The sequence below is a fragment of the Dendropsophus ebraccatus genome, chromosome 2 (assembly GCF_027789765.1).
Source record: "Dendropsophus ebraccatus isolate aDenEbr1 chromosome 2, aDenEbr1.pat, whole genome shotgun sequence".
Classification (NCBI taxonomy): Eukaryota; Metazoa; Chordata; class Amphibia; order Anura; family Hylidae; genus Dendropsophus; species Dendropsophus ebraccatus.
The window spans coordinates 43,754,880-43,826,968 of NC_091455.1; the positions used below are offsets into that span (position 1 = coordinate 43,754,880).

The following is a 72,089-nucleotide window of genomic DNA, read 5'->3' on the forward strand; positions in this document are numbered from 1 at the left end:
TACAGATAATGGCTAGAGATGAGCGAACCGGGTTCGGGTTTGAGTCGATCCGAACCCGAACGATCGGCATTTGATTAGCTGGGGCTGCTGAACTTGGATAAAGCTCTAAGGTTGTCTGGAAAACATGGATACAGCCAATGACTATATCCATGATTTCCACATAGCTTTAGGGCTTTATCCAACTTCAGCAGCCACCGCTAATCAAATGCCGAATGTTCGGGTTCGGATCAACTCAAGAATGCTCGAGGTTCGCTCATCTTTAATCATGGCGCAAAAAAATTACACCTCACACAGCCCCATAGACCAAAGGATAAAAGCGCTATAAGCCTGGGAATAGAGCGATTTTAAGGAGCATAAATTTGTTAACAATGTTTTGAATTTTTTACAAGCCATCAGATACAATGAAAGTTATACGTTACATATCGTTGTAATCGTAACGACTTGAGGAACAGATAAAACATGTCAGTTTTTCAATTTTGTAGCAATTTCTTATGGTTTCGCAGCATATTTTGTGCAAAAATTCATTGCAAAGTACAATAAGTGATGCAAAAAATAAGGGCTCATGTGGGTCTGTAGGTATGAAAATGCAAGTGCTATGGTTTTTTAAGCACAAGGAGGAAAAAACGAAAACGCAAAAACAAAAATTAGCCCGGTCCAGAAAGGGTTAAAACATGTTAGAAAAAAATTGTAAATTGTGAATTTGCTTTACATCTACTGTTGATTTAGACTTTAGACACTTCCAATATACAACCATTTAATACCCTGTTGCCTTTGGTTACGTCCACTTCATGGAATCCACTAAAATGGTTGCATATGCTTTGTTAGGGTACAAACCCACACACCGTATACGCAGCAAATACGCAACAAATACGCAACAAATACGCAGCAAATACGCAGCAGTTTGATGGTGAAGATTTAATGCTGAGTTCAGTTATTTAGATCTAATCTGCTGCGTTTTTGTTGCGTATTTGTTGCGTTTTTGCTGCGTATTCGCTGCGTATCGCAGCAGTAAATACGCTGTGTATACGGTGTGTGGGTTTATACCCTTCTACTGCAATCTCCTGGTATGTTCTGGGAGTATTGGCAGTTGGTCTCTACTGTGCAAGCAAGTAAGAGGCATTGTGGGAAATTGTGTGCAATGGCACTTAATACACTGCATGGCAGAGAGGAAACTAGAAAATTTATGTGGTACAACTACAATTTTATCATCTTTGCTTAGTGGGAACCCCCCTCTAACTTTACATTGCAGTTACAGTAGCACTGAAAATTTTTTATGGAAAGCAATATGAACTATGTTTTACTATTTAACATTTATATGTATTATCATTATTGCCACGTTTTATAATCCGTGTGCTATAGATACTATTTATGGTCCGCTGTACTATGTTTAACAGCTAATTTGTGTTTCCCTTTAATTAGTCAGGGAAGAATTCTCGCAAGACTTCCTAGTCTTTTTATTTGGTGGTGGGTGATGTCACTACGTGCTTGAGAAAGAGGGCGTGTTCCTCGAAACGTCGCAGACGTGTGGACGTTATCCAACTTCAGCCTATTTGTGATGTGCAGCTGGTGTCTCTGAATGTTGACTGTCTTCCAATAGCCCTATGATTCGTGCACCGTGGTGATGTATATCTGAATTGTTACAAGTTTATGGATAATAATAGTTCATTGAGATAAAAAATCAAGAAAGTATTCGGTGTTGTGCATTTATTGATTGGATTCCTGGATTGGCCTGACAAGCCCCAGTACGCACACCATAGTGAGAGTGGATTGCAGCTTGGCCGAGTGGCCTGTAATTATTTCGCACTGAAACTTTACCATTACTTTTCTGGGATTTTTTTTTTTTTTGTACTTAAATATACCCATGCAGCATGTAAAAAAAATCCTGTGTTCACCTTCCTTGCTCCCCCGCAGCCTCTGTTGACGCGGCACCCGGTCTCTGCTGTATTCTACTTTCGGCACAAGACATTGCTGCTCAACCAATGAGTCTTCCTATTAAGTCTCCTAATACTTTCTCCAACAAACTTTCGTCTTCATCAATCTCCGATGTTAATGCACTCTTCATCATGTACTCTCTGTTTTACAAAATATTGTGCATGTTATTGTGTTCTTTTAATGTCTCTTCTTGTTCTAGAACACCGACTTTTTTGCAAAATTATGACTTTGTCACAGCGCCTCTAAAAATAGTCCTTATTATGTTCAGCTTTATCAAACTTGGTGAAGTGCGGTAGTTTGTCTTAATTTGCCTATATAATTGTACTTCTAGATTTGCCTTTGCTGTCACAGCAAATGTTTTAATGGATCAGAACTCTTCCAAGTTTGTTCCAACTTCTCTGAGAGCACTTTTTTTTTTTTTTTTTTTTTGTGTTCGTGTAATATTCTTTGTTATTCATAATTACGGTTCTTAGCATTTTTGTCACACATTCTACAAAGATGTAATCTGTTTTTCCCAACAAGCTTGACTGATCCTTTTATATCTTGTATGCATGAGTTACTACCACAATATACAGTAGACTTTAAAAGCATCTTGCATTATAATAAGTAAGCTGCCTTTTGTTCAAGTGCATTTTAAAATATTCAAGAAATCTCTGTTATTTCTATAATAAATGTCTGTAATCATTACGGGATATATTATTCAATAGAATGGATATGATGGAACCTTAATACCTAGGACATTGACATACTCAGTGATATTATAATGTCAAAATGACTTCTTTATGATTATAAACCAGGGGCAAAGCAGCATATGATTTATATGGAAACATTCTACTTGTCTATTATTTTATGTACAGTTCAATAGAATCTTGATGTTGAAAATACAATTGTGGAATATGACCTTAACAATTCAGGATTCTATATAGTTTAGTTCTCTGCCAAATATATGGATCCTGAAGGTAAGAATGAGTGATAAAGAGTCTGCTCAAAGGATTGAGCTGTATAAGTTACAATGTTCAGATCTGTACTGGACTATGAGAAGGGTGGAGACATAGAGGTGGCTATTGCTTTTAATTATAGATGTGTTCATGGTGTAGTGCTTCAACAGGTGTGGGCCCACTGTTCTACTATACCAGATTGACTTAGGAGCAAACTTGGTAGTGTAGTTGTAGGTTTTAAAGCAAATGTACCGCTGCAGTGAGAGCGGTCCTGCACACATCAGTGTGTCCGGGGCCGGAGGTAATGAGATGCAGCTGCAATCCCGCTGAGTGATTGGGACCCCCGCAGCATACTGTCCCAATCACGTGTACCGACGGGCGGGAGTAAGCCTCTTACCTCCTTCCTGACGGTTCGGCGATTTGTGCATCAGGCTCTCAGGCAGGCTCTATGCATAGATTGCTGATAACACTGATCTATGCTATGCTATGCTAATGATTGCATGTTTTACAGTGTAAAAAAGTGTAAAAAAAAAGTGTAATAAAAAAAGTTTTTAAAAGTATTTAAAAAAACCTTATAAACCCCCCTCCCAATAAAAGTTTAAAATACCCCCTTGCCCATTATAAAAATAAAAATATATAAAAAATAAAATAAACATATTACATATCGGTGCGTGCAGAATTGTCTGATCTTTTAAAATAAAACATTATTGTTCCTGCATGGTGAATGGCGTAATCGCCATTTTTCTGTTACATTAGTATGATATTATTAAAAACTAGAGATCATGGCGCAAAAAAGACACCCTAACCAGCCTGGTAGGTGGAAAAATAAAAGCACTATGGCTTTTAGAAGGTGAGGAGGAACACTGTATTAATTTGACCCGGACATCAAAGGGCTCTGTCTTGAAGGGGTTAATGGATCGGCGCCGGCACAGGGATGCTGATAGCATGGTCCTTTTTTTGAACCGCCACCTGGCTCCCACGTACCGTGCCGGTCTTTTTGGAAGCACTAGCCTGCCCCGGAGCACTGGGGGCAGGTCTACTATCCCCTGGTGTGACAAAGCCGCCTCCCCTCTGTAATGCAGCTCCATTGTTTGCAATGGACCCGGGTCAAACAGGGGAGAGGAGATCATCACACCGGGGGCTGGCGGGGCTGCCCTCAGTGCTGCGGGGCAGGCTGGGCTGCCCTCAGTGCTGCGGGGCAGGCTGGTGCTCTCAAAAAGAATAGAGACATGTGCGGGAACTTGGCAGCGGTTCAAAAAAAGGACCATGCCACTGGCATCACTGCACCGGCGCTGAGCCATTAAGGTATAATAACAAAAGCAATGTACTTGGTGGTACATTCACTTTAAGCTGTTATCCTGTGCCAGGGTATGGAAGCTGGACATTTGCTGCTAGGTGGTGGTCTGGGTATAGCAGGATAAGCAGTTGGCTTCATACAGGTATAACTTCAGCTTCGATTGGGTCATACATAGGGCGGTCAGGGTAGTACACAATGGTAATCAGGTATACAGGCATTAGTCAGATATAGGTTACCAGAACAGCAACAATATACTTCAGCCATGCAAAAATTGCAAAAGAGACTTCATAGGAGGGTGCACGGACTCTGGCCTGGTACACACATGGCTCCCTTTAGCATTTAATGGGTAAATGCACATTTTCTCTTCATATGGCTATCATGTGACTCGCATGCTTATGATGTGCCTTATATGCCTATGACCTGATGTCCGATACACAACAATGGCTTTTTAACTTGTATGGTATTAAAAGTTACCACAGGACTGCATACACCTTTTTATGGTACTACAGACCAAGGTAAAATTTTGTGGATACAGAATAATGCAAAGAAGTTTCTATATGTTAAAATACCAGGTCATTGCTGACCTGTTGCTAGACAAGGAGATCATTGGTGCAAGAGCAGTGGAGTGCTAGAAAAGTGAGTACAACTGTTTTCTATGTTAACCCATGTAGTATGAATAAATATTGTTAAAGTTTCTTTAAATGTACAAACCCCACTGCATCACTGTGCATAAAATAAAATGTTATTTAGCCTAGACTTAGCTGTTGCCGTCATTCTAACTTTGCGACAGCACGACGGCAGCTTCTTTCTTTTTCCATCTGTGTCACTTTTTGTAATATTATACCAGACTTCATAGAAAATATGGTACAATCCTCATCTCAAAGCTGTCACCTTTACTTTCCAGCTCCGACTCACATTCCATACAAAGAAGTAAGCATCTCCTCCTGTGTAAGGTATAGCATTTTAGCCAAAGGTCAGATAAGGTTTGTAATCTGAAATAAAAGATCTCGGCAGACCGAAAAACTCAAATCCCCACAGTTTGGAATCCAAGAGCGCAAAAAAAAAAAAAAAAAAAGAATATCCAGGACCTAAAAGTGAACACCTCTGCAGTATTAAAAGCTAAGTCCTTTGCCGTCTCTGAAGTTAAGACTTGTGAAGTCATAACAAGACAAAATAGCTTTACTGGAATTACTTGTTACTTTGATGACATCAGAGAATATAAGATGTATTTGGGAGAACGATAATTGTTAAGGGAGAAGTCTGGCTGGGGGGAGGGCAAAAAAATTAATTGGGGCTGGGGGGGGGAGACATATAAAAGAAGTTATAGTCACCTGTGCAGAGCCGCGTGCTGTTCCCGCCAGCTGTCTTCTGAGCTCCCCTCCCGCTACGTCACAAACTGACTGGGATGGGACAGCGCTGAAGTCACTGATTGGCTGAGCGGGCTAAATATCACCCATCTGTGTTGTCGAATCCAGGTCGTGAAGTACCCAGAACCCGTAAGAAGATGACAGCCTGTGGGGTCCAGGAGCTCTGTGATGCGGCGCAGTGTGGGCCATGGTAGAGGTAAGCATATTCTCTTTTTTTCAATACCCACCCCCTGCCCATTATCCCGTTATGATTCCCCCCTCCCCCCAGTGGCATATTGCAATTCATAATACCAACCGATGTGTTTGTGTAAGTACTTAATGAATATGGAGGAAGTTATCAGTAGAATAATATGAAGCAAAATCTAACAGCTGTATCGGTGACTGTCACCAAACAACTTCAAATCAACTGGCATTATAGAGTTGTAAATTATTTCTATTCAAAAATCTCGAGTTGTCAGTCACTTATCAGCTGCTGTATGTCCTGCGGGAAGTGGTATATTCTTTTCAGTTTGAAACGGTGCTCTCTGCTGCCACCTCTGTCCATGACAAGAACTGTCCAGAGCAGGAGAGGTTTTCTATGGGGATTTGCTACTGCTCTAGACAGTTTCTGACAATAACAGAGGTGGCAGCAGAGAGCAGGGTGTCAGATAGGGTGCCAAAACTCTGGCACCACTTCCATGCAGCAACATATGGAGCGCCACCACCTGACATATTGGGAGAACTGTGACCGCCAGGGCAAATTGCAGTCTCTCTCTAAACCAACTCCCCAATAAATTATTCCCCTACTTTAAACCACCTTTTTTTTTAACATACAAAGTAATTTTACACCTTAAATTATTAGCATAGTCCTTTAGCAAATACCTCTAGTCAATTAACATACTGTATATTTTAAAAACCCTGTGGGAGATTTATCAAACTGGTGTAAAGTAGAATTGTCTCAGTTGCCCCTAGCAACCAATCAGATTCCAACTTTCATTTTCCAAGAAATCTGTGAGGAATGAAAAGTTGAATCTGATCGATTGTTAGGGGCAACTGAGCCAGTTCAACTTTACACCATGTTTGATAAATCTCCTCACCTCCACCCCCATTTTTTAATGTATTGCCTATGACCAACTTATCAACACCAGCTTAATGCTTAGCCACAGTCCAATGTGCAATCAATGTCCCAAGATCAGGATTATCCAGACACATACCCATAACTATGGTTCAAAACAGGAGATTTTCATTATTTTTAAACATAGCCGTGGGGTCTTAACCCTGGTACTTGAGCTGAGGAATCTTACTATTCGTGTCTCATTTTTCAAGACATGTGTGTTAGACTAGGTTCACACTGCGTTTTTGCAATGTTTTTTTCATCCGCTTTATTTGCAAAAAAAGGATGAAAAACGGATGCATTTGCGTGCATCCGTTTTGATCCATTTTTCCATTAACTTCCATTATAAAAAAAACGGACACACAAAGGCATCCGTTTTTTCATCCATTTTTTTCCCAAAAAAAACGGATGAAAAAAATGGATTGCAAAAACGCAGTGTGAACCTAGCCTCAACTGGACCAATACTGTTCTTGGGGTTTTTAAGATATCACAATAGTCCTTAGAGCTTGCACAATGGTTCCGGATAGGGTACTTGTTGTGTGAGGTTTTAATGGCTCTTGTGATTTCTTGAGTGCTTTAAAGCTATAGGAAGGGTTCCTGATGGTGTATATATCCCAGAGGATGATGTCAGTGATGTAAGAAATCTCTAAAGCTACTATCAGCAGCCATCTGTTGCTGAGCGGCAGGTTACTCTGCCTTATAGTGCATTCATCCGTAAATGGTTGTTTTTTGGTTTCTGTTGCCTAAAACCCTCAGCGGATGCGCAGCTCTATTTATGCCACCTTATAGCGGGAGCGGATAATACACAGTTCAGTGCATAACTACCTAGTTCAACACTGAAACTGCGTCAGTCTACAAAGTACTGACGGGCATAAAGATCGGCTGATGGTTTTATGCAGCAGCCGTGGAGCAAAATGTGAGTGCACTATTAGGCTATGTTCACACTACGTAAGTTTCCGGCCGTAGCGCGCTCCGTGAATAAGCGGCAGGAGATTTACGTAGTTTGCGTACAATGGAAAGTATACGATCTACGGCTGCACAGTTCACACTACGTACGAACTTACACCCGGATCGTATGCGGCACCGTAAATAATGAACCAGACCATAGTTTCGGGACGGAAATGCTGTAACTTACGCCCGTAGCGTAACATGCGGTCCCGTACAGAGTGGTGATTTCTTCTTTTTTCCACTTTGTTTTGCCGATCCAAAAGGTTCTGTGGGGTGTCCGGGGCTAGCCGAAGATATCCCAGTAAAATACCGCTGTCAGATCGCTACGTACGCCGCTCGGGAAGCGTACGTAGCTTAGTTCGCGGACCTTAAGTAGCCGGCCGGAGTTTTACACGTATATGTCCGGCCGCGAAAAATATGCGGCCGGACATATACGTAGTGTGAACATAGCCTTAAGGTGAGGTTTTTTGGCAGTGACCAAAGCGAGAGTAGGACGGTCCCTCCCATACTCCATCAGGGGTATCCCCCTTCCCTATTAATTTAAGCTGAAGACAGCTTAAACACCCCAAGAGATGCACGCATGGGTTGCGTCTTGCACTTTATCGAATCAATAATCTGGTGTTGATATGTATGCATGTCTTGGGAAAAGCTGGAGGCTTATCTTTTTTATAAAGAAAATAAACTACAGTGGGAAAGTCTTTTGTTTAATACAATCAGTGTAAAGCCTTCTTGAATGTGGTCTTTTCTCCAATCTTTTCTCTTTTCCTGGTGGGGTTTTATGGTCAATTTTAGTGTATCCTAATTGACTAGGTTTTAATTTCCATTTACTGCCGGAAAACAGTAATTTTACATGACATGTTGAAAAATAAAAATTAGGTTCCTGGGGTCAAAAAATTGGGGCCTTTCTTTTATTTCTCCAGTATTTTAACAAAAAAAAAAGGAAAGTCCTGCTACAGTTACTAACCTCAACTGTCTGTTCCAGGCCCCTCAAGGTAAAAGAGAGTCCGAGTGATTCTGCTGCCATATCCGGATGTCTGTCCCAGGCCCCTCAGGGTCAAAGAGAGTCTGAGTGCTGCCCCTGCCCCGTCACCTCCTGATCCACCTATGTTCACTGCTGTCCTGGGAGAAAATAGATGTTACACCGCTGGTCCACTGATGTCCACTGCTGTCCTGGGAGAAAATTGATGCTACGTCTCTGGTCCACTGATGTCCACTGATGTCCGTGGCAGAAATTGGATGAGTGACTGGCTGATTGACATTTTTTTAAGTTGGGATTTTCCAATATTTGACAATTTTACAAGAACATGCATTAACAAATGTGTCCTTCTGTAATAATCCCAGAACTGTAGCTACTATAGTTTGGCTGTGAGATTTGATTCACAAATTTGACCCAAAATACTTTTTAGGTGAAAAGCATTAAAAATAGATGACTTCAGTTAAAACAATCATTCACCTGATGTAATTTAACAATGTACGATCATTTTAACTGACCGATGACAGCCTGACTTCAACGGGGATAAAGTTAGTTGTGTTTCAAAGTTTTAGCTGATAGATGAAAAATATTGCGCCCATGATAATCTTTCGGGAGAGGATTTTTTCTGAACGTTCCCAGAAAGGTAGTTTGTTGTCCTTTGACCAATGTCAAAGATCATGTGTAACCAGCCGTAACATCTGTAGTGGCTTATATGGACTAAAGTGTGTTAAATGTATTTATTCATTAATTGTGATTGTTCATCTATCAACCTACAATGTAGCTTTCCAGTTATGTGAGCAACCCATTGGCATTACCATGGCTGTACCTAAAGTGTGAGTTCAGGCAGTAAAACACAACCAACTGAATAACATTAAGCCCTACCATTTCTACCAGGATTCAGCTCTCTAGGACCTGCACAACTGCAATCTTAGAGAGACAGATGAGCAGCAGGGACTCAGATTCAGCGCCTGTGGTCTGTGCTGATCAGGTGTTTCCCAGTCAACAGCAAAATTACTGTTAAAGGGGTTATCCAATATTAGATTTTCTAGAAACTGCCCCACTCTTGTCTCCAGGTTGAATGTGGTTTTGCAATTTAGCTCTATTCACTTCAATGGAACAGAGCTGCAAAACCACACCCGAACTGGAGACAAGATAAGTGCTTTTTCCAGAACATAGCGGCCATGTTTATGTAATAGGTAACCCCTTTAATTCCTTCCCATCTGATCCACATAAATAATCCCAGGCAATGCAGTATGGAGCTGGCTAAAACAAGTAAAGCTAATAGAAGGTACATTACACATAACAGTAAGAGCAATCATTTTTTCATACTCTTGCAGACTGATATTAATGACTTTCTTAGGTTTTTGGATTATTCGTATTACTGTCTTCTACACTTTATCTAACTAGCTATAGCCTGTGAAGCAGGGATCCCTTAAATGCATTTCCTGTAAAGGTTTCTGGAGGGGGTTAATGTTTAACACCATAAATATGATTAGTCTGCTTCTAAAAGCTGAATTTATAAAGCTTCCATTGCTATGTAAGCTAGAGGGTGGCACTACACTACACCAAACTGTACCAGACAAGTATTGACATGTGGTGTCCCACCACGGGTGTTGCTATTGGTTACACCCTTCACAAAAGCCTGTATTTTTAAGTATAAGTGGTAATGTAGCAGTACCAGAGTTTCGCCACTAGATGTCGTTGCTACTAGTATGTATATCCAGATATTGCACAGCCGTAGGAATAAAAGGGTTATTGTTTTGTTTATGTATCACAGTAGGAGGTCTTTTGCCTTAGACTCTGTAGAGGTAGGACGCTCCTTACAATTTCTTTTCAAGCAACCTTACTACACACTATGCAGTGTTAAGTCATTACTAGAGAGGACAAGTCAAGGATCATCCTAATCCACGCCGTGGACAAGAGGAACACAGTGCAGGACAGTATCCACACAAAGTAATGGAACTGATCCGGATAGAGCAAAGTTGCTAGAAGCCTACGCACTCTATCTCGCAGCGTGGGTGTCATCAGAGAACACTGACCAATCTGTTCATCCAAGGTAACAAGGTCTAGGGCTTGTGCCACCCTCTAGGACGGGTCACCCGACACTGGTGGGCAATAGGTGGTGCAAAGACCAAAGAGTCAAAAGACTGGCACAAGTATTCTCTCTACTTTCAAGTATTCTACTTTTTCTACCTCTAAAGTTCTGGCAGAATACAGTACTAATTGGGCTGGGACTGTCTCGACATCCTCTTCTCTACTCCTCTGATATTTTCTACCTCTCAGCGCGCAACCCAGCCAGCACGGCTGTGTCATTCCTTTTACTCTCAGTACAGATCTGTTCCTCTCCAAAGTATTAAGTAACTTATCAAGACAAAAGTATACTGTACTGTCCTGTATCAAGTATTTTCCCAGTAAACAGAGCTATACCTTGGCCAACCACTACATCAGTGGAGTTACGCTGTTCCAGCTAACCTGTGACCGACTGTGTGTCCCTGTATGTCACTACAGACATACACCACAATGGTGAGTAACAGTTGCAGATACCCGGTAACATGTCTTTAACAGTAATACACATTCCCCTTACATACACATACTTGGTTGCTCTCCATTATGATGTGATGAAGATATAGAAACAGTTACATGTGCAATTTCATAAATAACAATTGGATGGCTACTTCTCTAATGGGAACTGGCCAATGGATTGTTGAGAGTCTGAACTATGGGTCCATTTACACAGAAAGATTATCTGCCAAAGATTTGAAGCCAAAGCCAGAAACAGACTATAAACAGAGATCAGGTCATTCAGGAAAGCCTGAGATTTCTCCTCTTTTCACATCCATTCCTGATTTTGGCTTCAAATCTTTGGCAGATAATCTGTCAGATAATCTTTCTGTGTAAATGGACCCTAATGCTGGGTTTACACGAAGCGATAATTCGCCCAATCGTACGATTAACGATTTCCAAGTACCGATTTTTCTTTTATAACGATCAGCGTTTAGATGGAACGATATATCGTACAGAAAATTTGTTTTGCGATCGCTTAAGCCTATCTCGCACATAGGAAAAATCAGTGAAGGACTGTTTACACGGAACGATCGGCGAATTTTTTGTGAACGACGAACGATGATTTAAGAACCTGTTAAAAGATCAAAATGAACGATTTCTCGCTTGTCGTTCGATCATGCGCTGCGTTTACACGTACGATTATCGTTCGAATTCGAATAATCGTTATCGTGCAAATTCGCACGATAATCGTTCCGTGTAAACCCAGCATAACTGTATTCAATTGGAAAACTGTTTGAAAAAGACTTAGCCCTTAAATATGTGTTTCTCTTTTTAAATGTCTGTTTAAGGCCAGATTCACACATAACAGACCCACAGCAAATTCGCAATGAAATCCGCTGAGGATCCATTGCCTGTTGGTTTCTATGACAGCTCAGTTAACCCCCCGGCGGCCGGAGCATACTTTACCCTGCTCCACATTCCGGCTTGCTTTGCTAGACGTCCCGCTCCCAGCTGGACTTCCCGCTCAGTCAATCAGTGGCTGCTGCAGGGCAGTGAACTGATTAGCCGAGCGGGACATGCAGACGCTGGAAGCCCCTGAGGAATGTATTCTCATAGAAACTAACAGGCAATCGAATTTGCAGCGTGAAATCTGCTGCGGATCAGTTACTTGTGAATCTGGCCTAAAAAGGAGCTGACAGCATGGATATGCATATGTCTGTGCTGCCAGTTTCCCATTGCCGATCACACAAGCAGTGCATACTTACCTTCTGCTTCTCTTTGGCCTCTTTGATCCGGCCTGTTCCTAAAAACATTTTTTATCCTTGGGCTGACCGTGTTACAGAGGTGTGTCTGTGTCACTGTCTGCCCCTGTCTTGAACAGCTTCTGCCTTCCCTGCTCTCTGGCCGATGCTATTTCTTCAGGCCCTCACCCTGCCTTTTTTCAGAATAATTGACAGCGGGAGCACAGAGCAGCATGGAAGGTAAGTATGCACTGCTCGTGTGATCAGCAATGGATAACTGGCAGTATGGATATATGCATATCTATGCTGTCAGTTTCCCTTTAAAATAAAAAACTATTAAGGTCTGGGTCCATGAATTACTCTGTATAGTTAAGTCTACCTATATTATAGTCATTGTCTTTGAGTCATTTTAGCCTACCAAATGCTGGATTTCCAAAGGTGACAACAGCTAATGGCAGCTATTACAATGTTTATATGGCTGGTTGCACATCCTTCCACAGACCCTAAATGACTCATAAATCTGCATTGCAAGATAGAGTTGCAGGTTGTTGACTACTGACAGTTTATTGTATACTAGTATTGCATTTTATCACTTTTCTGTTTACAACCCCTTTAACAAGAACTTCTCTGTTCTACAACATAAACCATTGTTTCTATGTATTCCAATACCTCCAGTTGGTGCCAAGCCTATCCACTATATTGAGTTTAATAATTCATGAGGCTGCAAGATATATAACCCTGGAACATTCTCATTTTTTGGACGCATATATTTACACCCTGCCCATTCTTCACTATGTCACCATAATAAAAGTTGCGTTTCACATATAGCCCGCTCCGTATAGGCTTCTAAAATTAACGGGACTAGAGAATAGGATGCATGGACGGCGCCAATACTGGAAAATCAATTTGAAGGCTATATTAATACTTTATGGCAGGTTTTAGTTTTCACTGACGTGATGGTGAACCCTGCGAAGTGGTGAGTGCAAATGTTTACATTTTAATAAGGAAACTGAAAACCATACATTTCAGGGAAAACACTGCTAATACATTGCATTTATGACATGCGAGGTTGCTCACCGCTGTGCGGAGAGCACAGAGTAATGGCTGTAATATGCACTCTAAGCCCGATAGTCTCAGTTCACAACATGCCCTAATTTCATACTACAAATCTTTTAATGGCAGTTATATTTTAATTAATGTGATTATGTTCTGCCATTAGCGAGCCCTCCCATAGCATATTTCTTCTGCCAGACCCATGAATGCCAGTAAACTGCGAACATAAAAAGGCTGTTTGCTTATTAAATTTAAAGACACAAAGAGACATTAGTTCAATTTATTCATCGGTGGCAAACACATGCACAAAAGCCGGTCGCTGCAATTATCTCCTATAATTAACTCTAATTTATATCTGCCCCCCCCCCATCCATAGAAAATGCCATTTTTTGTGTATTAACAAGGACGCTTGTAAAGCTTGTTAGTTTTATTATTTACAATCTATGTAGATAGCTATAGAAACCAGAGTAATTATGGAGGCCATATTGTAAATCTGACTTGTGTAGGTTTTTTTTTTTCTTCTTCTTTTGCCTCTTCTCGTTCTGTATGCCGCTCGCGACATCAATTTGTTTGGGATGTCTAATGATTGAAATGGTGCTGTAGATGGAAATGGATGTGATGTTAGGAAGAAAAGAAGATCTACAGTTTTCATTTATCTTTGCGGCAATACAAGTGCTTTGTCATTATCTCGTGCATATGGTTTCATTATTTCGATATTCTGTTACATCGCCTCTCGCTATTATGCCTCTAAAGCCTTCAGGCTACAAGAGCACTTATCTATCCTGATGACTGTTGAATCATTTAAAACAAGTTATAAGTGAAACAATTAAAATGATATTGGTTCACAATTATATTTATGGCTGCCAGGCATAATGAAATATGCGCCGGAGCAGTTGGAGGTTCTCGGTAAAGGATATGAAATGTGGTTAAACAGAGGGTAAAGGAAGCTTTAATGAAAAACTAAAGTGTAAGAACACATTAATTGTAGGGAAACATTTAATTTAATTGAGAACAAAGGGAAGGTAGAAATCATATTAGCAATGTTTTATGAACGCCGAGAGATGGGAGAATTACAATGTCATCTGTCACATATTGTATCTCTCTCGTCAAAAAGGGAAATTAAAAAAAGGCACTTCTTAACTTTAACAAGAGCAAAGCAAATACAGGGAGTCGATTTCGGGAGATCGTTTCCATTTTGTTATGGATGTCATTGCATTCACTTAAGTACAATAGATGTTATTAGACTTAGTGCTGTGTTTTCCCCCATCAAGTCAATCTTAGGATATTAAATGTAATAAAGCGCCGTGCTATTAATGAGTCTTATAGAACGTTCAGGGTGGGTAGAGACAGAGCTTTTATTTTCGGAAGAATTAGGAGAATAGAATGATTCGCCATGACTTTTATAGGGATGGGTTTTATGGGCGATGACTGACTAAGCATTGCCTCATTCATACACATAGTAAACTATTAGGACTAAATGTTGGACTTAAAGGGAATCTGTAGGCATGGCCCGAGTTGCTGACATTGTTATATAGGTCACAGCACCCTATTCAATATGGTACTTTTAGCAAATCCGTTCATGTAGCAGAAAATGTGCAATCATTTTGTGACCAAGAGTCAAAGAGGAATTGTGGCTCTACGGCTGTGCCAGGCTTTGTCATGTCTCCTCCCTTCTCCTTTTGAATAATAATTTCTTATAGCTGATGATGTGCATGTCCTGCGTCCCAAAAAAAGATGATCGAACATCGGAAAATCTTCAAATCTGTCAAACCTTCCGCATTTGATTCCCGATGCCTTCCCAGTCTGTGGGGAAGGAGGAAACAGCCTGGAATTCTGGGATTCAGCCTAGGTAATAGGCGGTACCCGGACTGTCTCCTCCTTCCCCACGGACCGGAAGGCATCGGGAATCAAATGCGAAAGGTTCGACAAGGTTTCAGTTTTATAGAACCTAAGATTTTCCGATGTTCAATCATTTCTAGTCCTAAACTCATTTAAGCCCTATAGCCTGGAAGAGCGGCACATGCATGCTGTAAAGCAGTAAAGCTTACTTACATCACTGCGCATGCACTGCTCTTACTGGCTACAGCGCTTGAGTGAGTTTAGGACACAGGATGTATGCGTCATCAGCGGAGGCCAATATGAAATTATTATTCAAAAGGAGTAGCCAAGGAGAAGGCATGACAGATTGTGGAACGGCTGAAGAGCCATGGGCAAAGGCAAATTCTGGCACATCCACCTTCTACTAGCTTGCTGCCAGCACATTCAACAGATGTCACATGCGCTATTCAGAAGTAAATCACCGCCATATTGTCATTACTTATAAAACATAACTATTACTTATAGCTGGTTTAAAAAGTATGTCATATACTCTATATACAGTATTCTCGCACACACTATACATGAGAGTAGGAGGAAGATACAATAAGATAAGTAAAAAAGAAGGGTGGTTTATACTCACAATATTCCATAGATATCCCCAGCTTCCTGAGATGGTTTCCTGTCACCCCGTGTCCTCAAATTAAAGGAATAAAAAATTCCACAGATTAAAAATAAAAAAGTCACTTAATACTTGGGACAAACCCTAGTCTTTTTCCTCTTCAAAACATGGGAAAACATGGATACAACCAGGTTCACAGAGCATAAGACACCAGCCGTTCTGTGACCCGGCCGTGTCACAGAACGGCCGGTGTCTGTGAAGATCATCCCAGCTTATTTATGTTGAATTGGGATCTGGGCGCATCCATGTGCTCCCGCACCCCAATTCACCATAGCACACAATACAAAAGTGCGTCCGGAGCCACACTTTCCATTGCGTGAACTGACAGTTCTGTGCGGCCGCTATTCATTGAATACTGGCCGCAAAAAACTGACATGTCAGTTTGTCACTATGGGCCACATGTATCATCCGGCGAATGGATGATTTTTGGCGGAAAGTGCCGATTTGCGTATTTTTTATTCGCAAATGGCCGATTTGCGAATAAAATATTCGCAAATCGGCACTTTCCGCCGAGTACGCCAGGGGGGGCGGAAAGGGGGCGTGTAGTGAGTGGAACGGAGGGCGCGGACTCAGAGTCCGCGCGATTTACCATCCGTTCCGCCCAAATGTACGCCGAAAACCTACTCCAGTCCCCAGCTGGCGTAGGTTTTCGACGGTGCGCATCGGCGCGCACGGGATTTATGTAGAGGCAGTCCGCCTCTACATAAATCTCCGTAGCGCCGGAGCTGCGGGGGCATTTATAAGTCCGGCGTAAAAAACGCCGGACTTAATAAATGCCCCCCTATGTGTATGCACTCCGTCTGGGATTCCATTGATTTCAGCGCAATGCATATTTTGAATTAATGAGGCTGTTGTTGCAAATCGAAACAACAGCCATTCTTAATTTAAAATATACATTGTGTGAACATGGTCTGTGGCTGTATCCATGTTTTCCAGCCAGCTTTAAGGCGGCATCCCACTTCTTCAACTGTAATCATCAGGTTTCTACACATTTCTTTAAATTTGATCATTCCTATAGATGAAACTATAAATAGTTTATTCTTGTATTTCCTACTAAAAATGTAATTTACCTTCCATGAATAGTAAAAGGCTAAGAACTTCTAAGTTGATCTTTGATCCAGTATTCCTCCAGCTTTTCATAAACATAGACACCAAGTAACCTTTCAAAATGTTGTAATGTCAAAGATAATGGTCAAAAATGCCAAGGTTATAATCTTGCTTGCTTTTTAAACAATTCCCCGGCACTATTTTAAGATCTGTAGCGCTGAAAGATTAAAAATAATGACCTTGCTATTTTCGAGACTAGTTTCTGAAAATCCTGCCCAAAGATAACATCTAGCACCGGGCTTTAATTCTGACAAGAGGGAAGAATTTTATGTGTTTAATATGAAAATGTACATCCATATTAATTTGCTCTGTGATTCCTTAATAGCCCATAACTCATTTATTATTATCTATAGATGAGGAGATAGAGGTTTCCAAAAGTAGAAAGATTTGAGTGATTCTACTAACAGGACGGAGCTGTGACCATTTTAACAAATTTATTTTCGGGACATTTATCCTAATTGATAGGTCGAATCAAAAAAAGTCAGCATGTATTGGGAGTAACATACAGCACTGAAAAAAGGAACTGTGACTGTAATTGTCATGTAGAAGATGTGGGGGAGTGGCTTCCTCCATCTTGGATTGTGGACTCCTTCCCATGGGGGATTTAAAGTGAATGTTTTACTAGAAATTATAAAATAAGATGTCTATACTACCTGGTTGGGGCAGCTGAGCAGATTCTAACAGTGCCGTCTGTTCCTCTACCCATTATTGAGATTTTCTGCACTATGTATGTATGTGCTAGTGTGGTGCACTGGAAGCAGATCCAGTGCACCGATATCCCTTCCCCTCATGGATGGGCCAGACTTGATTCTCAAGGAGGCGCATCACTGAGGGCAGGGGATATTGGTCCACTGCATTTGCATACCTGCATAATGAAGAAGATCTCGGGAACCGGGCGGAGGTTGGAGGAACTGACGGCACACTTAGAATTTGCTTACCGGCACTGATCAGGCTGTAGAGAATTCTTATTTTGTAATTCTTAGTGGTTCATTCGGTTTAAAGCCAATGTTTAACTGCTACATCGCTTTTCTGATTATTACATGGATAGAGTGGCACAGGCACCACTTTTTTTGAACCATGTCCCAGTTCCAACGTATGGTGCCATTCTATTCCAGGGGTGAAGCACTGGAGGGGGGCTGGCCGGCCCCACTGGGGGAAACCCCTGCCCCTCTATAACATGGCTCCATTGATTCTAATGGAGCCGCATCATAGGGGGAGGGGGTTTCATCTCACTGGGGACGGGCCGTCAGGCCTCCAGTGCTCCTCCCCCCATTTGGTACCCGGGAATAGAACAGCACTGAAAGCAAGAACCTGCCACGCTCTATCCATGTCAATATTAGAAAAGGGATGTACTGGTGGTACATTCGCTTTAAGCAGGAAATATCTGGATCCTACAGGCTCAGAATTTTTGGGCTTAGCTTATTGCTGGCTTAGCAGAGGCATTTATATAGTGTAGGGCTCGTCACATTTAGGTCACCTTATTTACTCTAATGGTATGCTGAGATCCTGAGATCTATAGTAGCATTGTAATTTTTATAATATCCATATCTAGCCATGTTTTTCTATTGCTGGATAACTTATTTAAGGCTGGCTTCACACTGCCTTAAATCCTTGGCAAAAACACCAATAAAAAAAGCTTTTTTTGTTGTTGTTGCAAAAACGACAGTTGCCAGATGTTAGCTGGAAGTCAATGGATGTTTTTGATATGCCTTACACACATGGCATATTTTTTTTCTCTTCTTTTGCGGCTGGCAGTTTTTCCAAAATACAGCATGCTGAGGGTATGGGTTTTATTTGGCAAACTGTGGTGTTTTTTCTCACATAGACTTCAATGGGATTGTTCTGGTTGTCTCAAAAACATCATTGCTGTGCGTATGACCTTTTTTTCTGGTGTTTTTGTCACCTTTTGTGTTCCAGCAGCTAGGTCACGCTAGAAAAAATGCCAGAGAAAACGCAAACACATGGAAAAACGCCATGCTCCACATTGACGTTATTTAAGGAGGTTTTTTTTTTTTTGGGGGGGGGGGCTTATAAACGCCAGGCAACAAGCATAACAAGCATATAAAAGCACACCCAGTTGTTACAGAGTAAGAAACCTACAGTAATAGAATAAACTCAAGAGAAAATAAATTTGTCATTGTGTGACAATCTCTTTTATGGATACATAGAAATGTTTTAGTGTGACCAAAGGGGGAAAGTAAAGGAGAATTTCAAAAGGTTTTCTATGAATATACAATGAAGGTCATATTATAGATAAGGAATTATTATTGGTCTCAAGGTTTAGATCACGGCTGATCAAACATTGATAACCTATCCCAAGCCGACTGAAGGGGCCACACTGCCAATCTGTGTTTAGCTAGTACAGGGGCGGATTAAATTTACTAAAGGCCCCGGGCTTTTAACCAAGCCTGGGCCCCCCCACCCCACTGTAACTATTGCAGCACTAGCGTACTGTTCATAGTATAGGTTAGATAATGTCAGGATGCCCTGATTTGTGCAGTGATTTTTTTGCAAATCATGGCAAAATTGTAGCCAGAGACAATACAAACAATACGAACAAAATCTTTTTAGATGGCCATGGGCCCCCCAGGGTCTCGGGGCCCCGGGCTAACGCCCGAAACGGACCTATTATAATCCACTTCTGAGCTAGTATGTAGCAATAATCTTAACCCAAAAAATCTAACTACTACACCAAATGATGAACGTAATTTCATGATGAGACTTTGTAAGATTTTAATTTGAGATGTGATTTATTGTTAAGAGTATGAACAATACTTTTACAATTACTATTTAGGTTTAAGAGTGAACCTACATTTTTACGAATTGCAGTCAGATACTGAAGCATTTTCTTTTTTTCTATTGTTTTTAACAGCATTTAAAGATATGCTCTACAGCAATCCCCATGGACATAACCACGGTGGCAGGGGCGTAGCTTATGTCTCATGGGCCCTGGTGCAAGAGTTCAACTTGGGCCCCCCACCATAGGCAATGCCACGCCACTTCAAGCGCCACTCCCAATCACAATGTGCTTGTTCTGTACAATTTTGCTACAATAGTTCTGTGGGGCTGCTGCAACTGAATCTATGCTGTGGACAGCACCAAAAGCAAATTGCTCCATTCACTGCATAGTGGCCCTGCTGGGTTACTGCAGCTCAACTCCTGATACAATATATGGGAGCTAATCTGCAGTAACTCTGAATAGCCGTTACCTAGGGAAGAAAGCCATTTGGTTTTGTTTAAAGTGCAGACTCACCTGTGGCAGCCCTGCAGAACAGCTAACCAGTGGGTTTTTGGCACCCTGATCCCATATTGATATCCTGAGGATCGGCCATCAATATGTGGAATTGGAACCACTATAGGTGGGTAATAGGGAGATTTAGATAAGTGTATTTATGTATATATAACAATTTTTACTAATTACCCGTACTAGCTTGACTGTTCCCAATACACTGGCGGGCTGAAATGGCTACCTGCCTTCTTTCTGCTCCCTGCTGGGCTGGCTTCCAGCCTCAGTCTGCCACTATTCCTCTCTGGTAAGCTGCAGGCTTAAGGGCCTGTTCACACTTAGTAAAACAGGCAGAAATTCTGAGCGGAATTTCCACTACAGACTCCACTCAGGGTTCTGTCTGTCTATCTTTCTCAATGTGATCTCACAAGTCAATTCTTTGCATGGAGAGCCGTGTGAGATCACATTGAGACAGATAGACGGTACTCCGAGTGGAGTCCGCAGTGGAGATTTTGTTTGGAATTTCCAACTGTTTTACTCTCTAAAGGAGAAGTCTAGCAATTTTAAATAATTGGCAGCGGGTAGGGAGAACATACTAAACAATCATTACTCACCTCTCCCCATGTGCTGCGTCACAGGCTTCGGTAACCCCGCTGGAAGGCATTTTACCACCCCTGAGTTCTGATCATGTCACAGCACAGGGAAAAACGCCAACCTGGCTGAGAAGTTATTCCCAGGGCCTGGTGGGGGTCGCTAAGTGGCAATATAGTGCTGGAGAGGCAAGGTAATGATGGTATATTATGTCACCTTTAAGATGCTGCATGCAGCTTCACTTCCAGTGCAGCTTCTTCTCTGTCCTGAGTTCTGACACTGCAGTCTGCACCCCCAGCATGCAGACATAGGCGTAGCGATGCCGACAAACTATGCAGGAAACAAATATTCTTACTGTTCATATACCATCATACTAGGGGATATCTATCCTTTCTGCTGCCTAAGGGTATTTTCACACAGAGTAAAGTCAGCAGAATTCCATGGCGGAGCTCTCTGCGGCGGATTCCCCCCTGCCATCTGTTTTAATGGGACGGCTCGTGCGACTCCACTTTTGCCACTCTCCGCTCAAAGAGCTGACATGAGCTGACATGTCAATTCTTGGAGCGGAGAGCCACGAAAGCAGAGGAGGGATTCCGCCGATTTTACTCGGTGTGAATTGGCCCTAACGCCAAAAACGTCACACAGCCCGACACTAAGCAATACTAGTGAGATCATGACAGATATTCAGCACCATGTGGAAATAAGCATCAGGCAGGATCGATATAACTATCATTAGCTGTTGAGAGATAAAAAAAAAAAATAACGGTAATATATATCTATCAGCCACATATACAGTATGCATGCACACCTGTTACACCTACATGACATATAGTTACACGTGTAGACTAGGACATACGCACACTCACCATCCTAGAGGGCCCTGGTATCAGGGTTTGTCCTACCCAGCATATTATGGGGACTGGGGGTCTCTGGGCACAGGACTATGACGCTGTCACTGCCCTGCTCTCTCAGGTCGGCCTGGCTGCACCCACACAGACTGTAATAGAGAACAACAGACTGTAATAGAGAACAAGCTCCCCCTTCCTCTGACTGGACCTCTGCAGCCACACAAGAATGATATTATGGAGGCTGGAGCAGCCATACATGACAGGAGAGGTGAGAGGGGAGCACATCCCGGATGTCAGGAGGACATGACTGGGGAGCAGCTGTAATATTATCACTCATTACCCTGCCCTCCTGCTCCATCTCACAGTACGCAGATCACCACACACTCACCTGCTGTCCTGTCATTGTTGACTCCAGGGCTTCAGAGGAAATGCTCAGACTGCTCAGCCTGCGCCCCCTGCAGGCCGGGAGGAGCACTGGCTAAGGCAAAACTGTCACTTCCCCTCACATGTGGTGCGTCCCTGGGCACAGCAGCTCCTTACCGCAGTAACTGTACGGCCTGGGGGAGAAGCCTGGGCCCTGCACAGCGTTCTGGCAGAGGATGGGATCAATACATACAGTGGACAGGAAGTGGGCAAACCCGGGCGGATAAGGACACAGTAAGTTCATAACGGAAGGGGGTGAAGGGCATGTTGGGCCCCCCTTGGCTGGCGGGCCCGGTCGCCATGGCGACCGTTGCGACCACTGTAGCTACACCACTGCATGGTGGTCATTTGTATGGGAGTTTCTCAGCCTGTTTGACCCGTGCAGAGGTAAATAGGAGTCATTTACAAATCTGTATAACTTTCTTCTACCAGTTCATTAAAAAAAAAAATTCTCCAGAGCACCCCTTTAACCTCTTAAGGACATATGACGTACCCCTACGTCATATGTCCTCACTTGCACTTCAAAGCGGGGCCGCGCGGCGGCCCCGCTTTGAAGTGCCGCGATCCCGCGTGCCGCGTGTAGCCCGGGACCGCCGCTATTAGCGGGCACGGTCTGATCGCCGTGCCCGCTAATTAGCTAATCGGAGGCAGCTGTCAAAGTTGACAGCTGCCTCCGATTACCGGAGGCAACGTTTCCCTGGGGTCTAGTGGGGGAGATCGCTCCTCCGGGACCTTGTCCCGGAGGAGCGATCTCCGTTACTGATGCCGGCCGGGGACGCGTCCAAGATGGCGCAGTCCTCGGCTCGGCACTCGTTCGTTTTCGGCTGCAGCCGAAAGCAAACGAGTGCCGATCTCATGGATCTCTGCAGCATATCTATGCTGCAGAGATCTCAATGAGAGATCACAGTGTATATACTAGAAGTCCCCCAGGGGGGCTTCTAGTATATGTGTAAAAAAAAAAAATAAAGTGTTGTTAATAGTAAAAAGCCCCCTCCCCTAATAAAAGTCTGAATCACCCCCCTTTTCCCAGGTTTTAAATAAAAGTAAACAAATAAATAAATAAATAAACATGTTTGCTATTGCCGCGTGCGTAATCGCCCGAACTATTAATTAATCACATTCCTGATCTCGTACGGTAAACGGCGTCAGCGCAAAAAAATCCCAAAGTGCAAAATTGCGCATTTTTGGTCGCATCAAATCCAGAAAAAAATTAATAAAAAGCGATCAAAAAGACGTATATGGGCAATCAAAGTACCGATAGAAAGATCACATCATGGCGCAAAAAATGACACCTCGCACAGCCCCATAGACCAAAGGATAAAAGCGCTATAAGCCTGGGAATGGAGCGATTTTAAGGAACCTATATTGGTTAACAACGGTTTGAATTTTTTACAGGCCATCAGATACAATATAAGTTATACATGTTACATATCGTTTTAATCGTAACAACTTGAGGAACATGCATAACAAGTCAGTTTTACCCCAGGGCGAATGGCGTAAAAACACATTTCCCCCAAATAAAAGAAATGCGTTTTTTTTTTCAATTTCACCACACTTTGAATTTTTTTCTGGTTTTGCAGTGTACTTTATGCAAAAATTCATCCTGTAATTGCAAAGTACAATTAGTGACGCAAAAAATAAGGGGTCATGTGGGTTTCTAGGTGGAAAAATGCAAGTGCTATGACCTTTTAAACACAAGGAGGAAAAACCGAAAACGTAAAAACGAAAATGGGCCACGTCCTTAAAGGGTTAAGCCTAGTGGCCAGAAATAACACTGTAGTAAAAAAAATTTTTTTAAAAAAGTTAAATACTTGGTAATTTTCACATTCCCTTTAAGAAGTAAGTAAAACTTTCTGAACAAATAACACAAAATAAAGTCAGATATGTCAATGTCTTAAGATGCCAAATCCAGTTAATACAGACACAAAAAGTGCTAAAAATCACTAAAGTTGGTCTGGTCATTAGGGTTAATAATAGGAACTGAACCTGGCTCTCTAAAAGCTGACCTGTATTATCAGGTAGGTATAATTACCAAGTATGTCCATAGCTGTCGAGTCTTAGGTAAAGTGAAATATAGACCATGTTTGTTATATTGCTCTTATATCCAGTTCTATCCCTACTGAGGTAATTAAAGTAACTAATTGACGGAGCGGATAAAGTGTGAAGAATATTGACTGCTACAAACCAAACTCTGGAGGCCACAAAACTCATGTGCCAGCATGATTATGTGCAGTCGGCTGACATAAGACTAATAAAAATAGATGCGTAAAATACCAGGCAACACAACTACATTGCAATATATACAGACACATCTATTGTGTGATTGACAGATACATATTGATACTTTCTGCAGGGTGTCTGATATCAGTGCGGCAGAACAGCATTAAGACTAGACTGATAATGACCAATAAGTACTGAATAACTCCAGTTCTAACTATGCCAGCACAACATTTCTTAAAGGGGACTACGCAAGGCTTACTGACCTTCACTACTAAAGGTATGGTGTAGGATTAACTATTTATACACATCTGTGCAATACATTATATTGCAACATATGCTCGAAAAGTAGAAGGAAAGGTAAAGAATTATTGTGGCTGATTTATTACGTTATGCAGATAAATACTGTGTTTGCATTGGCTAATAGATTATTGCATAATTACGACCATTATAGTGTTTTTTTATGCCTATGCTTTATCTGATATATATTGTATAGCGATATACCTATTTTAGCAGAATCAAAGACAAGAATTGCAATTTGAATATTTAAAGTGAATGCACCATCAGGTGCATTCACTTTAAGTGTTGCATATGAATTAAACAGCTCTGGCGTGGGAAAGCCAGTGCCGCTGTTCTTTTTTGAACCATGGCCCGGTTCCCATGCACGGCCCTGTTTTTTTTTACTGAGCACCGACCTGGGCTGAAGCACTGGAGGCGGTCCAGCCTTTCCCCAGTGGGAGAAAAACCCTTAGTATCATTGGAGCCCTTAGTATCATTGGAGCCACATCATAGAGGGGAGAGGGTTTCCTCCCACTGAGGGTGGGCCGGACCGCCTTCAGTGCTTCAGTCAGCATCATTCCAGATTCTTCTGTATAGGATTTAATCTTGATCTTGATTTAAATGTACAAAATACCATACTATTTCTGCCATTAGGCACAAGAGACATGTGCTGAGGTGCAGCCATAATGGAAAGGGAGGATAATTTAAAATTATGCTGCTATCTCTGTTGGTGGAATAGAATTTTTATTTAAAGTGTACCAGAATTTTTATTTAAAACTTATTTAAAGTGTACCTGTCATGTCATAAAGACATGTCAAAAGTTTTGATTGTTACGGATCTGAACACTCAGACTTGGACCAATCAAAACTTTTGACATGCCTCTATAACACTGTGAGAACGAGCCGGAAAAAGACCACACTAAGCAAGGTCCTCTCCCGGCTCTGTGTCATGTGATAAGTAGGGCTCCTAATGTAAGTGTATGGAGCCCGACTGTTTTCATTGGCACAGGGAAGCAGAGTGCTCGTTCTCACCAGGTACTGTATGAACACTCAGACTCACAATGATCAAACTTTTGACATATCAAACTTTAACTCATTTTGTTGTGGCTTTGATGATTTTTGTATGGTTCTTGCTCATAATTTACTAATTTATTAAAAAGATTTTGCCAGTGACACAACGCATTTCGAGACTGGTCCGCTCTCTTTATCAAGTGTCTGAAGACATTTGATAAAGAGAACGGACCGGTTTCAAAACTCGTTGTGTTACTGGCCAAATTCTTTTAATTAATTTTATGATATTTTCTATCACTACTACCTCGCGGACCTGCGCCTGTTTTACCCGCCTTGGAGTGGAGGAGGATACCGATTGATGTGAGCGATGACAACCTCTGTACTATGCTGCAGAATAGGTAGGCACTATAGAAGCAGCTCCAAATAAATGATTAAATATGGCAGCAGAGGCAACATTATTAAACACACATGTGGCCTGCGCACATCCCATTGTCATAAAAACACTTAGAATACCTAATTCTGCCGACTATACGATGAAATAACGCAGCGCGTCTGGATATCATAACTCATTCAGACATTTCACTGACCAATCATTTAATATGCTTCTGCCAAGCACAGTGCAGAAATCCTTCATGTGTGTGGAAGATCTGTTTTACTTTCCATATCAAAAGAAATATCTGTCCTTGGGCGATATTAGAATAGTTTTTTAATGATAACATTTGTACACTGTTGATTTTTTTATACGAATGTAATGATTTTTACCTAGGGCGTCTTCTTTCTAAAAAATCCATACGAAGACTGATAAATTGTAACTTGTTAGTTTAAGTGAGCTTCTGGTTTAAATGAAGAGCGACTTAATAGAATAATAAGATCCATTTCTCTGTTTGGAGGGTGACAATGGGCCGAGGTAAAGAATAACCTTCCATAATGAATGCGGTAAATGAGCGGACTATAATCAGGAAGGCTTAGTTTATATAGTTTATCTTTGTAGAGATAGTAAAAAAAAAAAAAAAGTTTCGTATTTTTTTGTACATTTTTCGATGCCTTTTGGACTTATTAATTCCAATCTTACTTTCAATGCATGCATGTAGCCAAGATAATTATTAAAACCGGAGATCAAAGCCAGCATATTACAGACCTATTCCATTTTCTGCTGATGTGAGTGATCTGCCTCCTCTTTGATGTTGTGTGCTTCTACAGTGAAAGTACAGAGGATAAAAATACTACACCATGTAATCTGGCATTTATCCCATGAGAACAGAATTCCAAATTGTGACACATGTCAAGAAGTTAAAAAAACTTAAAAGAGCCCTATGCTTTATAAAGTGACTTACTTTGCATTTAAACACCATCAAACATCATTTTCCATTACGAATTAAGTCCCCGATATTAAATTCAAAGTATTTCAGTAAATTTACTGAAAGAAAATGACAGCGCTACTTTATGAAACAGCTACCATATTTACTAGCAGCTATTTTCAGAATGTGCTATTTGCATTAAACTGGAAGACTGGAGAGGAAGTAAAATTATAATCATCATCGTAAAAAAGGAAAATAAAGTCTTTATATCTGCACACTGCAAAAAAATTCACTGATCCCGAGGATGGAGCTGAAAAGAACTTTTATGTGTGTAAAGTTTCAAGCTGATTTTAGTCTCGAAATTTGGCGCCGGGTAAACTTCAAATGTTGTCTTGTTGGGTTCATAAGTGGTGGATGTGAAATAAAATACCAGTAATTCTGTTTTTGATCAAATTTTAACAAAATCTGCCACTCTGTAAATTTTACTTTGCTAAGGCCTAGAGTGGATGGCTTAAGAGGTAAGATAAGCTCCCACAGCTTCAGTCTTTTTACCACTATCTCCAGCTTAAAGGGAATGTATAGATTACATAGAAACATAGAAGATTGTCAGCCAAAAAAGACCACCTGGTCCATCTAGTCTGACCTTTTAGTATTTTATTGCATGGATAAATGTTTAAGTTTTAAATTGTTTAAATTAGCCACTTTAACCCCTTAATGACCACTGATACGCCTTTTTATAGTGGTCATTAAGGGTTTTTATTATAGGCCACTTCTTAGAATAAGAAATTGAGGGCCCCCACTATATTTACTATTAACGGAGAAACCTCCATTGCTGATAGATTAAGTCTTTACATGCCGTGATAAGGAGTTACTTACCATTGGCTTCCAGATGAGAAGATCTCTGGTCTGATGCGTCCCCATGGCAGCCAGGGGCCTTGTGAAGGCCTCTAGGACTGCCATGGATGCCTGTGTACCCAGCTATGCTGAATCAAGGATCACTGGAAATCTGAGGATCACTGGAAATGCCCCCTGGTGGGACATGAAAAAGGTGGGAAAAAGTACATAAAGTAAAATGTAATAAAAAAAAAAAAAAATCCCCCCCATAAAATAAGCAATACATTTTCTCTTTCCTTTTCCTACATCCTTTCCCTTTTCCTACATAACACATAAAAAATACAAAAATACACATATTAGGCATCACTGTATCCGTTACAATCTGAACAATAAAATCATTTTATTATTTATCCTGAAAATATGCCATTATCTGCATTCAAAAAGCCTTTTCCCATGCCCCCCCCCTACTCTCCTTTATGTCATCCACTGCTCAGAATCAGGAAATCTCAATCAGACGGGTCCTGTCTGTGCTATGGAGAGGGGAGGGGGGAAGAGAGACGAGTGACATTAGTTGGCAGCAGAGAGCAGAGAACAAAGGATTACACAACAGGGAGCCCGCTAAAAGCTCTATTCTGAGGTCAGAGAGGTCAGTGGTGACATCAGAAGAGAGAGCCTGGTGACGTTGTTTTACATTAACTCTTTGTTGTCCTGTTTTGGAGCCTCATCTTCTCTCCTCCATAGACAACAATTAGAACAGGGGGAGAGCTTCAAACTGCTTTTCATGATAAAAATGCATTTTTCAGCTAATAAACCCAATTATAAAGTTTCTTAAAATCGCCTGTACTATTGATTTCTGCAACAAAATTTTTTTTTAATGACAGTGACACTTTAAAGTAAAGTTAACTAGGTGTCTTAGCTGAAACAAAAAAAAAAAAACTCATACAAGCATCGAAGACTATAAGTATAGGCTACACTGAGCTTATTAAAAGCAGTGAATACCCCCTAGAGATATGACCAGAGATATCCTATATACCACATGTACCACAAGCTGAGAATCTAAGGCTCAGACTATGTTAATTGGATATTATTTGTATTTCTACCTACCTTATTCAGGCAAGGAAGCAGATAGCTACTTAGCATCTCAAGAGGTCAGGAAACACACAAAGCCCCCAGTTTCAAGTAGGTTTGAAGGTAGGTTTTTTAACCTTATTCTTAATCCAGTCTTGACAGCAGCAGCTTTGTTTTTTCCATCCCCACTATCTAAGAGCTATAACTATTGTTCTTCCTTCAACATGTGAAAGTTTGTTTTTGTAGGGCAAGTTAATGGAAAAAAAACTTTGCTATATTACTACAGTATGTGGTTAAAGCAGCTGGTACCAGCCGGTACATCGCTTTGAGGTTTATACATCAATAGACCGGTGCCGGCACAGGGATGCTGGTGGTGGTGGGTGTCCTTTTTTTGAACCGTGGCCTGGTTTCCAAGCATGTCGTCGGTCTGTTTCCGGTCGCTGTCCCAGCCTGAAGCACTAGAGGCGGGCCGCCCCCAGTGTAATGTTATGCCCTTTCTTCTGTGATGCGGCCCCATTACTCAATGGAGCAGCGTCAAAGAGGGGAGGCCCGATCATCACACTGGGGGTTGGAGGGCCGGTGACCGGGAATAGACTGGCGCAGTGCGTGGGAAACAGAGTGCAGTTCAAAAAAAGGACCACCCACCAGCATCCCTATGTCTTCACCGGTCTATTGATTTTTTAATCTTAAAGTGATGTACCTGCTTTTACTGTATTGTATATGTTAGTGCGATTATGGTACTACCAACTTTTTATAGGACCAAACACAGCAAAACACATAGGGGGAGATTTATCAAACTGGTGTAAAGTAGACTTGTCTTAGTTGCCCCTAGCAACCAATCAGATTCCACCTTTCATTTTTCAAAGAATCTGCGAGGAATGAAAAGCTGAATCTGATTGGTTGCTAGGGGCAACTGTCATGAATGTAACTTTGGCGCAGTCCTCGGTGCGTAAGGTACGACCAAGACCAAGGCCATAATCTTCCATTTATTCTGTGTTTTGTTTGCCTTGTTTTTGCCCTGTCTGAACTGTGTCTTATTTCTTCTGGTCTGCTAATTGTTTTCCCTGTCCCACCCGTGTCTGTGCTTCTAAGCTTCCCTGGTCATGTAACGGTTAACCTGCCTTTGCCTCAGTGATTGACAGCTGGTCCCTCCTATCATCTTCTGGACTTGGTTCCTGGTGTCCTATTTAAGATTTCAGCTTCTGCCTGTGCCTTGCCGGTTATTGACTTAGTCTCTGCCTGCTTGTGGTTCTGTTTCTGTGCTCCTCCTGAATTCAGCTTTGTATCTTTTGACCTCGCTTGCTTGCTGCCTGCCCCCGACCTTATTGCCTGTTATTCGACTACTCTTTTGGATCCTGATTTTGTACCTTTGCTGCCAGACCGTTGTTACCCGGATTGCTGACCATTCTTATTGTGTTTGTTCGTTTTGTCTTGTCTATTGTATCACGTATCCAGGCCAGGGATTGCCGCCAAGTTGTCCGCTGCCATTTTAGGGCAGATTGCGGCAATTAGGTAGGGACAGTGGGAGGGGCTGAGCTCAGGGCTCACTGTCTCTGTGTGTTTGGTGTGACTGGTCCTGACAGCAACTAAGACAATTCTACTTTACACCAGTTTGATAAATCTCCCCCATTATTCTTACATTTTTCACCACATTACATTTCATTCATTACATATTACATTTACAGTGAGGGAAGCGATTTAGCAATGTTTCAGTTGGGATTGGGATGTTATAAGCACTTATCTGATGAAGGGTCCGTTCTGGATAGGAATAGCATTTTACTGTCCATATCTTCCTCATGGCTGCACCATAACTGAGGTCCATACATTATAGGGCGTCCAACAGAAACAGATGATGCACATCTGTATACAGCAATATTGGTAGCTGTATACAATGCCTGATCCACTATGTTATCTCTAGGATCCCTGGGGTAGTGATACATGTAACTCAAGTGGTGCTTAGATAGAAACAAGTTCACCTCCTTGTGAAGGCTACATGTTGCAATAATTCACTTTGAAGTCACCATAGTGGGTGAGTGCCATATATTATAGTGCCACTGTGTCAAGCATATTTGAAGTGCTTGGCAGCCCATGTAGCAAGGGCTGCCCTTTGCTACTGCTAATATTTTCATTTGCCTATTAACGGCACCTGCTGCATTGAAAGCCAGATCAACCTCAATGACTATCACCTGCCTAAAGTCCATAGTTTATAATATATACAACACACCTCACCTGGGATCAAGATAAAATTCCAGACAATTCCTTCCTTGGATGGGCACAGAGTAACACAGGCCTTCAAAGAACTTCATGGACCAACACTATAGATGAGCAAACTTCAAGCACACTGGTTAGTCCAAATCCGAGCACGCAGCATTTGATTACTGGTGGCTGAAGAAGATGGAAGCAGCCCTAGGGAGTCCTGTAGAAAGCTGCTGGGCCCATAGTCTCCAAATCCTGTTCTTGTTCAGCCTGCCTTATGGCTTTTGGCAATTTACACCTGTATGATACTACATGCCTTTCTGACTAACAGTCCTATATTTATTTTTCCTTTATGGGCTTGTTGATCCACTTCCACCACCTGATTGCCAACTGCATCATATTTAAGGCCTGTATCCTGCCAATTAGTCCAAATAAGTAAGAGGAACCAAATGGAGGTGTAATAGTTAAAGAGCACCCCCCAGCATGGTGCTTCAGCATTGTAAATCAGGAATATTGGGTATCCATGGTCACTAACCGGAATGCAGGTTGCAAGCATTTTTGTCACGCGTGGGTTACCAGAAGTTATGGATTAAGAGTCGACTTTGCAGTTGCTTCAGCAGTGGCCATGCCGGAAGTTACACTTTCAACCCTTGGTATATCAACTGGTGTAGCGATATCTTGACATAGTAAATAACTCACAAAGGCTCAGGCTTGGCTATAGCAATAAGATGCATATATAATGCACAAAAGAAAAATGCAACTGAAATTGCTTAAATGTATGCAGTAAAGTACACAATTTTGAGGAAAAAGCTGCAAAAGCTATATCATAAAGTGCCAAACACAAGGACATGTACACATGGACAAAATCCAAACCTGTATGAAGTTTTACTAAGCCATGGTCATCGTGTCTTGACGCACCCAATGACATAAATGGTGTCAAAGCGCCTAGGTCAGGGATGGGGAACCTGCAGCCCTCCAGCTGGTACAAACTTACAGTGTGCACCATGCCTAGAAAACCAAAGCCAAAGCTGTCCAGGTATGATGGCCGCAGGTAAATCAATGCAATTTCCACATCAAAACCACAAGGCTTTTGTCCAAGGGTTGCTATATTTTTGCCTACATGAAATTTGCAGTAATATTATTTTCATTAAAATTTTTGATACCCAGGTAACCCTTAAAAGTCAACTGCATTTTGGAGGTGACATTTTTGTGACTTTATTAAAAACAGAAGCCATAACACTGTTGTAGACAGTCCTTGGAACATTTCCATTTTTACCTTCAAATCGGACTTTCCTTGTATCTCCTAATTATATCATAAGGTTGATTTTTTTTTTTTTAGTCTGTTGTTTAGGATTTTTTTTCGTGTATTGTTCACGTCCCCCCCCCCTCCAGTCTTGTAAATTGATGTTTTTAATATTTGTCCTCTTGGTTTTAGCCCTGATAAATAACTGCGGCTAATCTGTGATTTACCATTCCTTCTTGCTATTACAATATACCTTTACATGAAATCACAATGATGTATTATGGGAGGTCTCTTATGTATTCAAAGCAAAGAACTATAAAATTGTAATAATGTCCGGGACAATATTGCTATCATTCTATTTACAAGCTTTATGCTTTCCGTGCACTTTTGGCCACTTCTTCTTCTTCTTCTTTTTTTTTTTACCCCAGATAAATGCACTTTCATTAAACAAACTGAAAGGCTTGACAAGAGGAGGTGCTGATTTCTTTGCAAACACTATATACCACTGGCACTGGAAAATAAAGTCAACACGTAAATTATTCATTCCTCTTCTTTCGTTATAATGAATATTCCACATACAGACATTCTTGTTATCAATTAATTCAAGTAACTTCCTCATCAATTTTTCCCCTTCCTCATTGCTGATGGTTTTATGACCTAGACCCAGGCATTACCCTCAGGCTGTTCATCTGATAATTGACACATTTTCTAACACTGTATAGTGATGCTCAAGTCAATGCTTTGGGGCCATGACTCCAGCTTATTGGAGGCAGCAGCAGGGACCCTTTTATCCCTCATATATCAGAATACACTGACAGCTCTCCCAAGCAGGGACCAGGCTGATCTTTCCCTTAGGAAAATGTATGCAAAGCAACTCTAGAACATTCCAATGGTTGCTAGGCATCACAATGGTGACATCTTTATAATAAACATGTTATGCAGAAAAAAAGAGGCCCAAATAAAGTAATAACAAATTATTGCATCCAGGAGGCAATTTTCAAGATTAGCTTGGGTAATAAATTACAGCAATAGTCAGGAAACCGTGTTACCTATTAAGGTGGTCTACAGCGAGACAAAAAATACAAATAATCAGGATATATTTGGAACTTAGAATGAATAAAATTAAAATAAATGATTTTTTTTCAGCTCCCCCTTCCCGTTGGATATATTCAGATTTACTACTGACTGCAGTAAAACACAGCAAGGATAGTGTAAGATGGAAATAGAGGTAGTCATTATGTAAAGGATGCGTACATTTTGTATGTCTCTGTAGTGTCTAGCTGGGCTAATATCTAGTGTATGTGTGTGTGTACTGTATATATATATATATATATATATATATATATTTAGTGGTGCTTTAGATTACGAGTATAATTCGTTCCAGGACCGTGCTTGTAATCCGAAACCACTCTTAAACCAAAAAATCCTACAAAAAAGGCACCACTGAAATTTATTCAAATCTCAAATCACAATTCCTTTATTAAGTATATTTCCAAAACAAAATGATTAAAAACATATATCAAATGTATTTACAGAAATGCAGAGATGGTATGGGTACACCACAGTTCCCACCTGGACAGAGCAATTGTAAAGGAAGCACATGAGCATCAAAGAGGAGCATATAAATAAACAAATAAAGTGCAAGTGCTGCGGTCCTATCTAATCAAAGCTCCCTAACATGGAATACCACTCCTGGGCCTGTCCCCATGTGGGGCAGAGTATTGTTGTACCGTGTTAGCCATAGAAATCAGTAGAATAGAGAAGAAATCAGGCGATACCTGTCTAGTGTGTATATAAGTCTATAATTTTTTCAGTTTTGTATAACATCATGTCTGACGAAGGGAGCTAGACTCTCGGATCAAATATACTCAGTTAGCCTCCAAAAGGTATTGCCCGATTTCTTCTCTATTCTACCATATGGGGCAATCAGCTTCCAAAATTAGTGCAAACAAAGCAAAGTGCCGAGTGCAACTAGGTATATATAACTCAATGTCCGATGGTCTGTGGGTGCCAAAACCAAAGCAGATTTTTCCATAGGAATTCACTGAAATGCAGCCAATTGGTTCAGCACCCCAAAAATGATGATTTATTATTCTGAATAACATGTAAAACAGATAAAAAACATTCAGAAACAGCAGAGTATGTGATATTATAAGTTACTGTACCGTAATGAAGAGGATGGGAAACACAAGGGCAGACAGAGACTGCAGGGAGTATGAAGGAGTAGGCAGGACAGATGTGGGCGCATACATGCAGGACTCTCTGTCCGGGGAGAAAGGGGTTACAGCTATGAAGAGATTACCTCTACCGTCCTGTCCACTGATGCAAGCCCCAGCCTGAAGTAGATCTGCTATGATTTGGAAGGTGAGGGAGACTTCCTGGGTCAGAGTACAGTGCTGTAGACTGTAGATTCTCGCTTCTTCACTTATAACTAATGCAGAGGCCTTGACAATGAAAGGAGAACCAAGTGCTTGCTGGCTAGAGGAAATGTTATGGTCAGAGCAAAGGCTGAGAAGAACAGAGTCCTTTAGTTCACACTACAGGTCTTTTTGCAGATTACGGCTGTCTATAATGATCATGATCATTATAGACAACCGTCAGTAGCAAGTATCGGAAGTCTTTTTGACTCCTACTTGTATTGATCTGCATGAACTAAAAGCCGCAACACAACTAGCAGTTCTACTATCCATACAGCTAATAAACCGCTAAGCTTCGGCGCCCCTGAGTGAGAATTGTCACATTTGTTGGACTCTATAAACTGCACCTACAAGCTCATTTCCTCTCTCATCTGGACTGCATCCTCCTTGTCACATCGTCACTTTTGTAGGGCATTCAAGAGAGGGGTGGTAAAAAAATACCATATCGTTATATTCAATATAATATAAGAAACTTACATATCAATTATACTAAAATGGCTATAACTAATTATATGATAAATGTTAATATTCACCATATTATGCTTAGTAGTATAATGATATGTTCATCCTTTTGACAACAGGTCTGAGGTATAGCTAGCACCAGGCATTCCCGGATTCTAGGGCAGAGCAGGGAGCTGTCAGCAAAGACTAGCTGCTGAGATTTATTTGTGAAATGTTCCTTTACTTGTATCACATAATACAGAAGCGACACGTGAATTACTCATACCTGAAAAACAACCGGGCGTCCAGGTGAGCGCTGAGACTGGCTCAGATTGCTTCATCTCAGCGCTTACGCGGCCACCCGATTCCATGCATGGTGAAGCAAGCTGCTTGGGAGAAGGTGCAGCTGCTTGGGAAGAGGTGCATAAGCTCTCAGTGATGGAGGGGAGCAGACTCGGAGAAGAAGGTGCATGAGCGCTCACCCCGAAGGGCGGCGGGTGAGCGCTAGTGCAAGGGACCAGGCACAGTGCTCAGATGAGGGGCGGCAAGTTGGCAGTAAGTGCAGGAGCTCTTACCTCGCCGGAACGGGGCGGCGGGTGAGCGCTCGTGCAGGGGACCGGCCAGGGGAAAGATGGGCTCAGAGGGGGCAGCTAGTTGGGGAGAGCCACTGCAGCAAGTATAATAGGACTGGGCAGGGGGGTGGGACAGAGGGAGGGGGACATTACCAGCCCAGGGAGGGAGGGAGGGATGGAGAATAGACGTCTATTCTCTTTCTATACTTTTACATGAGCCCCCTGCTGCTGCATACATTTGAGAGGTGACGTCACATTTTTTTTTGAGGAAGTGAGCCTGCCTGACCTACTAAAGTGAGGGAAATAGCAGAATATGTGCATTTCCCATAATTAGTGTATATTAGGGATTTGTATAACTTAAGGGAACACTTAACCCTTAGAGGACCGGGCCAATATCAATTTTTGCGTTTTCGTTTTTCCCTCCTTGTGCTTAAAAGGCCATAGCACTTGCATTTTTTCACCTAGAAACCCACATGAGCCCTTATTTTTTGCGCCACTAATTGTACTTTGCAGTGACAGGATGAATTTTTTCATAAAGTACACTGCGAAACCAGGAAAAAATTCAAAGTGTGGTGAAAAACAAAACGCATTTCTTTTATTTGGGGGGAATATGTTTTTACGCCGTTCGCCCCGGGGTAAAACTGACTTCTTATATATGTTCCTCAAGTCATTACGATTACAACAATATATAACATGTATAACTTTTCTTTTATTTGATGGCCTGTAAAAAATCCAAACCATTGTTAACAAATATATGTTCCTAAAAATCGCTCCATTCCCAGGCTTATAGCGCTTTTATCCTTTGGTCTATGCGGCTATGTGAGGTGTAATTTTTTGCACCATGATGTGTTCTTTCTATCGGTACCTTGATTGCGCATGTGCGACTTTTTGATCGCTTTTTATTACAATTTTTCTGGATTTGATGCAACCAAAAATGTGCAATTTTGCACTTTGGGATTTTTTTTGCGCTTACGCCATATACCTTGCGAGATCAGGAATGTGATTTATTAATAGTTCGGGCGATTACGCACGCGGCGATAGCAAACATGTTTATTTATTTATTTGTTTATTTTTATTTAGAACATGGGAAAAGGGGGGTGATTCTGACTTTTATTAGGGGAGGGGGCTTTTTACTAATAACCACACTTTTATTTTAACTTTTACACTTATACTAGAAGCCCCCCTGGGGGACTTCAGTATAAGTGCACTGATCTCTCATTGAGATCTGTGCTGCATCCGGAGGAGCGATCCTCCCCACTAGACACCAGGGAACGGCTGCATTCGGTAATCGGATGCAGCTGTCAACTTTGACAGCTGCATCCGATTACTGTATTAGCGGGCACGGCGATCGGACCGTGCCCGCTAACACCTGCGGTCCCGGGCTACGAGCGGCACCCAGGACTGCTCTGAATGCGGTGAGGCAGCCCTGGATGTACGGGTACGTCCAGGGTCGCCTAAGGGTTAAATAACACATCCTATATCTCAATAAATGAAATATTCTCATTACATACTTTGTTCTGTACAAAGGTGATTATGCTGACAACAAAATCACACAAAAATCATCAATGGAAGTCAAATTTATTAACCAGTGGAGGCCTGGATTTGGAGTCACACACAAAATTAAAGTGGAAAAACACACTCCAGTCTGATCCAACTTTGATATAATGTCCATAAAACAAGTCAGAATGAGGCTCAGTATTGTGTGTGGCCTCCACGTGCCTGTATGACCTCCCTACAATGCCTGGGCATGCTCCTGATGAGGTGGTGGATGGTCTTCTGAGGGATATCCTCCCAGTCCTGGACTAAAGCATCCGCCAACTCCTGGACAGTCTGTGGGGCAACGTGACGGTGGATGGAGTGAGACATGATGTCCCAGATGTGCTCAATCGGATTCAGGTCTGGGGAACGGATGGGCCAGTCCATATCTTCAATGCCTTCATCTTGCAGGAACTGCTGACACACTCCAGCCACATGAGGTCTAGCATTGTCCTTCATTAGGAGGAACCCAGGGCCAACAGCACCAGCATATGGTCTCAAAAGGGGTCTAAGGAAGAAATGCCCCCCCCCCCCCGCACCAATACTCACCCAATGCAAAACTGGTCATGCTGAAGGATGTTGCAGGTAGCAGATTGCTCACTACGGTGTCTCCAGACTCTGTCATGTCTGTCACATGTGCTCAGTGTGAACCTGCTGTCATCTGTGAAGCGCACAGGGCACCAGTGGCGAATTTGCCAATCCTGGTATTCTCTGGCAAATGCCAAGAGTCCTGCACTGTTTTGGTCTGTGAGAACAACCCCCATCTGTAGACATTAAACCCTCATACCATCCTCATGGAGTTGGCTTCTGTTTGTGCAGACACATGCACATTTGAGCCTTGCTGGAGATAATTTTGCAGAGCTCTGGCAGTGCTCCTCCTGTTCCTCCGTGCGCAAAGGTAGCAGTCCTGCTGCTTGGTTGTTGCCGTCCTACAGCCTCCTCCACATCTTCTGATGTACTGGCCTGTCTCCTGGTAGCACCTACAGCCTCTGGACACTACGCTGCCACAGCTCGCATTGATGTGCCATCCTGGATGAGCTGCACTACCTGAGCCACTTGTGTGGGTTGTGAGTCCGTCTCATGTTACCACGATAGAGAAAGCACCAAAAACATTCAAAAGTGACCAAAACATCAGCCAGAAAGCATAGGTACTGAGAAGTATTCTGTGGTTCCCACCTGCAGAACCCTCCTTTATTGAGTGTGTATTGCTAATTGCTAGTATTTTAACTTGTTGGCTATTCCATTTGCACAACAGCAGGTGAAATTGATTGTCAATCAGTGTTGCTTCCTAAGTGGTCAATTTGATTTCACACAAGTTTAAATTATTTGGCGTTATAATGCATTGTTTAATTCTGAGTTTACACGGAACGAATTTTTGCAATAACAATTGCATTTGAGCGATAATCGGCTTGTGTAAACACAGCGAACGATCAAGCGTCGAGAGAGAAATCGTTCATTTTGATCATTCAACGTGTTCTTAAATCGTCATTGGTCGTTCGCTAAAAATTAGCAGATCACTTCGTGTAAACAGTCTTTCACCAATTTACCCTATGTGTGAGAACATAGCCTCAGGGTAGAAACACACACACTGGATCCGCAGCAGATTTCACGCTGCAAATTTGCAGTGAAATCTGCTGCAGATCCCTTGCCTGTCATTTTCAATGACAATACATACATCCCACTCCGAGTATGTAAGTGACAGCCCCCTTTTACCCCCCGCCGGCCGGTACATACATTACCTGCTTCACGCTCTGGCTTACTTCGGGGGTTCCTGGCTGGACGTCCCTCTCAACCAATCAGTTGCTGCGGCGGGGCAGGGCACTGATTGGTTGAGTGGGACGTCCATCCAAGAACCCTCCGATTCTCATTAAAAATGACAGGCAAGCGAATTTCGCTGCAAATTCATAGCATGAAATCCGCTGCGGAACCGGTATGTGTGTTTCTTCCTTTAATGGTGCGTTTACATGTAACTATTATAGTGCGAATTTGCGCGATAACGATCGAATTCGAACGATAATCGTACGTGTAAACACAGAGAAAGATCAAACGACAAACGAGAAATTGTCCATTTTGATCTTTCAACATGTTCTCAAATCGTCGTGTGTCATTCACAAAAAATTCGCAGATCGTTCCGTGTAAACAGTCGTTCGCAGATTTAATCAATGTGTGAGATAGGCTTAAGCGATGGCAAAACTATCGCAAAACGATTTTCCAGACATATAATGTACCGTCTAAACGCTGATCGTTATGAAAAAAAAAATCGTAACTCCGACATCGTTAATCGTACGATCGGGCCAATTATCGTTTCGTGTAAACGCACCTTTAGGCTATTTGGATCTGTGTTTCTACTATTCCACACAGTCAGTATGATACCTTCACTATGCATATTCTTATCGTAATAGTAGAGGCGGTCTATTTTTTGGGGAGGGGGGGGGTCTGGTATGTGGTCTGTATTAATTTTGGAGTGTGCCATGTTCTATATACATGGGTGGGCAATAATAAATGGGTAGTATTCGGTAATGGATTTCGGCAAGCCCCATTCAGATAAAAGAGACAACTGCACTCATTTCCTCCCCTGTCTGCACACACTCTAAGTGCTCTACCTTTCATTTCATACAGTTCATATGGTCTGCTGGTAGCCTCTATAGAAAGTCATTAATGAGATACAACCCCCATAAAATATGTACAAGTTTCAGTATTGCTCCTATTGCCAGAGTGAATGTAATTATCAAGTTCAAAGTGTTAAAGTTCAATAAATTGCAGGATTTCCAGCCGTACACTGAGAATCCATCGGACAGGATAAGTGTATAGAAGTCCTGAGAGAAGCAGAGGTTGTTATGCTTTGATGCCCTTCCTCTGTGCATATTAAATGTAGCAGTGGTAAGTTAATTAAAATCAAATAGTAAAAGCAGCAGGGCACCTGCAGAAATCCACTAATCTGCTGGAGTTAACCTATAGAGAGGGCAGGACGGCTAACCTCTCAGAAAATGCTGCAATGTGCCAAGAATAACCTTTGCAGTTCTGCAAGTCTCCAAAGCCGAAGACAGATTGACTATTCAAGATTCTACTCATTTAAGTATATTGCTTAGTGAAGCAGGCTTAATGCTTACCCACCTTTTAATTGTGGGGTGCTGACACCCATGTACCTTCACTATTCTTCTACAGTTGCAGATTTCTATGCTGCAATACTCTACAGTTTCATTTACATAGTAATTTCAACTCTTCTTTTCTTCCGGAATTCTGTGTTTAACAATATTGTTTCAGTTCTTGTCATCCTTATAATTTAGATGTAGATTAAAGATATAGACAGAGCGAGGGTGGATATAGAGAATTTAGGGTCCATGTGCAAGAGTACTATAAGGACATGACATAATTGCTTACATTTGTTTGTGTTTAAAATAATTAAAGGGGTTGTAGAGAAGTAGAAAACATGGCTGCTTTCTCTGATAAAAAGCGCCATAGTTGCTCACAGGTTGGATGCGGTATGGCACTTTCAATTCAATAGGGCTAAGTGGCAAAACCAGAAACAACCTAGGCCAGGTGCACTGCTGTTTTTGGAACAAGGTCTTTTGAAAACTACTGTACACTTGAATGTATTGATATTTTTTTTGTATTGATCCAAGTATAGACACATGTTCTTTTTTTTTTAATCACCTTCTATTTACTGATTGTACTTTGCACATGCAATATGTCTGCCCCTAAGAGTGCCTTTACACAAAGAGATTTACCTGACAGATTTTTAAGCCAAAGCCAGGAATGGATTTGAAAAGAGAAGAAACCTCAGTCTTTCCTTTATGACCTGTTCTCTGTTTATAGTCTGTTCCTGGCTTTGGCTTCAACGATCTGTCAGATAAATCGCTCTGTGTAAGGCTGGGTTCACACTGCTTTTTTAGCATACGTTTAAAAAAAAATAGTGTCAGCAACGTTCTTGTGTCTGTAAAAAAAAACAGATCCGTTTTGATCCGTTTTTTTTTTTATAATGGAAGTCAATGGAAAAACAGATCAAAACGGATGCACACAAATGCATCCGTTTGTGCAATCCGTTTCTCATCCGTTTTTTTTTTTTCAAAAAACAGATGAAAACAAACGGATTGCAAAAATGCAGTGTGAACCCAGCCTAAACGCACCATTAGTTACATCAACAGTAGACAATGCCAAATACAATACCATTATTACGGTTGTTTTTTTTGAATAATACACCCATAGGCCATGTTCACATGGCTTAAGAGAACGGCCGTTCTCGGGTTAACCTGTAACCTGTCCAGATGATCTTTCACGCCGCAGAGTTCTAATGCTTGCACATCCGTGTGCGCCCGCATCAGAACTTCCCACAGCACACTATGAAGCTTGAAGCCGCAGCCGCTCGCTTCATAGTGTGCACTGACATGGTTTTCTACAGCCGCTATTCACTGAATAGCAGCCGCAGAAAACTAACATGTCAGTTCTTTGCGGCGCCGCTAGGGATCCCGATACGATGTGTATACGCTCAGCCGGGATCCTATAGAAGGCTGGGCAAAGTATCTTTCCATAAGAAGTACAGCTGTTGTTGCCGATTGCAACATGGCCATACTTTTACGAAAAGATATGTTGTGTGAACATAGCCATAAATTGGAAAATAAATTGCAGCTGACAGATTCCCTTTGCAGGGACACTTTCATAATGTATTTAAATATCCCTGTCAGAGAAAAGGACACATATGTGTGATCACACTTGAATATACTGTAAGGGTACAAACTCACTTGGTGGATCTGCAGCGCGTTCCTCTCCGCGGATCCCTGCCCTGTATCCCCTATGGGCAGACAAACTTGCAGCAGGATTAAACCCCCTGGCTGCCGGAGCTTATACTTCACCTGGTCCCCGCTGCGGCTTGCTTTGGGGGTTCCCGGCATGTCCTGCTCAGCCAATCAGTGCGCTGCCCCGCCGCAGCGCACTGATTAGCTGAGCAGAATGTAAAGACACTGGGAGCCCCGAAGTAAGCTGGAGCGGGGACCAGGTGACGTATAAGCTTGGGCGGCGGGGGGTTAACCAGGCGGGCTGCGGACAAACTTGTCTGCCCATAGGGGATACATGGCAGGGATCTGCAGCGTGTCTCGCTGAATCTATTCATGGTTCTTTCTGTATATACCACTTTAATGGAGGATGATCACACATGCAAGGCTGTGAGACCCAAGAAGGTTTTTGGTATACGTGGACATTTTAAAGCTAAAAAAAATGTAATTTGTAAGAAATAATACTCACATTAAAGAGTTTATCTATGTCTGTTATACAGTAGATGCTGGCTGTCAAAAGTTGCAAAATCTTGCACAAATTTCCATGCTGTGCCAGTATTGTAGAAAAAGATTTAACTGTTTTGAAGGTCATGGTATCATAATGAATGATGATGCCGAGAGTTTCCATGTAACGGGCGCGGTGGCTGCCCATGTCCCTGGCAACCTGTCCCTACAACTGTCATTTGGTGGCACATGGGCTCTGGCACCACCATCTCTTCGTCCCCTCTCCCGGGCAACTTACATGTCCCAACTCGAGTATCCTTCTCCCTAGGCTGGCGCACGCGTCCCTGCCTCATAAGGCACACATGTACCGGCTGCAATTAATTTAAAGGGACAGGAACCTCTGCATGCTTCCTTGCGTGTGAATCCAGCTCTCCCTTGATTCTTGCCCGTGGTTCCTACCATCAATATTCCTGCAATGTGTTTGCTGCTGTTGTACCAGTCCTGCTTCCAGCCGTGAGTACTGCTCCACTAGCAAGCCAAGCCAGGGGTAGCGACCTGAGGGTTGCCTTCCACAGCAAGTCCCACCAACCTTGCAGCGGGATCTAAGACCAGCAGCCCCTTAGACTCTACTTCCTGGTGCGGCTTACATTATCGCTAGTGGTGGTTCAGTGGATCCACGCCTCCTGTTGTTACATTCCATTGTTTGTTTCTTAGCATACAGGCAGGGGCGGTCTTGGCATTTCTGGGGCCCCAAGCGAAGTTATGTCTGGGGCCCCCCCCTCGACACGCGTTCCAAAACAATAGACCGCTGTGTGTTGCCCCCAGTAGTATATACCCCTTGTGTCCTGCCCCCAATAGTCAATACCCCTTGTTTGCTTCCCCCAGTAGTATATAGACCCCTGTGTGTTCCCCCAGTTATATATAGCCCCCCCCCGTGTGCTCCCCCAGAAGTATATAGACCTCCTGTGTGCTGCCCCAGTTGTATATAGACCCCCTGTGTGCTCCCCCATTAGTATATAGACCCCATGTGTGCTCCCTCAGGGGTATTTAGCCCCCCTGTGTGCTCCCCCACTTGGATACAGACCTCCTGTGTGCTCCCCCACTAGGATATAGACCCCTGTGTGCTCCTTCAGTAGTATATAAACCCCCTGTGTGGTTCCCCCAGTAGTATATAGACCCCCTGTGTGCCCCACCAGTTTTAAATAGACCCCTTGTGTGCTGCCCCAGTAGTATACAGACCCCTGTGTGCTCCCCCAGTTATATATAGACCACCTGTGTGCCTCACAAGTAGTATATAGACCCCCTGTATGTTCCTCCAGTAGTATATAGACCCCTGTGTGCCCCACCAGTAGTATATAGACCCCTGTGTGCTCCCCCAGTAGTATATAGCCCCCCTGTGTGCTCCCCACTTGGATATAGACCTCCTGTGTGCTCTCCAAGTTGTATATAGACCCCATTCTGCTGCCCCAAGTTGTATATAGACCCCCTGTGTGCTGCCCCCAATAGTATGTAGACCTTTGTGAAGCCCCAGTAGTCTATAGCCCCCCTGTGTGCTCCCCCTGTTATATAGCCCCCCTGTGTGCTCCCCCCATTTATATAGACCCCTGTGTGCTCCCCCTCCCATATAGTATATAACATAATGAAACAAACACTTATACTCACCTGGGTCCGGGCGTCTCCTCTTCTCTTCACTCTTGTGGCCGCAGGAAGTGTTTTCCCTGCAATCACAAGAGACCGCACTCCCCTTGTCCTGGCGCCGATGCTCCAGTGATGTCACTGGAGCACCGGCACCACAAGGACAGAGCTGCCACTTGTGACCGCAGGGAAAACCCTTCCTGCAGCCACAGGAGGGACTGACAGGAAGAGGGCCAATGTCTCCCGCCCTGTCAGTGCTGCTGCATGTAACTATGAGCACTCATTACGAGTGTTCATAGTTACAGTTCAGATGGCAGCAGCGAGCGGGGCAGCGGCCCTGTCCAGCGGTCTTGAGCACAAGAGCGGGGTGTGGGGGCCCCCCTGGATGTTGGGGGCCCCAAGCGATCGCTTGGTGTGCTTGGTGCCAAAGACCGCCACTGCATACAGGACCGTATATGCGGAGCGTGTAAATCTGGCCTGTGAGCAAAAGACAACTTGCCGGAGGTTTAGGCCTCTGAAAGAGAAGGTGCAAAGCAGATGCTGCCCCTCAGGTGCTACTTATATCAGCAGAATATAAAAAGTGTGAATAAGATTTTATAGCGTACGTCACTATGGCTAGTCAGATTCATTAGTCTCAGACGTCTGCTCACTTAACATTAGATTGCTTTTAGCTGCACAGAATATGAAGATAATATATCATACATCTCCATTTGCCAAGGTATAAAAGCTTTTATAAATGCATTTGTTAGTGTTATTATAGCTGCTTTTTAAAATACTATTCACTGTTTATTTTTGGTTTTGACGTTTTTTTTAAGGTTAAAGCCTTCTTTAAGGTTCCACCATTCCCCTTATCTTTCAGGAGGTAAGTTTACATACAGCAGTCTAAGCCAAGGAAGGAAGTGGTAAGCCTTGTGCTGTATTTTATTTTCAGATATGTCAAGTTGGCGATTATTAATCTTAATGATTTCCTTATGATTGGTGGCAATATACAGTATGTTCAGCTTGAACCCCATTTAGATTTGGGCATTTTCAGGTATTTTTCATTATTTTTTTCAATAAGAAAGTCAAAACCTTATGGAATATCAAACCATCTCTGTTGTGCTCAACCAATATACAGTAAAAGGGACTTTCTACAGTTGTAGATATCCTGGTCCTACAAATAGAACTCAACATAATGGTGGAATTTGTAGCTGTTCCCAGTCTGGGAGACTCTGGCCAGACTGCTAGACTGCAGATGTAAGCTTACTCTAAAGGTATTCATACACCTTATACTTTTGTTAGTCGAACCCACTGTGGAGTTCGGTAAAAGATGTACAGTATAAGGCTCTCCCGAATGTCCATAGACAGACAGATTATGTTGGTGAAGATAGGGGTCAGACGTGATGAAAATCCACTGCTCAACCCCTTTGTTCTGGGAGAAATCAGCCACAGCCAGAGCTCTCTGGCTGCTACGTAAAGGAAACCAATCACATAAAAATGCCTTTTAAGCTAGGGAAATGTGCTGATACATCACCTAACACAGTTCCCATACATGTTCCTATCCCCTGCGTCCCTGCAAAGTTCTCATCAAGCAGCACATCACGCCACATGTTTGTGGAACAGCGGCCGTTAGTTATCTCCCATGCACACACGCATGCAGTCTGTCTATCTGTGTTGTGTATGAAAATCAATGCCCCAAATAGGCCAGCTCTGACAGCTGCAGAAACATTCAAACAGCAATCAGTGTTCGGCCAGTATAACAACGGCCACTGTTATACTGTGTGTGAACATAGCCTTAAACTGTGTATTTTTTGCAAAAAATCTCATGCAAAATGGGCAGAAAAACTTTGTTTGCAAACGAAACAATAGGATAAAGAATATATATCAGTAGAAATGATATATCATGAGTTTTGGCTGATTAGCCATGCAAAATTCAATAAGAAAAAGTACATTTATTTTTATAGATGAAGCTGCAATATGCAATGAAATCTGTAAAAAAAAAAAAAAAAAAAAAAAAAAATATATATATATTCCATCTTTCTGAACTGTGTACACTAGATTTGATGCAGAGATTCTCTGGAATATGTATTATCAACATATTTTTTCCATTACAAAATGACTTGTATAACCAGAGGGATATTTAAAAAAAAAAAAAAAATCTCTTAAAATGCTAGAATATTTCAGTAGCAGACACATTTATGCCAAACAATTAAATTCTGAAATTATAGATAGAAAGCAATTGGATGTGAATATCTGAAAGTCTTCAGTGATCTGACAAGACAGGCAGCTACAAGGCCGCGCGTCCCCAAGGTCCCACTGTCTGAGTGGTTTTGAAGCATATACTAAACCAACTGCCAAAATCATCTTTAAGATGCATGTTGCATAAAGGTGCTCTGGGTTTTTTCCCCTCATAAGACGTTTTGCTAAGACATGAGTATATGCAATGCTCAGGTAAGAGGTAGACAGATTACAAATGATTAAGATAATGAGAATGGAAGGGATTAACCGTATTTTCTAAATATAAAACAATTGTCTAATCAAATGTGTCTACAGGGAATCGCCTGCAGAGCAAACTATGAGGGGGAAAAACAGGATGACTTCTGCTTTGAAATTACACGCCAAGGCTTGTTAAGTGTATATACAGATATGTGGCAGGCTCAGCTACTGAATAATCCAAGCAAATTTGTTTCTTTGTCTGCAAACATTCACAATAGTTTACAGATTACTAACTATGGGGTAATTTCTTGTTATATAAACATATACGCAGATGAGTTGACCCTTTAGACCTGATATAACCGATTCTACCAATGTGCAGATTCATCTCTTTATAGAATACAATGTTACAACCGTCTATATATATCTGGACAGTATGCAGAAATAGGGTCTTTATTCCCCGCGGTGCTCTTGATTCTTTGAAGTTGGAGTGGCTTGTGCAAGTTATTATGATGGAAATTACAATCATTTTATAGTTTACAGTAAACACATCTAATGTACTGATAGTATTCTTAGTTATAAGCCTGATTGTCATGTGTCATTACAATTATCTATTGTGTTCATAAAAAACATTGGCTGTCCATGATTTTTGGATAAATCTAGAGGGGAAAAAAATCAGGCCAACAAATGCATTGACCAGGCCTGGGCTTAACCCCCTCTTGCTGGGCAATAAATTAACATCACTGCAGCCTATGCTTGATGCTGCAGCTACGTTAATTTACGCAGCAGGATGATACAGGCACAGGAGCTGCGCCTGTGTCATCTGTGGCGGGTCCCGGCTATCAGTGAGAGCCGGGGACCAGCCGCAACTCTCAGCACCGGAGCCGCTCTCCGAAGCTGAGAGTTAACCCTATAGATACTGCGGTCAGCACAACCACGGCATCTATAGGGCTTCTGACAGAGAATTCTCCCTCTACAGAGGGAGAATTCTCTGTTCGCTGTCCTTTGGGGCTCTGCAAAGTGATCGCAGAGCCCCGATGGTAGCCATGGAAACCAGAAGCCCCAGGCTTCCGGTTTCCTGGCTACAGAGGTCGGCGGGGGGAGGGAGGGAAGGCTGGGCGCACCTTCGTGAGCTTTGCCCCCTCCCCTCTCTCCCCTGCCACTGTCACAATATTGTAACAACGGCAGGAGACAGAGGAGAGAGGGGCAGACATAGGAACATCAGCTTATGGGATCATTATGATGCCATAAGCTGATGTCCTAAAACAACCTGCATCAATGACCCATGGTCAAGAAAGGGTTAATGATAGGCATGCTCTAAATATGGTTTTTGTAGCTACGTAGAAACATAAAAGGCTGTCAGCAGAAAACCACTACTTGGTCCATCTAGTATGCCTTTTTAGTAATTCCTTTCTTATTATCTTAGGATAGACATGTGTTTATCCCAGGTATGTGTAAATTTAGATTGTAGATTTACCTTCCACATCTGCTGGAAGGTTGTTCCAAGTATCTACTACTAGTTCAGGTTGTTCCAAGTATCTACTACTAGTTCAGTAAAATAATATTTTCTTGTGTTGATTCTGGTCTTTCCCCCAACTAATCTCAGATTATGTACTCTTATTGCTCATGCAGCCAATCAGTGACTGGAGCGGGATAGCGTCCCAGTCCCTGACTGGCTGACCAGGCAATAAATCAGCTGGGCAGTGATGTTGCAACTGAAGGAGCCGGGTACGTGACATACCCATTTGCTGATGAAAAATAACAGCCGGCGGCCGTCAGCAAGACCCGCGAGTGGCACGGAGACTGGTAAGTATTATTTGTTTATTATGTTCCTGTACCCCCCTTGCACTTCTGCCTATTTTAATTTCATGGGACTTCTCTTTTAAGTCTTGACTGATATGTTTTATGCTTCATACCATTCACCATCTTCAGATTGTCCACCATGGTTCGTTTTTATAAATTAGCTGGTGTTCTTTTTTTTTTTACGATACAGGAGGCTTGGCATGGATCTACTCTGAGTGACTATTTCTAACTTTGGCCAGGGAATTGGCAAGATTGGACTGTGATGGAGAGGTAAGGGAAACTATTGCTTTCTGGAACTTGTAGTATTGCTCATATGTATTGTTATTTATCCTCACAACCTCACCAAGTCGGGAGTGATACCTTTCATGCACGCCTGCTGCACCCCTTGCATGTGATAGCCATTTCTCAGGCAGGATCAACCTGGGTGGCTCCTCTAACTCCCACATGTGCCACACCTGGCCCACGTTTACAACATTGTGGTTCAACCATTTTTGAAGTATACCCTGGTTTTCTAGAGCTGCCATACTTGCCCTCTTATAAATACTTAAAGTATTGACAGCGCGCACGTTCAAATTCCAGGTCCTCTTAAGACCACTGTATTGTTATCTATGGCCACTGTCTTCCTAAATTCGTCAGAGGGTCATACATCTTTGGATCCCTAGCTTGTTGTTACATGACCAGGTTCACAATAATTAAAGTTCAAATTAATTTTCAATTACAATTGTTTTCAATTTAAATTATTTATATATTTTTTTTGTTATGAGGGTCAACACCAAGCTCTCGCCCACAAATATAAGAAGGATCACACCAGGCTATCACACACAATTTTGAGAAGGGTCACACCAATGCTAAATTGTGCATTATTTACCCATGCCCTGACCAATGCACTTTCTGGGGAGGTCCACTGAACCACTAACACATGGACAAGTGGTTGTTGCCAGAGCTGCCAGACTTTCCCTCTCATAGATACTTGTTAAATGATAATTCCAGGGCCCCTTACAAATAATGAATTGTGATTTATTGGCATATTTTTGGATCAGTATCTTCCTGCAGTTTTACGAGGCTTTTTTTGGGGGGGATTTCAATTTTAAATTAAAATTTTATTATGAGGGTCAGTCCAGGCTCTTGGCACCCCTGTGGATCCCTGAGATCTTGTTTAAAAGATTAACAATTATATTGAATCAATCGTTGTGGGGATGCAAGAAGGTTAAAATTAAGTATGAAGCTCTGACACAAGAGGAGGGGAGGGGCAGCCTCTTTTTGCCGGACTTTCGCCTTTACTTTATTTCTGGTGGAACCCAGAGGCTGGCAAAGTGAAAGGCCTCCCCAATAGTATTATTTATAATAGAAAGGATTGGAAATAGTGGTAAAGATTTTTTTGAGGTGTTAGAAGCAGGGCACTGCACAGGGGAATATTAGTTCCATTTTTTATGGGGCACTATATGATATGGTCTGGAAGGCTGTTAAAAAAATATGTACAATTAGGAGGAGTTTGAATTTCACGCCTTAATGAAAAACGGAAAACATAAGGGTGTGGTATTTATGTCTCAACTATATGAAGGGGGAAATATAATTTCATTTACAGATGCACAAGAAAAATATAGATTGTTGGAAAATCATAGATTCCAGTTTGCACTAGTAATGCATACGGCACAGTGCACACAAGGTAAGAAATGAGAAATGACTATTCACATGAGGTAATTGATTTTATATGTCGTTTGTTTTTGGAATTAATGGGGAAGCACTAAATAAAGGGGTGTAAAAGTGTGATTTTTATGACAAAAATGAATAAAAGTTATAAAAGACAAAAAAAAAGGTACATTGGACAGTGTTATCCTTCCACTTTTGCTCAGAACATATGTCCCTAGTTGTATCGGAGAAACTTCTCAATAATTGTGGCTAATGAATTTATCCAGAGGGGACCCCACCATGAGCTCCCTGTATTGGCCAGAGAGGAGAACAGCTGCATGAGATTGTAAGCCCTTGCGGACTCGGTCCTCTATGTTCTAGTCTGACATTTACCTCATTCATGTAACATGTTTTGATTTTGTAATCGCTTGTATAGCGCTCTGGAATCAATAATAAGGAGACTCAGCTGACAGTTATTGATGAAATATATTCACATATATATAGAATGTAGAATTTATCCATACCCTTCCCTTCATTCATCCCCTTCTTGGTTGAACTTGACGGACTTGTGTCTTTTTCAACCGCATTATGGCTATGTTCACACTATGTATATTTCCGGCCGTAGTTTTTACGCGGCTGGAAATGTGCGGCTGAAACTACGGCCGTGGGAAAAATTAGACATGCGGCTGAAAACATACGGTCATTTACTTGGAAATCTGGTTCAACTAAAAATAACAAATAAAATCTTTAGAAAGTGATGCAAACACCTCTGGATGCATGTGGGAAAGCAGGGAAACAGTTTAAAGGAATCGCTATTACCGGGGTTTGCGATCCTCAGCAGTAATGCCGATGCCTCTCATGATTAATATATTTAATTAATAAAACACATTTTTGTTGTAATAAAGTCCCTTTCGTTGTTCAACAATTAAATTTAAACGAATCCATCATTGTGCAATTAAATATACTGTTAAAATAAATAAATAAATATATATATATATATATATATATATATATATATAAATAAATGTATATTTATATATATATTTATTTTTTGACAGTATATTTAATTGCACAATAATGGATTTGTTTAAATTAAATTATTCAACAACGAAACTGATTTTATTACAACAAAAATGTGTTTTATTAATTAAATATTAATTAGTACAGGAAGCTCCATTAAGCCGTTAATTCATATTCCCAGTAAATAGAGCATTCTGTACTAATCATCACTTTGCTTTAATTAAAACATCAAATGTTTCTTCTAATTATGTTATGACAATAGCATTATTAGAAGAAACATTTTGAATTATATGTGCGCTCAGCTGATTGGCTGATCGGCTCAGCGCACATATAAAGAGTTGGTCCGCAGTACAGTGACTTCATTGTGCTGCGGACCAGCGAAGAGGACACATCGGGACATCAGATGGTGAGTATAAAGCTCTCCCCACCCCCTCCCCAGCACTGCACCCATCCCAGTAAGGAAGGGGGGGTCATTTAACCCCTTCCTTGCTGGGATGGGTGCAGTCTGACATCAGTCTGGCCCCCAAGGGGTTAAGGGGGATGCAATGCATCCTCCCTTAACCCCATGGGGGCCAGACTGTAAGCAGCGATCTGTAAAGATGCTGCATACTGTAAGATGCACAACACCGCTCACAATGATGGGTGTTGTGCTCCTGTTTGTGTGTTTTTTGTGTGTTTCTCCCTTTTTGTTTTTAAGATATCTGTATCCTGTGGATTACGTCGGATTCTATGGACTACGTCGATGACCAGCGGTTGTTTGGTGTTTTTTTTAATAAAATGGTCAATGTGGGGGTGTGGGGGTGTTTTTATTTTAATAAAAAAAAAATTTTCACTTGTGTCTTGTCTTTATTTCTTTACTTTATAGACTTAGTAGTGGAAGCCGTCTAATAGACGGAATCCATTACTAAGTCGGGGCCTAGCGTTAGCCGGTATAAAATGGCTAACACTAACCCCCCATTATTACCCCAGTACCCAATGCCACCAGGGGTACTGGGAAGAGCCGGGTGCCAGTGGTCCTGGAGCGTCAAAATTGGCGCTCCTGGACTGGGGCGGCAGCAGGCTGGTAAGATTTAGGCTGGGGAGGGCCTAAACCAATGGCTCTTCCCACCCTGGTGTTACCAGGCTGCTGTCGCTTGGTTTTTAACCCGGCTGGTTATAAAAAATTTTTTTTTAAATAAATAATTAAAAAAAAAAACGCATAGGGTCTCCCCTATTTTTATAACCAGCCTGGTTAAAAACCAAGCGACAGCAGCCTGGTAACTAAGCTAGCTTGAGGCTATGTTCACACTACGTAAAACTACAGCCGTTGTTTTCACCCGGTCGGACATGTGCACCTGAAACTACGGCCGTAGAAACATAGACATACAGTCTTGCCAATAGTGAAACTACATTATTGTATAATTTTGCTTCCTAGCTTGTTTCTAAGCGGGCTGAAACAGGTCATTTATTTGGAATTCTGCGCCCAGCTTAATAAACCATACAGAACATTTTTAATATCAAAATCAAGTTTAATTTGGCAGAAATAAGTATTCCGTGCTTGGCGGCATTGAAATCCACGGCCGTAGTTGGAACATTACCGGCCACAAATAATGGACATGTTCATTTTTCACGAAGCTGTATATACAATGGCCGTTGTCTAATACGTAGTGTGCATTGTACGACCATAGTTCGTTTATATTGCAGCCAAGGTATAAACCTCAAAATTACGGCCGCAGTTTTGCAGTTCGGACAACGGCCGTAGTTTTACGTAGTGGGAACATAGCCTGAATCTGGGTACGTCATGTACCCAGTTCTTCTAGCTGCAATGTCACAGCCCGGTTGAGCGATTGCCTGCTCAGCCAATCAGTTACTGGGGCGGTGTCCTGCCCCAGTCACTGATTGGATAAATGCACAATCGCTCAGCCGGATACAAGATGTTGCATCTGGTAGAGCTGCAGGACACTGTAAATGGGACCCAGGAGCGGTGCTACGGGGCACAAGGACAGGTAAGTTTAATTTGTTTATTATTATTTTCCCGCACACCCCTGCCTCCCTCCTTTCTCCATAAAATTCCTTATGCCACCATTTGGCCTATAAGCATTTACATAAATGTGTTCATGCCAACAACGGCCCCCATTCATTTTAGACACAACCACTTCTTTCTTGACACTCAAACAATAGAAATAATTTCTGGCACATTTTGCTCAGTAAATTCCTCATTTATCTCTAAATAGTTAGTGAGTAAAATGTCATCTGATTTCATTAGCTACAATATGTCTATGATCTTAAAAAAAAAAGTTCAATTTTGGAAACGTCTCCCAGGGTATTTTTGTTCCTGTCATTGTTCTTGGTCTTATTGATCCATTGCCCAGCATTTGCTCTATTTTAGGCTCCTGGATGCAGTTGATAGCAGCAGTTGTATGAGTGAGTCTTGAATAATTTAGAAGATGTTTAATATTAATGCTGAAAATTATTAATGTTAAGCATTTAATAGGCCGAGGTCATATCTATTAAGATCTGTGTAGTATTCTAAAAACACATGTAAACTCTCACCAATAATAACCACAAATTGTTCCTAATGACTGAAGGCTACGTTGGCATACTGTAAGTACCATTTTTACTCTAAAACAGTTTCAATAGTAGAATTGTGTGTGTGTGTGTGTGTGTGTGTGTGTATATGTGTGTGTGTGTGTGTGTGTGTGTGTGTGTGTGTGTGTGTGTGTATATATACACACTACCGTTCAAAAGTTTGGGGTCACCCAAACAATTTTGTGTTTTCTATGAAAAGTCACACTTATTCACCACCATACGTTGTGAAATGAATAGAAAATAGAGTCAAGACATTGACAAGGTTAGAAATAATGATTTGTATTTGAAATAACATTGTTGCAGCAATTACAGCATTGCACACCTTTGGCATTCTAGCTATTAATCTGTTGAGGTAAGCTGGAGAAATTGCACCCCACGCTTCTAGAAGCAGCTCCCACAAGTTGGATTGATTGGATGGGCACTTCAGGTGTACCGGACGGTCAAGCTGCTCCCACAACAGCTCAATGGGGTTCAGATCTGGTGACTGCACTGGCCACTCCCTTACCGATAGAATACCAGCTGCTGCTTCTGCTGTAAATAGTTCTTGCACAATTTGGAGGTGTGTTTAGGGTCATTGTCCTGTTGTAGGATGAAATTGGCTCCAATCAAGCGCTGTCCACTGGGTATGGCATGGCGTTGCAAAATTGAGTGATAGCCTTCCTGATTGCCTTCCTTATTCAGAATCCCTTTTACCCAGTGGCGTAGCTACCATGAAGGCAGGGAAGGCGACTGCTATGAGGTCCTTGCAGGAAAGGGGCCCCAGATAGCTTGCTCTTCCTTCATGGTAGTTATGCCACAGAGAGCCGCGTACCGCATCCCCCAGGGGAACGGAGAGGAAGAGGGATACGGCATTGTACTCTTCAGCCCGCTCACTGTAGTGCCGAGTGAGCGGGCTACACGTTAGGAGAGGAAAAGAGGAGCAGGACCTGCCAGGTCCTGCACCGCACAGAAGGAGAGGATGAAGGACCTTATCACATGACCCAAAGGTCCTCAATACTTCTGTGTGAAGATCAGCCGACTACAGGAGGAGGAGGGGGGAGCCTAGGAGCTGTAAGTGCTGAGTCTGTGTATGTATATGTATCAGTGAGTGTGTGTATGCATGTATCTGTGGCTATATATGTATATGTTAGTGAGTGTATCTACTGTAGCTATGTATTTTTGTGTGTGTACAGTATATGTCAGTAGTGTCTGTGACTGGTGTATATGTCAGTAGTGTCTGTGACAGGGGTGCATATGTGTGTATATGTCAGTAGTGTCTGTGACAGGGGTGTATATGTCAGTAGTATCTGTGACAGTGGTGTATATGTCAGTAGTGTCTGTGACAGGGATGTATATGTGTATATGTCAGTAGTGTCTGTGACAGGGGTGTATATGTCAGTAGTGTCTGTGACAGGGGTGTATATGTCAGTAGTATCTGTGACAGTGGTGTATATGTCAGTAGTGTCTGTGACAGGGATGTATATGTGTATATGTCAGTAGTGTCTGTGACAGGGGTGTATATGTCAGTAGTGTCTGTGACAGGGGTGTATATGTCAGTAGTATCTGTGGCAGGGGTGTATATGTCAATAGTATCTGTGACAGTGGTGTATGTGTCAGTAGTGTGTGACAGGTGTCTATATGTCAGTAGTATCTGTGACAGTGGTGTGTGTATATATGTGTGTATGTCAGTAGTGTCTGTAACACTGGTGTATATGTGTGTATATGTAAGTAATGTCTGTAACACTGGTGTATATGTGTGTGTTTGTGTATGTCAGTAGTGTCTCAAGTAATTGACAGGTTTGCTCCCAAAGATGTTCTGCAGGAGCTTCTATTAATGCTGGGCTCTAATAAAAGAACCCACCATTAATATCTGCTGCATTTTCTTTTATTTCTGTTTCAGTATTTCTTATTACACTGAGATGATTTCCCTGTGTACATTCTACTCATGGTGTATACATCTGCACTAGTGTAATCACATTCTAGTGTGAATGTGTGTATGTCAGTGGTGTATCTGTATATATTTTAATGGTGCCTCTGTGTGTATATATGTGCGTCATTGTGTGTGTTTGGGAGTTGGCCATAAATGGTGGGTGTACAGGACTCATGGGACCCCATACAGTTTTTTTCTATGGGGCCCCATGAATCCTAGCTACGCCCCTGCTTTTACCCTGTACAAATCTCCCACCTTACCAGCACCAAAGCAACCCCAGATTATCACATTACCTCCACCATGCTTAACAGATGGCGTCAGGCATTCTTCCAGCATCTTTTCATTTGTTCTGCGTCTCACAAACGTTCTTCTTTGTGATCCAAACACCTCAAACTTGGATTCATCCGTCCACAGCACTTTTTTCCAGTCTTCCTCTCTCCAATGTCTGTGTTCTTTTGCCCATCTTAATCTTTTTCTTTTATTGGCCAGTCTCAGATATGGCTTTTTCTTTGCCACTCTGCCCTGAAGCCCAAAATCCCACGGCCACCTCTTCACTGTAGATGTTGACACTGGTATTTTGCAGGTACTATTTACTGAAGATGCCAGTTGGGGACCTGTGAGGCGTCTGTTTCTCAAACTAGAGACTCTAATGTGCTTATCTTCTTGCTTAGTTGTGCAAAGCGGCCTCCCACTTCTTTTCTACTCTGGTTAGAGCCTGTTTGTGCTGTCCTCTGAAGAGTGTAGTACACATCGTTGTAGGAAATCTTCATTTTCTTAGCAATTTCTCGCATGGAATAGCCTTCATTTCTAAGAAAAAGAATAGACTGTTGAGTTTCAGATGAAAGTTCTCTTTTTCTGGCCATTTTGAGCGTTTAATTGACCGCACAAATGTGATGCTTCAGAAACACAATCTGCTCAAAGGAAGGTCAGTTTTGTAGCTTCTGTAACGAGCTAGACTGTTTTCAGATGTGTGAACATGATTGCACAAGGGTTTTCTAATCATCAATTAGCCTTCTGAGCCAATGAGCAAACACATTGTACCATTAGAACACTGTAGTGATAGTTGCTGGAAATGGGCCTCTAAACACCTATGTAGATATTGCACCAAAAACCAGACATTTGCAGCTAGAATAGTCATTTACCACATTAGCAATGTATAGAGTGTATTTTTTTAAAGTTAGGACTAGTTTAAAGTTATAAAGAGTGGAGTATAGGGAGTAGAGGGAGTATAAAGAGTGCTGAGGTGCCCACTGCTGTCATTACTATTCCACTGTAAACACAGCACTGTTTTTTTTTCCACTGATTTCCCATCACATGACCTTAGTATGTATTCCATACTAGCTGATTATGTAGCAGATCTGCCGTGCATATGGTGTAGCAGAGTTAAAGCGCACATGGTGTAGCTATGTGGTGCATAACGGGCATCTGTTTACCAGGGGTTGGGGGGTGTAGAGTAGGTTTAGATCTCTGCTTGCTGACTGTAAATAAAAGCATTCTAGTTCCATACAGACTCTAACAACATCCATAACACTTACAATATACAGAGCTGTGAAAATGCCTGCATTCACTGACAGCAAGCATAGATAGCACTATAACTTTTAATTTTACAGAAACTTAGGCTCAGGGACACATATAAGTCTATGGAAGCAGAACTTTCACCAGCAGTGAAAAGGTACATGGAAATTATGCAGATGATGTCTCCTGGAGATCGGGTTACCAAGTCAATAGACAGCCAGAGAAGTGATCACATGTCCTTTGTCTACAAAGGGAAGGGGGTAGATTGAGCAGCGTGTTGGCAGAGAGAACACAGAGAAGATGATTTTAGATGTCCAGAGTGGGTAGGTATAAGAAAAAAACAGGGAAACTGTGCAAGGGTATACATGTAAATTACATGTAAGGGGGTATTGGGAAGGGGGATTGTTTAGAAAATAGTTTTTTTTTACCCGGACAACTGAGTACAACTGAGAGTAGGATTGCCCATTGGACTCGTAAGCCCAGAATGAACATATGTACAGACGTTTAAAGAAATAAGTAATAAGTTTAAATAAATTTAGTAATATCACATTTATAAATCTTGCTTAGCAGAAGTAGATTCATGTATACATAGTCCAGGGCCCCAATATCAAGACAGGTTGCATCTTTATCTATTTCACAAAAGACAACATAGAAGGGGGTCTGAAAAAATCCTTAATGGCTCCGATCAGTCTTTCTTTTTATGGCTTCTACCCTTGGCATATTTTACGCTTAATGATAGAGATAAGCAAGGATGTTATTTCTCTTTGCTTAATAACCAAGTGAAAGATGTAGTATTTAAGTCTCTGGGGGGCTGCCCTAGTATTATGCATCACCTGCTAAAGAAAGTATAGTACCGCACTGAAATTTTGCCATATGGCAAGGACACCTGGCAGCACCTTAGAGAGCAAGTGTCCACATTCATCATTACAACCTTACAAAAGATAGGAAATATGAAATTCTTTCTTCTTTCCAGGATTCTTATTATGGCTTGGAATAAAGTTTAATCTCCACAATCGCTAACTAGGAAGTAAACTTTCTTGCAAATTAGAATTATTTATAAAGTTATAAATGTTTGAATATTTTTTTAAATTGTTATTATAGCTAATAGTTAAATCCAATATCTATTGTATTCTAAAATACATTGGGCACAGTCAGATTTGGGAGTAATGGTGTCAATATATTAATAAGCAAGGTCCTTGGCAGACGATGTATTAGAATATTCTTCCTAATGACTTTGTGAAACATGTTTCTAGCTCCTTCCCAGGCAGTATACCGCACAAGGTCATTACTTGTGAATTATAAAGCTACAGAACACTTATAATGAGCGTTCAGTCATAGGTAATGTTTGAAACTTTAAGTTAAGAATATGATAAACTTTCTTTAACTTTTTAAGCCCTTTGTACCACAGCAGAATTTTTATTATTTTTGTAACTAAAACAAAATGCCTAACCACAAAGCCTAACCTTCATCATATATATATATATATATATATATATATATATAAAGTGTCAGTGTGTTAATTAGATTTGTTCTAAGGTGCCCAGGAGGCTAAGCTAAAGGTATTGTTTCATCTAAGTTAATCAGTGGAATTAGTGTATACCTGTAGTGCATAGTTGGAGGGGTTCTATATACCCACAATGTATAGTTTTTAGGGGTCTCGCATATCTGTAGTGCATAGTTGGGGGGGCTGTATACCTATAGTGTATAGTTGGGGGGTCCTGTATACCTGTAGTGTGTAGTTGGGGGGCTGTATACCTGTACTGTATAGTTAGGGGGTCCTGTATACCTGTAGTATATAGTTGGTGCTGTATACCTGTAATGTATAGTTGGTGGAGGTCTTGTATATCTGTAGTTTATAGTTTAAGGGTCCTGGATACCTGTAGTGTATAATTGGTGGAGGTCTTGTATACCTGTAGTATATAGTTCAGGGGTCCTGTATACCTGTAGTGCATAGCTTGAGGGTCCTGTATAACTGTAGTATAGAGTTGGTGGAGGTCCTGTATACCTGTAGTGTATAGTTTGGGATCCTATATACCTGTAGTATATAGTTGGTGGAGTTCCTGTATACCTGTAGTATATAGCTTTGGGGTCTTGTATACCTGTAATGTATAGTTTGGGGTCCTGTACACCTGTAGTATATAGTTGGTGGAGTTCCTGTATATCTGTAGTATATAGCTTTGGGGTCCTGTATACCTGTAGTAAAGAGTTGGTGAAGGTGCTGTATACCTGTAGTATAGAGTGTGTGTAGGTCCTGTATACCTGTAGTGTATAGTTTTGAGGTCCAGTATACCTGTAGTGTATAGTTTGGGGTCCTATATACCTGTAGTATATAGTTGGTGGAGGTCCTGTATACCTGAAGTATATAGTTGGTGGAGGTCCTGTATACCTGTAGTGTATAGTTTTGGGGTCCTGTATACCTGTAGTGTAAAGTTTGGGGTCCTGTATACCTGCAGTATATAGTTGGTGGAGGTCCCGTGCACTTGTAGTGTATAGTTTTGGGGTCCTGTATACCTGTAGTGTCCTGTATACCCGCAGGGTCGTATTTACCATTAGGCACCCATGGTTTGGTGCGTAGGGTAGCACCTTGCAGAGGGGCAGTACCCTCCCTTTCAGACTTGCCAGAAAATCTTGGGTCAGGTCTTGTATAGCGGTGTTATCCAGTCACAGTATGGCGGTATTGGTCAGGTCTGGTATGGCAGTGTTATTCAGTCACAGTGTGTCAGTATTGGTCATGTCTGGTATGGCATTGTTATCCAGTCACAGTATGGCGGTATTGGTCAGGTCTGGTGTGGCGTGTGTTCTCCAGTCACAGTGTGGTGGTATTGGTCAGGTCTGGTATAGGGGTGTTATTCAGTCACAGCATGGCGGTATTGGTCAGGTGTGGTATGGCAGTGTTATCCAGTCACAGTATGGCAGTATTGGTCAGGTCTGGTATGGCAGTGTTATCCAGTCACAGTATGGCGGTATTGGTCAGGTGTGGTATGACAGTGTTATCCAGTTACAGTATGGCGGTATTGGTCAGGTCTGGTATAGCAGTTTTTTCCAGTCATGGTATGGTGGTATTGGTCAGGTGTGTTATGACAGTGTTATCCTGTCACAGTATGGTGGTATTGGTCAGGTCTGGTATAGCGGCGTTATCCAGTCACAGTATGGCGGTATTGGTCAGGTCTGATATGATGGTGTTATCCAGTCACAGTATGGCGGTATTGGTCAGGTCTGGTGTGGCGGTGTTATCCAGTCACAGTATAGTGGTATTGGTCAGGTCTGGTGTGGCAGTGTTATCCAGTCACAGTATAGCGGTATTGGTCAGGTGTGGTATGGCAGTGTTAAACAGTCACAGTATATGGCAGTATTGATTAGGTCTGGTATGGCAGTGTTATCCAGTCACAGTATGGCGGTATTGGTCAGGTCTGGTGTGGCGGTGTTATCCAGTCACAGTATGGCGGTATTGGTCAGGTCTGGTTTGAAAGTGTTATCCAGTCACAGTATGGTGGTATTGGTTAGGTCTGGTATGGCGGTGTTATCCAGTCACAGTATGGCGGTATTGGTCAGGTCTGATGTGGCAGTGTTACCCCGTCACAGTTTGGTATACCTGTAGTGCCCTGTATATACATGTACTGTATAGATGGAGTAGGGGGCCCTGTATATACATGTACTGTATAGATGGAGTAGGGGGCCCTGTATATACATGTACTGTATAGATGGAGTAGGGGGTCCTGTACATACATGTACTGTATAGATGGAGTAAGGGGCCCTGTATATACATGTACTGTATAGATGGAGTAGGGGGTCCTGTATGTACCTGTACTGTATAGATGGAGTAGGGGCTCCTGTATATACATGTACTGTATAGATGGAGTAGGGGGCCCTGTATATACATGTACTGTATAGATGGAGTAGGGGGTCCTGTATATACATGTACTGTATAGATGGAGTAGGGGGTCCTGTATACATATGTACTGTATAGATGGAGTAGGGGGTCCTGTATGTACCTGTTCTGTATAGATGGAGTAGGGGGTCCTGTATATACATGTACTGTATAGATGTAGTAGGGGCTCCTGTATATACATGTACTGTATAGATGGAGTAGGGGGCCCTGTATATACATGTACTGTATAGATGGAGTAGGGGGTCCTGTATATACATGTACTGTATAGATGGAGTAGGGGGCCCTGTATATACATGTACTGTATAGATGGAGTAGGGGGTCCTGTATATACATGTACTGTATAGATGGAGTAGGGGGTCCTGTATACCTGTACTGTATAGATGGAGTAGGGGGCCCTGTATACATGTACTGTATAGATGGAGTAGGGGGTCCTGAATACATGTACTGTATAGATGGAGTATGGGGTCCTGTATACATGTACTGTATAGATGGAGTAGGGGGTCCTGTATATACATGTACTGTATAGATGGAGTAGGGGGCCCTGTATACATGTACTGTATAGATGGAGTAGGGGGTCCTGTATACATGTACTGTATAGATGGAGTAGGGGGCCCTGTATACCTGTACTGTATAGATGGAGTAGGGGGTCCTGTATATACATGTACTGTATAGATGGAGTAGGGGGCCCTGTATACATGTACTGTATAGATGGAGTAGGGGGTCCTGTATACATGTACTGTATAGATGGAGTAGGGGGTCCTGTATATACATGTACTGTATAGATGGAGTAGGGGGTCCTGTATATACATATACTGTATAGATGGAGTAGGGGGTCCTGTATATACATGTACTGTATAGATGGAGTAGGGGGCCCTGTATATACATGTACTGTATAGATGGAGTAGGGGGTCCTGTATATACATGTCCTGTATAGATGGAGTAGGGGGTCCTGTATATACATGTACTGTATAGATGGAGTAGGGGGTCCTGTATATACATGTACTGTATAGATGGAGTAGGGGGTCCTGAATACATGTACTGTATAGATGGAGTATGGGGTCCTGTATACATGTACTGTATAGATGGAGTAGGGGGTCCTGTATATACATGTACTTTATAGATGGAGTAGGGGGCCCTGTATACATGTACTGTATAGATGGAGTAGGGGGTCCTGTATACATGTACTGTATAGATGGAGTAGGGGGCCCTGTATACCTGTACTGTATAGATGGAGTAGGGGGTCCTGTATATACATGTACTGTATAGATGGAGTAGGGGGCCCTGTATACATGTACTGTATAGATGGAGTAGGGGGTCCTGTATACATGTACTGTATAGATGGAGTAGGGGGTCCTGTATATACATGTACTGTATAGATGGAGTAGGGGGTCCTGTATATACATATACTGTATAGATGGAGTAGAGGATCTACCAGTTATTACTGTGGATGTTGTGAGGCAGCTTCCCTAAAAACCATTGCTCCCTGTGAAAATGAAAGCAGTAATCCTATTGGTTGCTAAGGCTCCAACTGCCGTGTCTGCTGCAGCTAATTATATCACCTGTGTTTGCAGTGAGGAGATTTTCCCATTCATCTCTATGGGGCGCTGCTCTTCCCCCTCCCCCTCCTCTCCTGTACATCTGGCGGGGACGGGACCTTCGCTAAAACCTTCCCGGGCACCCAATGTATCTGTGTGCCAAATTTGGGGTCAAACGGTTCAGGCGTTTGGAAGTCTATTTGGGACAGACAGACAGACTTTGATTTTTATTATATATATATCATTGCATATCAAGGGCTTTGCACCTATTTCTAGGTGAATAATTGGATTTTTCATTTTTGGTCTATGTTCTACTAATATTTATTAGATATGACCTTTTTTTTAATCTGCCTGTTTTGAATATTCACCAAAAGGTTGGCATAATCCGGGATTATCACCCAATTTATCATTTGTGATTGTTTGAACAGTCGCACAAACAAGTGCAGCCCTACATCTGATCAGTACCAAGTGAATATGCTTGCGCAATTTAGCATTTTTGCTTTTTCTGCAACTTTTTACTTAGATACATTCACTTTGCTAGTGCTACATTTTAATAAATCAGTCACAAGATATTGGAACAAAATATACACCAATCCTTATTAGAGTAGTCACACATATTAGACTCCTTCAATGTATTTAAAATTGCTCTATTACCATCCTTATAATGGTTTTATTTTTTGGTGTTTGGTGCTATTTTCGACATGATCTGTATTTTCTACCAATAAATTGCGTGCTTATATGTGACTTTTTGATCACCTTTTTTTTTTTTTTTTGCAATTTTCCCGGATTTGATGTGACCAAAAATCTGCAATTTTGTGCTTTGCCTTTTTTTGGGGCTTTTCTGCATGCGGCGATACCAAATATGTTTTATTTATTTATTGTTCTCTACAAACAAGTCCCTTTAAAGAAATATATATCCTAAGCATGATGAATACTTATGAATACAGCATGAAAGAAGGAGCAATGTAATTAAAAAAAATCCCATTTTAAAAAAATTAATAAAAATCCCATTTTATTAATTCTTAAACATTATTGAAAAATTAGCCATAGAGGCAACACACCTATATTGAATATTGATACATAAAATACAAAAATACATAATTCTAACAATTTGTTGTTGGCCAATAAAGGTATCACTCCTAAAATACTTTGAACACAAGTATTTACCACAGTATGGATTTTTCTGGCTAACATGGTATCATACTATATAATTTTTTCTTACACCTAATTAAAACTGTCTCTTTCAGGTATCACAGTTAGTCCAGTTAACTGCTGTGTAGAGATGAACGAATACGATTTGATCGAGTAGGTATTCGATCGAATATTGCGGTATTCGAAAGATTTGAATACAATCAATTAGTGTGTTGAATACGCGGCAAACATTCGAAAGCCCTCCCATCGCACTTGGTGCTTTTTTTAATCCAATCACCATGCAGGGAGGCGTCTACCCTCATTGGATGGCTGAACCACATGACCTCAAATATTTAAGACTTGACTTCCGCCTCTTGACCGCAGATGCGCGTTCTTCGAGCAGGGAGAGATAGGTTTTAGTAGTATAATGAACCCAAAAGTCCTTTTCAGGGCTAATATCCAGCAAAAAAAGCACTGCATCCAAAGCACTTCTCAGTGCTAAGAAATAGATGATATAACAGCAGCAGCTGTATTCATTCCAGTACCCTGTGTGTACAAGTGACTTATAGTGTCCCTGGTTTAGCCCACTAAGGGCAGGTTAACCTAATACCTATTGTGCTCATTTCCCAGTAAAAGGCAAGTGATACCTATTGTGCCAGTTGCCCAGTAAAAGGCAAGTGATACTGTACCTATTGTGTCAGTTGCCCAGTAAAAGGCAAGTGATACCTTTTGTGCCAGTAGCCCAGTAAAAGGCACGTGATACATATTGTTCCAGTAGCCCACAAAAAGGCACATCATACATACTTTTCCAGTAACGTTCGTACAGCATGATGCGTTATACGTGCGAATAACATGACGCTCTACAGACACACATTGGAATCATGTATGTAACGCTGCGCAAGAAATACGAACGAAATGTGTGAACATTGCCGTAAAGCGCTTGCAAATATTTTTCCTTCGCAACTGCGGAGAGTGGCATTATACATCGATTTTAGGGTGTTGGGAGCACCCAGGCATGCTCCCCCTAATGTCCCAGTGTCATTCTGGAGGTGTTCGCATCGTTTAAGGAGGTTTCACGGGGGACTTGGTGACCTCCAAGTGGTCGAATTTTGATTTCCAAGTGCCGAGAATTTTTTTCCCATAGACTATAATGGGATTGAATATTCGTTCGAATAGTCGAATATTGGTGCCTATTCGATTCGAATTCTTGAAAGTCGAATATTTTACTACTTGCTCATCTCTACTGCTCTGCCCTACTCCAACTACTAGGTGTCACACTTCCCCCAGAGCCCAGCTGCATTTAAAGTCAGCTTAGGTACACACACCCACACACTCTGTACACTCCACTTCTTTTTTTTTAGTTAGTTGGCCCCTGGCTTCAGGCCAGGCAGGACGTGTATTACCTTTTCTCCAGAGCTAGTAACCCAAACTACAGTATGTGTTGCTAGACTTTAGCCACAGGGTAGCTGGAGATGAGGGAGCAACCCTTCTTGCTTACACTGTGGATCCTTAAACTCAGGACAGTCAACCCCCTAAAGAGGAGGAACACTAAGATTGTACTGCAGTAGAGCACAGTACAAGATAGCCTTTCTATACTGACTTTCGCTGGGCTGAGTAGAAAGGAAACTACTAGCTAGCTACCCCCAGAGACAAAGGCCTGGGACTCGTACTGCCAATAAGGATGGAAACCCAACACTGAGTGGCAAAAGGCGGTCAGATGAGATAACTTTGACTCATCTATACGTGAATACGAAGAGTTCTTCAAGACACTATAGCTATACACTTCAACACATCCCGGCAGAGTACACACTACAGTATATTAGGCAAGGGGCCCTTCTATCTGGTCCCTTAAACCTGCTATATTTCTTCCTATACCTGTTTCCTTGCAAGTTACTGTTGCGATTACCAAGTTTTGCACTATGCACTTAAAGCACTGTTGTTACTTTTATTGCCCTGAAAATATAATTTTTCTAAGTAAAGTTAAATACTGTTTAATGGTGCGTTCACACCTACAGGATCTGCAGCTGATTTTCTGCAGCAGATTTCATTTAAATAACTGAACACAGCATCAAATCTGCTGCAGATCTGCTGGAGATCCTGTAGGTGTGAACGTACCCTAAAGTGGGACTTTGATTGCCATGTGTCCGTTGGTGGGTGTTACCACTCCTGGCCACCGTGACAAGTAGCCCCCGAAACACTAGAGCCAACCAGCAGGTTCAATACCAGTCCCAGAGCCATGGCAAAATCAAATGCTCATGGTGCAAGGTGCTGGTCATAAAAGGACAAGTGTCACTACTGTAAATATAAAAGCCCTGAGTTAGGCCTCATTCACACAATCCTCCTCTGGAGGATCGTTGCACAGATCCCGTAGCAGTGCAGCCCCCCTGCCGGCCAGCCCGGATCACCCCCACTCAGCGCCATGGGACACGTGAATGCAGCCTTCGATTATCATATGCATCTAAACATGAAATAATGAATAGAGACTATCTCCTACACAATCCAAACAAAGAGCAATAAAGTGAGGGTCACCTGAGGAAGAAAAAACCTCAATCAAAGTATGGGAGATATATCTACTATAACACAACTGAGTACCAGAGGGTACTTAGCTCATACAGTACCTCAGATGGGCAAGAGAGTTGCATTGAGAATTTTGTGTGACATTTGTATAATCTGTTTAACTGCAAATTTAAATGCAATTTTTAATAAATTTTCTAGGATGCCAGTCCTGTTACTCTTTCATAAAATTGGGTAATTTTGGACTGTTTTTAATTTTAAAAATCATAAAAAAATCTGCTAGTGAAAAGTGTTATCACTGGCTATAATCCTTTTACCCATAGCCATACATATTGCCATAACTTTGATATTAAATTTGCATTAAAAACTGCTAAAAAAAATACTTAAATACTCTCTACAGTTATAAAGAGCACTTGGTGTTACATATTCTTGCTTTTGGATGTTTGTGATCAGAATAAACTAGTTCAGTCCAAAATGACATTTTTTTTGTTTGTTTTCTGCCGGCTGAGGCAAACTTCAGGCGGATGCCCCCCCCACCTTACTCCATGCCCACCTGATCAGCCCCCCACACCCCCAGCACGTGACAAGCTACCTGCACACCTGAGCACCCCATTCCCCCCGCGCGACCCTCACCGACCCTGGGTAAGTAAAACTTAACACGACAAACTAAAATGACAGCAGCGCAAAACATTATGCCGCCCCCTCCCGGACCGCAGAATCTGACGCCTCAGGCAGGACACGCATACCACCTCATGGCAGAAACGGCAGTGGCTGTCTGAATATTACGACTACAACAGATCAAACCTTTTTACATGGCATAGGTCACGATAACACATGATACGCCAAAGACCACAGTCTGGTATGTCTGTAGGGGTCACTATAGCATGTCAATCTGTTCCTCATAAATACAAAAATGGATAATGTTCTAAACTTTCTATGACCAGATTACTTTGCACTGTGTCCTGTAAACAGCAATGTGGCTGACATTCCATTCAGCCCTTAATAAATCTGCTTTCCTCAACATGGCTAGGTCAAACAAAATTGTTTCTTTTTCTTCCATCAGTTTTCTTCCACTGTATTTTTACCTTTACGACTTAAGCTCGTAATCCTTCCTTTGTCCCTCATCCAGAATCACACTAAGTCTAAAGATTTGGTGAAGAAAACTTTAAATGTTTTGTCCCCATTTTCAATCCATCGCTTGGACTCATTTTCTTTAAATGTAATGCTCCGATAGCTTACGGACAATCACAGAAGATTTCTTTTCAGATTGCTGTATCCTGTAAAGTTATTGTTTCAAAAGTAACTGCACCAGGTAATCCAGGATATGCCAAAAAGTTGCGTCATTGGCTCATATGGGAAACACTGGCTAAATCCTTCCAACAAATAAATAAGCTATTTTCATGTTGCTGCACTTTAAATTAGTAAGCCGCACTCGCCATTTATTTACTGCTGTTTCTAAGAAAATAAAGGTTCATAGAAATTGTGTCAACTGTGCATTGATTAAATATATATATATATATATATATATATATATAAATATATATATATATATATATATATATATATATATATATATATATATCTGCTGCTTGTTTAGAGGAACTTTGAACACATAAATTAATCATCAAAGTAAATTTTGTCAGTCATCTGAAAGCAAATAGACTTAAAGGAATCCTGAAGAGGACACGTGTTTTGTTTTCCTACCAATCCCTTCCATTTTCAACTGGATGTTAGTGTCCGCGGAATTTTCAAGCGGATTCCGCCGGACGGCCTCTGCAAGCGGATTCCCCCGGGCAGCCTCTGCTTGAAGTTCCACCATGGCAGAACTTTAAAATATTACACCATAAAATTGGTGCAGGAAGTTGCAGCAAACCAGACTTCCATTTTCAGGTAAGTCATGCCTCTTTGCTGAGTGAGCTGGATAAGTTTCTAAAACTCATAATAACTGTGACACCATCTTTTTCCACACTCCAGGATTCATGCAATAGTACATGCCAAAGATTTTGCTTAAAGGGTTTGTCTTGCGAGCAGAAGACTGCTGAAGCCTTCTGTCTGCCAGCGCTCACTTTCTTAGATGCCATGTCTTGGCCAGCACGCAATATAAAATTGTTGCACAGTATCTTTAATATTGCTGAGAAAATTTTGAAAAAAATTTCAGAATCAGTGAGCAAAAGGCTTTAACTGTCGCCAGACAACCCCTTTAATATGATTATAGAGCACATTTATACTGTGTGTACAGCAAAGAAAAACTCCTCCAACTGGCCATAGACTGAAATCTCAAATCCTAAAATTAGCCTAATCTGTATCTGAAAATAATTCCAAGTTTAATATACCTATCACCTTATGAATTCCCAACAACTACAACATTCGTTCTTGCTCTTTACTGTTGATTTACACTATTTTCCACCCAGACAAAAATGAGTGAGGTGTGAGAAATTGTAAGGGTGAAGCTCTTAGCAGCAATGGTCCACCCCTTACGAGACAAAGGTTATGCTCTCACTTTGTCTTCCGTCTCCTTCCATTTTCCGCTAATGATCTAAATGATCACATCACAGGGAGGTACATAGGCCATAACCACTTAACCAAGGCTTTTTGGGCCTAGATCGTAAGACCTGTTCTTACAATATCTTAAGATTGGGGGATGCAGGTTTTTTTTTATTTTTTCCTTGTAATATTCTAAGTCAAAGACACCTTGTAGAAGAAAACTACTTTACATCTGTTGTAGTGCTCTCATTTACTGTATGTGTGGCAAAATGGCTTATGCTTGTCAGTTTTTTTTTTGTAAGGCCCTTTCTAACAATGCAACTAATTAGCTAACCAGCTAATAGAAGACAGTACTACCGGCTTTCCTATTATCCAGTCTTTATTAAGTGAGCTGTAGCCGAGGCGAATATCTTCTTTATAATGATGAGATCTTTTTTTTACGCCTATTAATCTTTAAAGAAAGCTTTTCTTTTAGAACAAAGTTCTCTTAAAAAAATAAGAAATGAAAGTACAGTGGGAACAAGTAAGCCTTTTTTGTGTGCTGAAGTATGTTATTAAAAGTTTTAGTGCATCATGGAGAGTAAGGTGCCTGCACCTTTAATCATTTCCTCCTCTAAGACAGAGCCCTATATTTTTACATCTCCAGCTATCCCACGGGGCACCAAGGCCATCTTTAACAACATTAATTTCTCTTTATGACAGGACTAGAGCTGCCCCGGGTCTTCAGCACTGCCTAAAATGTCTAGCAAAAGAGATAATGAAGGCAATATTAGAATTGTAAACAAGAACAATTTGGTAATAAAAACCATATATTTTCTCCATAGTACTTTGGGTAGCAAAAAAAGCGTTGCGTGTCATAATTTCTTAAGTACTGACGAACACTACGCACCGCATGCAAAAGGCCAAGTAGAACTGTCAGTGATTAAAGAGAACATAAAATATGGAATTTTAATTTAGTAATTTTGTTTCATGCTGGGTCTCGCTTTATGTGTAGTGCATTGTTAAAGGGAATGGTTGTCTGCAATGTGGCACGGGTGACATCTCAGCATTGTCTCTTGATGCTTTATTGGTGGCCTTTTTTAATTCATTAATGTAAGGCACTGTTATTTAGCAGTGCGTCATTGTTGCTTAGGGAAGATGTGAAGATGTGTATGTATTTTATGAGCTGTTTTAGCCACTTTTGGACTAAGAACCGAATCTTTGGAGCACTTCTTATATTTCCCAGGAAGTTAAAATCACAGTTTTCATATCATTTCTATCATAATCTAATTTTGCAAAAGCGTTCCATGGCTTGCACTGTAGTAATTCATTTCTCTCATTTCATAGGGCTCATCCTTTGGTTGAGGGAAAAAATAATCAGAAGGTTGTGCCAACCAACTATCCAACAAGGGGTAGGAAAGTAGTAGGACAAGACAAACATCTACCTTCTTGGGATGGTTACATGATTGTTATGGAGCCCTGCTCCATGTCAGAGATGATCAAACAGCGGAAAATCTTAGGTTCTATAGAACTCAAACCTTGTAGATCCTTCCGCATTTGATTCCTTCCCGGTCCGCAGGGAAGGAGGAGACAGCCCGGGTACCGCCTGGAATTCCGGCATACAGCCTATTACCTGGGCTGTCTCCATCTTCCTCACGGACCGGGAAGGCATTGGGAATCAAATGCGGAAGGTTCGACAAAGTTCGTGTTCTATAGAACCTAAGATTTTCCGTTGTTCGATCATCTCTACTCCATGTGTACCCCCTGTGTAAAAATATAATGTATGTATTGCAGTCTTTATTTTCTTTCATTAGTGGAGGGGGGTCCAGTCACTCCATCCCAGTTCTCTAAAACCAGCCAATAAAATATCAGGCAGTTCTGGAAATCAGGGATCCAGAAGCAGGTTTCCCTAGTTTTCCATGATCCTTGATGTAACTGCATTAATATTAACCCACAGCAGTGTATCCATTTGAGGAGGTTACTTGTTTTTCCCCAATATTTTTATAACAAACCCCTATAGGCTCTAGTCTAGTTGAGAAGACAGACAGACGTCCCTTTTATACCAGGAAAATTATATTAAATATTTCCTTCCCATATTTATTTTGTTACATCCCCACATTATATATATTTTTTAAATCTACTTATTGTGAAGCTATTTCTGACCAAGGTGAAGTATCGATGAGCTGTTATTTAAAGAGACTCTGTCAGTAGGATTATGCGGTCCTATTTCAGGGTAGCATAAACTAGCAGAAGCTGAACAGAATGATGTATCACTTACATTGTTCTGTGCAGCTGATCCAGAGATCTCCTCCTGAATAAAGCCCCTAGTACACGTGGCGGCAGCGAGCGGGTGAGTACCAGGGGGGCCGCAGGGAGTTGCGGGGGGGCTGCCAAGGTAATCGCTAGATCATCCGGGCAGCCTTAGCAGATAGCAGTGGTCTGCTGCCACTGCTCCTATTCCGGGGAGCGACGGCAGCAGATCGCTTATATATAAGTCATTTGTCTTTTAACATGTTGAAAGACAAATGCATGCAACGATCAGCCGACATCTTTCATTTCGGACAATCGTTGCCTTCTATTACACAGGACGATTATCGGCCGTAACAGACGATATCGGCTGAATGCGGCTGATAATCGTTTTGTGTAATAGTGCACTTTACAGTCCTCTCCATTAAGTGCCTGAGCCCAGTAGTCCTCATTATTCATGAGAAGCAGAAAACTCCGACCACCAGCTGCTCATTGGCAGTTATCTATCCATGCTGTGTATAGTCAGTCAACTGTCAATCAGCAGCTGGTGGGCGGGGGGAGGGGTGTGGCATTAATTCTATTCTCTTGCATATTAGAACAGCTGAACAGAATGATGCAAATAATACACCGATCTGTTCAGCATTTATATCACTAGTTTATGCCGCCCTGATTTAAGGCAGAATAAACCTAGTGACAGATTCCCTTTAAATCCTCGTAAAATTCTTCATATGTTCTCAGGCAATCCACGTATCAGTTTTAAAGGAATGTAATGGAGGCTGGTATTTTCTTCATATATGGTAGAAATGCCCCAAACTTAGATGATTATAGATTCCGCTATATGATCTTAGTTATTCTGTTATGTGTTTGCACTAATGCAAGACTTTTTGGGAAGTCCTTCTAGGTCATCAAGTTCCTGACATTCCAGACCTATCCAAAGATGGATATTTTTGTTTCCTGGCTATGAGAATTGCCAAGAAGCCTTCTGTGACTTTGGAATGAGTGGAACTAAAACTTTCATAGATTGTGGTAAATAAAAATTGTCATCGATCTTACAGGATGAAGATATATACATATATATATATATATATATATATATATATATATATATATATATAGCAAAGAAGGGGTCCGTGGAGCCTCAGTTGTGAGTCTCAAAACACAGGAATAGCCAGAAGGAAGCCAGTTGCCAAGTGGTGCCTCCCAGTGGGTCCCCACTCTGTTGCGAGCATTGAGACGTAAATAGGGAAACACCAGGGTGGCACCTTTGAGTCAAAGTCTAACTCTGTTGTGAGTGTAACGTGTGACTGGGATAACTAAGCATCAGCGTCTCAAGAAAGTGCATGCCCTCCGGGCCTTTGCCTAGGGCAATACAGCACATGGGGGATTAGTGAGTCTATATCTCTCAAATAAAACATTTTAAGTAATGCTTGTTAATTTTTAATATGTGTTATTTAAC

General features: G+C 41.7%; 1 long non-coding RNA gene across 2 annotated transcripts; it reads right to left on the reverse strand.

The window, feature by feature from the left end:
- Window positions 1-13,734: 13,734 nt before the first annotated feature.
- On the reverse strand, window positions 13,735-22,322 carry LOC138784401 (uncharacterized). Of its 2 annotated transcripts, XR_011361834.1 has the most exons (4): window positions 22,005-22,322; window positions 21,635-21,765; window positions 15,806-15,859; window positions 13,735-13,944 (listed from the first exon to the last, which is right to left on the reverse strand). It is a non-coding gene; the product is annotated as an uncharacterized lncRNA (long non-coding RNA). The 2 variants fall into 2 exon arrangements; XR_011361835.1 differs by lacking the exon at window positions 21,635-21,765.
- Between the last annotated feature and the right edge of the window lie 49,767 nt (window positions 22,323-72,089).